General features: G+C 36.6%; 1 protein-coding gene across 1 annotated transcript; it reads left to right on the top strand.

Annotated features, from left to right (window-relative positions):
* Positions 1-28,142: 28,142 nt before the first annotated feature.
* Positions 28,143-53,189, top strand: LOC131068842 (PHD finger protein ING1). Its single transcript, XM_058004112.2, has 7 exons — positions 28,143-28,342; positions 37,484-37,555; positions 39,645-39,829; positions 50,460-50,523; positions 50,727-50,826; positions 52,549-52,672; positions 52,801-53,189. The coding sequence occupies exons 1-7, from the start codon at positions 28,315-28,317 to the stop codon at positions 52,909-52,911; spliced, it is 684 nt and encodes a 227-aa protein (XP_057860095.1). The 5' UTR covers positions 28,143-28,314; the 3' UTR covers positions 52,912-53,189.
* Positions 53,190-72,089: the final 18,900 nt, after the last annotated feature.

Genomic DNA, 72,089 nt, shown 5'->3' with positions numbered 1-72,089 from the left:
GTTGCATGTCGGACTTTAAAGTCTGACTTGCAAGGAGTCTTTTCCTGCATGATTATTTTTGTTTCAATTTGCCAAGGTCCATGTGTAGGTCGGGGAAATTTTCCTGACTTGCAGGTCTATGTCCAGTTTGGGGAATTTTTCCTGACCTGCAAGTTAAGGTTTGCCCTTCTTGCATATCGGACTTTAAAGTCCGATATGCAATCTTTGATTGATTTTCTTTGCACATCAGACTTTAAAGTCCGATGTGCGAATTTTGAGTTTCCTTCCCAAGTTGCAGATCGGACTTTAAAGTCCGACATGCAATTGCTTGTCAAGTTTTTCCCTTGTAGGTCGGACTTTAAAGTCCAACCTGCGTATGATGTTGTTTGAACTTGCAGTTGGGACTTTAAAGTCTGACCTACAAGTTTTTCCCTTTTTGTCTCCTAAGTCATTTCTAACTCCTCTTTCTTGTTCTGATTGATGAAATTTGGTCGTCCGATGGTGATCATTTTCAGAACACTAATGATCCATGTTGAAATGTCCGAGCCCTCTCCCAACAAATCGACAAAGAAAAGAAGATGCACTGATGAGATTGTTGATATGGTGCTAGACAAAGCTAAGATGCAAGTTGCTTTAGCTCAGTTTGAAGAATTTCAAAAATCCAATGAGGAGGAGAAAGATGAATAAAGTGTCCTCTTTTAGACACTTTCTTGTCATGTAGTTGCATAGTTAGATGTTGCAAGTTTTCTCGCAACTGCATATTTTCTTTCTGCTGAAGTTGTAGTCAAGTGGGACTATGCAGTTGAATTAGTCAACTGTGCCCACATTTTTCTCCAACATTTTCCTATATAAAGAGGACCCTCATTTGTAAATATGGATCTTTTTGGCAATGCAACAAAATTCTGCTAGTTTGTATGTGCACTCTAAGACTTTGAGTTTAGATATAAATCAGATTGTTTTCAATAAAAGAGGCAAGTTGTGTTGAGACTTTGTGCCAATTCAATTTGTTATGTGACGACATTTTCTAGAGTTGATTGTGAGTTTTTTTCTATTGTGAAAGAGGGATTTAAATTCAATCTTGTAGACTTTGAGCTGCTAATTGTATTTATAGTTATATGTTTGGTTTTCAGATTTGGTCTTGTAGACTTTGAGTTGCTTATCATATCTGAAACTAGTGTGGAAAGCTAAAGTGGGAAGATAGCTTGTAGACTTTGTGTTGCTTCTATTTTTAAGACTTGTGCATGTGAGTTGAAGTGCATCATGTAGTTAGACTTTGAGTTGCTACATATTGTGCTTAGTTAGCAAAAAATCATCTAAAAAGGTTGATAGGAGAATAGATAGTTGAAGACTTTGAGCTTTCTTTCTATTTTCCCATCCCGGGGAAGTGACGGAGGTCTTTGTGCCTTCATGGAAACTTTGCTTCCCTTTATATTCCAAAAATCCTACAAAGAAGTCTCGTTTTTGTATTTGCTGTTATTTATTCCCAATTGCTATTACTTTTCTAAGAAGAGAAAAGAGTATAGTTTTTTCTTGAAAGAAGAAGAAAGACTATTGTCCCACCCATATTAGATTAGTTTAGTTTGTAGATAGGGGGAGCCTTCCCTTAATTAGGAGAGTTTTACTCACACATTGTGGTTGAAGCCACAATTTTATATATTTCTCCAATTGTACAAAATTTTCAACCAACAATACATACATTGTTCCACAACATACCCCATCTGGACCTAATTCGGACCACAAGATTTGACATCAATGACAACATATAGCATAATGCTAACACTTAAGACATTATATCTCACAAAATGATACATAGGTTGATGCATGCAAAATTGAATTAATTACAAACTTGTCAGTTCCACATAAATAGAAGGATGTTAGGATCTTTTTAAGAGCATGTAGGTTACTATAGAAGTTCGTTAACAATTTTAGAAAACTAGCAACACTTTTGTTGATGTCATTTTTGGGACTTGTATGTGCATCAACTCACTACGAGACCTGTGAAGTTGTACATATAGGTAGGCATTTTGAAACTACAAATCCATTACCACAACCACATTGTCATTATGTGTAGCCATTGAAAGTCATGATTCCCATGGTCATGAGTATTTTTTGCTACATGACTTGACATTTCTTATCATAACTACAACCAACTTATCATTTCAATTTCATTACCGAGTGGTGAGCCTTCTATTTTGCAATAAAATTTTACCATTCTATGATTTCAGCCACCATATCTACACTGCTCTACACATGCAACCTCTTTAACAAAACTTTCTCAACCAATCTGAATGGTATGCCTATTTCTTTTATCATAGTTTTTTATAATATTTCTCATATTATTTAATTTATTGTTTGATGTTTGGGGAGATTGTTGGTATTATGTTGCAAATATGTTCTTTAATGATATCTGAGAGATGTGTTGTCATCGATGTCAACATATTTCTATGTTTGTGACAGTGCTACAGTGAAGTGAACATCGAGTTTGTTTGTTCAACATATTGATGATCAAAGTTTTTGGATTAAAGGGTTTGTAGAGGATTGTGTATAGATGATTTAGTGCAATTTTCATAGGTTCTTATGAAGATTTGAGCGAGTTATGAGTATCTGTGTTGTAGATGGTTTTTCAGTTGTTCAGTGTTGTCACAGTGTTCGGTATTTTGATCTGAATTGCTCTGCATTTTAATATCTTGTTTTGTATATTTGGAGGAATGTTTGGGACATTGATGTGTATCTTCAGTTTAGTTGGTTCGTGGTTTGGAGCTCCGCAAGTTATTTTTCAAGGTTGACAGTCATTGCAGTTAGTGTTCTTGAAGTTCAGTATAATGATGATGTGATTTTAGTAATTCATGTTTGTGTGGATGTTGTTGTGGTAATTCATGATGCTTGTGGATGTTTCTGGATCGTGTGCCTTTTGTGTTGGTGGCCCACATTGATCATTATGCGCATAATTGATGATTTTCTCCAATGTGTTAGTGTTCTTCATATTTGTGGTTGACCATATGCTTGTAGCATGTTGCGGATGTTCGATGCATAATTCTTGGAGGTATTTCGCATTCGAGGCATGTGATATGGGTGGGTTCTATGTCTTAGCCACCATTACTTGGTTCGCATTTGATTTTGTAGCACGTGTGGTTATATTTTTGTAATTAAGTGAAGTATGTTGAGCCGACCTTGTTGATCTTCACAAGAGTTGATGTCATGTAGAAATAAATGTAATATCTTTGTAATTGAGTGTGTGGTGTGTATAGATGAGAATCAAGAATGTATGTACACTAAATGTATACATCTTTCAGAGGCAGAGAAAAAGTGTGAGAAGAAGAAAGTTGTTATGTGCTTAACTAGAACTATAAATAGGCATTAAGGAGATGCTATTTCTTCAGTTCACGATCTTCCAGATCTAATCCAAATCTATTTGTAAGACAACGAGTCTTCCCTAGATTGTAGCCCTTGTTGTTTTTGAGCAGTGAGATCTAGGTAGTGTTCCTAAATTCATGTGTATTCCCCATTGTAATATTTCATATACTTTTAATAGAGTATCATTGTATTGTGGGTAGGTTCCCAATGTGGTTTTTCCCTTGACCATGTTTTCCATGTCAAAAATCTTGGTGTTATGTGTGTTCTTAATGTGCTACTGATTTATGATTTCAAGCTTAATTATCAGATCTGAGAATAAGTTTAATTTGTGTAAGTTTGTAAGACAACTGATTCACCCCCCCTCTCAGTTGTCTGATGATTATCAAAGCTATTTCATCAATTGGTATTAGAGCAGGTTCCTCCGAAGAAGCTTAACTGCTTGAGGTGATTCGCAATGGCGACTTACAAGAAGGATAGTCCAAGATTTGATGGAATTGATTACTCTCTTTGGAAGAGTCGCATGGAGTGTCATCTAAGATGCATCGACGAATCTTACTGGACTATTACAAAGAAAAAGTATATTGTTCCTACTAATGGACGTACAACTCCGAATGAGATAAAGGAAGTTGAATGAAATATTAGAGCTAAGGAATAATTATTGAGTGCCTTGATTGATTCTGAGATGACAAATGTTATGGAATTGTAGACTGCTCATGAGATCTGGAAGAAGTTGGAAACCCTATATGAAGGAAACACCTATGTGAAGATTGCTAAGTTGCAGAGCCTAAAAGGAAAGTATGAGATGTTAAGAATGGGCAAAGATGAGAACATCACTTCTTTTATGTAGTTGGTGAATGAACTAGTGTGCAATATCAGATGTGCCGATGGAAAGTTGGAATAATCAGAGATTGTTGCTAAAGTGCTCAGATCTTTACTTGCATCCTACAAACACAAAGTTGCTGCTATTGAGGATATTCAGTCTATGACTGATGTGACCAGATACATGTTGATTGGGAAGCTTTCAACCTTTGAGTTAAGTGAGTTTGGTGATTCCCTTCCTGAGGTAGAATCTAAATTCAAAGTCATTATTTCCATAAAAGATAAGCAAAGATATGATCCGGGAGAATGTTCTTCAAGGGGGATGTCAAGAGATGAGAAAGAGATGAAGGAAATGGAGGAAGAAGAGAGAGAGCTTGAAGCATTGATTGTTAAGAGATTACCTAAAGGAGCTGGTAAGTATGAAGGAAAGTTGCCTCTTAAATGTTTTTCATGTAATAAGATATGACATTTTTCCTCAAGGTGTCCGAAAAGAGTTCCTAAGAAAACTTATAAGCCTAAATTTCAAAAGAGATGTTATTATGCTATTGATGAAGGTGTGTCAAATGATAAAGCTGGTATAATCCATGGGAGAGGTTCTATTTCTCTTGATGGTAAACATGATACTGATGATGTCTTATATGTAGAAGGCCTAAATCATAATCTTTTGAGTGTTGGATAGATGGTTGACAAGGGATATGATCTCTAGTTCAAGAATGAAAAGTGTAGAATCTTCGATAGCTCCGAAATAGAGATTGCATCAAGTACAAAGACTAAAGGTAATACTTTCAATTAAATAGTGTTGGTAAAAGATGTTTGATTGCTCAAGTTGATGAAAGTTGGTTGTGGCATAGAAGGATGTGCCATGTGAATTTTGATAACATTGTTAAGATAACTTCTACTCAGGCTGTGAGAGATCTTCCTAAGTTGATGAAGTCTGCTAACCCTATGTGTAAGGAATGTCAGTTAGGGAAACAAACTAGAATATCTTTCAAGAGTAAGAAGCATTTTTCAAATGGATTATTGGATCTTGTGCATATTAATTTGTGTGGACCTTCTAGAGTTAGAAGCTTGCAAGGAGACATATATTTCATGTTGCAGATTGATGACTATTTTAGGATGACATGGGTTACTTTCTTGAGGGAGAAGTCTGAAGCTTTAGACAAGTTCAAGATTTTCAAAGCTATGGTAGAGACTGAGATGGGTTTGAAGCTAAAGTGTCTAAGATTTGACAAAGGTGGATAATTCATTTCCGATGAGTTTAATGCATATTGTGAAGAGCATAGGATAAGAAGACAATTGTTTGCTTTGAGAAAACCCCTCAGCAAAATGGAGTTGTGAAAAGAAAGAAATAACCATTCAAGAAGCTGCTAGGACAATGATGATTGAAGGAAACGTTCTGCATGTTTATTGGAGAGAAGTTGTGAGTATTGTTGTTTACACTCTTAACCAGGTGCATACCAAAGGTGATACATGTAGGACCCCTTATGAATTATGGTTTGGTCATTCTCCTACTGTTAAATATTTTAAAAGTGTTGGAAGTAAATGTTATATTAGAAGAGATGACGATCTAGGGAAGTTTGATGCTATATGTGTGTAGCATCGTAAATTGTACGCATTTGCTAGGGTGGTACAATTTCACACCTAGTTTAGCACCCGCCTTGGTGCATTTTACATTTTGCATTGCATTTCCCCTTTAGCACTTAATTAATCAAATTAATTAAGTCTAAGGTTCTATTTCATCATCTTCCACATCATAAAGTTGGGCCCTTTCATTAAAGTGTGCCCTTTTCATTTTATTCCTCCAATACATCATTCAATCAAAAACCCTAATTAAGTCCTATTTTGAACTTGGGGGCTTGGTTTCGGAGGTCAAATCATCTCGAAATCACCTGTAACTTTGGGATTCTCTCTAAAATCATCATATCCGACGGCCCTGAAAATTTGGTGAAAATTTGTCGGGACCGTGGTGCCCGGAGTGCACATGGTCCCGGACATTTTTCCCAAAATTTTAGGAGCGCGATCCAATCATAAAATAAAGCTTAACCCCAAGAAATTGGCGGGATATTCAATCTCTAGGTCGGCCAAAAGATGAAATTATGACCTAGGGTTTCATACATAAGAGCTCTCTTTCCTCATTTGAAGGGATGAGAATTTTGTTTTCAGGAACCTCATATGCAACGAAAAAAGCAGATCTTTGAAGACTTCAACAACATTCAACATCCCTCTATCAAGCACTTATCAAATTCATTCATCCACTTAGGGCTTGGAAGGCATTGAAGAACAATAGGAGATTACCGACTGAAGATTGGCTTGTACTCCTCCCTTGTGGGTTGGGTATGATTTCATGTTGTTTTCATGTATTTGCATAAGCTTCAATATATCCTTTATTCATGCTTTAGATCACTTTGCATCTTGATTTAGAGCATTTACATTATCATTTACAAGCAATTAGGGTTTACTTCCTAGGTTGCTCTAGTTTGCTTTCTTGCATTTTAGGACCTTGCACACACACTAGGTCTGCACACACAATACATTTTACAAAACAACTTGGCTATTCGTGGAGGTGGAAATCACCGAAGCGGGGGTTTGACTAAGGCAAAACCCTATATAGCCGCCCATCCCATTTTCAGATATAAGTGCAGGTTTCGGGACTCAAACAATGCCGCAGGATACAGATCCGGAGAGAACAGGTCGAGATAGCACTCTGCATCAAATTGCAGAGCAGAAGACTGGGATAGGGGCGCTGGGCGCCCTGGTCCCTGGGACAGAGGCGCTGGGCGCCCTGGTCCTCCGAACAGACAGCTTTCCGACAATTTCCGACAGTGTTCCAGAGTGCAAAACAACAGTTTCCGGTGTGGTTTTCAGGACAGAATTAGGACAGTGGTGCCTGCGCCCCCATCCCGCACATTTTCAGTCCGATTTTGACTCCGGGTACACATCTGCATTCTTATTTCATCCTTGTATTTACAGTTGTTCATTGTTTAATCTCAATTCTGCAATCTTGTTATTAGTTCATACTTGCATTTTGGGATTAGGGTTTGAACTTGCATCATTTGATCTTCCAATTTCAACAATGGAATAGAAATCCTAATAGATATCCCGTGGCTCTCTCTTTCACAAAAAGAAGTAGCCAATTGTGCGATATCTCTAGGCTCTTTCGTATTCCGTAATGTGTGTCAAAAGGTAGGATTGGGGCATGTTGACCTAGTCTCGCTTTTTCCCCTACACATTTTGGTGAACCCGACGTGAAACTATCATTGCTTCCTCTTGCATTTCATTTGTTAGATCTAGATCTAGATTTAGTGTGTTTTCATTTCATTTTCAAGAAAGAAAAAAAAGAGAAAAAAAAAAAGTGTGTTTCTTTGCATTGTGTGTTTAAATTTTATGCAATCTTTTCAAAATGTCAGATTTTTATTTGCAAAATGTTCATGCTTTTGATGATTATTATGAGTATAGCCAAGATGAATTAAATGAAGCTTTAGATGAGTTTTTAAACCCTAAAGATGCCAAACCTTCATTTTACCAAAAACTCATAAACCTTGTTACTATGCCATTTAGATGTGATGAGAAAGATAAGTCGAATGATTCCTCTCAAGGATACATTCCTATCAACTCTTCCCCTGAATCTAGTAACATGGTTGTTTTCAATAATCCCCTCTATGTGGAGATGTCTCCTTTTGAATCAAAAGATAAACCTTTTAACCAATATGATCATGCTTTGTTGCATGATGCTCTTGATGACTTTGTGGCTTTATCGAAATCTTTAAACAAGAACAAGACTTCTAAATTGGTTAACATGATAAACTTGAATGAGCATAACAAACCTCTCATTGAAGTCCAAGGTGCTTATCCTTCTCCCACCTTTCAAGGTCCTAAATCACCTCTCCTTACTGTCCAAGGAGGGTATGATCATGATTCCTTTCGTACCCCGAATAAACCTATTATCACCATGCAAGGAAGAAAACCTATAAGTCCTTATAGTTATGCCAAGCAAATAACTAGAGAGAGTTATCATGCGGTTGCCCATACTTATCATACCAGAAATAATAGGCAACCTAATCTTCCTCCTATTATTCCAGTTTCTCTTCCTAATCCTCAACCAATTCTTCCACAAGCTCCCCGTATTTCGCAAGTTATGGGTAAGGAATATGATCTCATAGAACAACTTAAAGCTACCCCTGCTAAGATATCCCTTTGGGATTTGATTCAAACTTCTTCCGCTCATCATGGAATGTTACAAGATGCCTTGAAAGATTTGAATGTTCCTCCACCGAGTACATCTAGTAATATAGCATCTTTGGTTAACTCTGTGATGAATCCTAAAGCTCAAATTGTGTTTACCCAAGATGAGTTGCCTACTAGTGAAATTCAACAACAATATGATCCCTTGATGATTGTGGTTATCATGAAAGATACTGCTATAAGACGAACATTAGTAGATAATGGCTCTGGCCTTAATGTGTGTAGCATTAATCTATTGCATAAGATGAATGTGGATACGTCTCTTATTGAGCCTGACTCTCATCCCATTCGTGGCTTTGACAATGTGGCTAAGACTTCATTAGGTATTATCACCCTACCTCTCACAGTAGGACCTGTTACTTTGCCTACTCCTATCCATGTTATGTCGGGAAATTTAACATATAACTTGTTATTAGGGAGGCCTTGGATTCATAGCATGCAAGTTGTCCCCTCTACATTGCATAGACAAGTTAAATTCATCTATGACAATAAGACATATACCTTGATAGGTGATACTAATTTTCAAACTTGTCTACAAACATCTACTTCCAAAGGGGGTTCTTCTAAGCCATCCTCGTCTAGTGATGACTCTTTAAACAAGAAACCTATTGATGAATCCTCGCTCTCCGATGATCAAAACTCTTTGGATGAGTTGGGAGCTCCTGAAGAAGATTCTTCTCGACTTGAAACTACACATAAGAAGGATTTTGATCCTGAGAAGATTCTCGTAGAAGACGATTGGGGATCTCTTGATTTTAATCCCACCTTTTTAGGTGAATATAAGGTTCCTTCTAGAGAGCTTAAAGTTGAAAAGAAGGAAGAAGCTAAAAATCAATCAACCTTACCTGAATCTATGAGTAATAATTTTGTGGCCGCTTCTCAAACTTCTTCTCCTCACACCTCTAATTATGAAGAGTTTGATTCTTTGTCTTATGAAAAACCACCTTCTCTTCCTGAAATGGTTGATCGTTATGGTCGTGGTTTTCGCATTTTTACTAAGCATGGGTATCATGGAAAAGGTTGTGGTGCTCATGAACAAGGGATAAGAGTTCCTCTAGAGACTAATTTTCACAATTATGCCTTTGGACTTGGCTATAATCCCTGCAAATGTACTAAAGCTTCTAAAAGACCATGCATTAGTGTTAATGCTATCTCTACATCTCTATCAATGCAACATCCTGAGTATATTGATGGGGATCCTTCATGTGCCTGTGCTTTGGATATCTTCCCTACCGACGATGCTTTAGCTGAGTTTTTGGGAGCCTATGACACTCTTCCTCGTTATCATCACAATAGGGGACTCCCTTATTGTTTGAACACTGAAGCCTATTTTGGAAAAGAGATTGATAATGACGAGATTGTGAAAGAATTCCCTCAGTTAAAGGACACTCCTCAACAAAGTAATCTTCTCATAAGTGATACCACTGATGTTAAGATGGACCCTTGCAATAAAGAGAAAGTTATTAAAATTGGGAAATGTTTGGATGAAGAGGAACAAAAACAATATGAAGATTTATTGCACGAATTCCCCGAGATCTTTGTCTGGACATACTCTGACATGCCTGGTATAGATCCTAAGATTGTTACTCATAATATTGTCTTAGTTCCTGATGCTAAGCCCGTGAAACAAAAGATTCGAAAAATGAATCCCAAGGTGGCTTTGCTTGTTAAGGCTGAGATTGAAAAGCTATTGGAGGCTGGATTTATCCGCCCTATTGACTATTCCCCATGGATTTCAAATATTGTCGCTGTGGCTAAACCAGATAACAAAATAAGGATGTGTACTGACTTTCGAGATTTGAATAAAGCTTCCTTGAAAGATGATTTCCCTCTTCCAAACATTGACATGATAGTTGATTCTACGGCAGGACATGCCTTGTTATCCTTCATGGATGGTTTTTCAGGATACAATCAAATTTTTATTAACCCTCAAGATCAATTCAAAACCGCTTTCACCACTCCTTGGGGTACGTTTTGTTGGATAATGATGCCTTTTGGACTTAAAAATGCCGGTGCAACTTATCAACGAGCGATGACCCTTATCTTTCATGATTATATGCATAAGATTTTAGAGGATTATGTTGATGATATTTTAGCCAAATCCTTTCTTCGCATGGATCATATTAAAATCCTTCGTCAAATCTTTGAAAGAATTCGTAAATATCACATGCGCTTGAATCCCCGAAAATGTGTTTTTGGTGTGGACAGTGGAAAACTATTAGGATTCATAGTTTCGCATCGTGGGATTGAGGTGGACACTAAGAAAATAGATGCTATTGTCAACATGCCACCTCCTAGAAATGTGTCTCAACTTAAAAGCTTACAAGGAAAGATTCAAGCCATTCGTAGGTTCGTGTCTCAACTTGCGGATCCTACCTTTCCTTTTACTCAACTTCTTAAAAAGGATATCACTTTTCAATGGAACAAAGATTGTCAGCAAGCATTTGAAGATTTAAAAGTGTATTTGGCTAGTCCTCCTATTCTTCAACCAGCCGAACCTTCTAAACCCTTCCTTCTATATACAACTGCTTCCTCTCATGCTCTCGCAGCATTGTTGGCACAACATGATAAAGATGGTAAGGAATGTCCGGTTTATTACATAAGTCATACCTTACTCGACTATGAGACCCGATATTCTGCGATAGAAAGACAATGCTTGGCCTTGGTGTATGCGACTCAGAAATTGAGACATTATCTTTTAAATTCAGAAGTCCACGTCATGGTAAAGTTTGATCCTTTGAAGAATCTTTTCTCTAAAACTGATTTATCAGGACGCCTAGCTAAGTGGGTTATGATGTTAACTAAATTTGACCTTAAATTTGTTTCACAAAGAGCAATTAAAGGACAAGCGTTGACCGATCACTTAGTTGGGGCCCCTTCACCTTTCTCCTTTCCTAACCCTGAGTCATTTCTCGATGACTTTATTCTTTCTATAGAGAAAGATGAAACTTGGGAGTTATACTTTGATGGCTCTAAGTGTCGTACGGGATCGGGGGCAGGTGTTGTTCTGATTTCTCCTACAAAGAAACCTATTCCCTTATCCTATCGTCTAAATTTCCTGTGTACCAATAACATTGCTGAGTATGAGGCTCTTATAGTGGGAATAAAAGCAGCCTTGGCTCTGAACATAAAACACATACATATCTATGGAGATTCGCAATTGATTATAAGACAAGTAACAGGAATATATCAAGCAAAACAAGACAAATTATCACAATATAAAGACCTTGCCATCTCTTTATTACAAAAATTTGATTCTTATACCATGGAACCTATTCCTCGAAAAGATAATCGACATGCGGACGCAATGGCATGTGTGGCTTCTCTTGTATCTTTAGAGGACCCTGTGGTTGATCTTAAATTTGTTATTCACAACCTTATTTCTCCAGCTATTGTAGACGATTCTAGCTTGGTAACATGTTGTGACTTTATAGACTCAGACGAATGGTACTCGCATATCGTAAGATATTTGAATGATGGTACCTTTCCTGATTCCGCTAATAGAAACACTAGAGCTAGAATCCGCAAGCTGTCTGCTAGATATATCATTCTTTCTAATGTCCTTTACCGAAGGGGTTATGATGGTCTTCTCCTTTGCTGTCTTAACAAATCAGAAATCCCCGTTGCTCTTGAAGAGGCACATTCAGGTGCCTGTGGGGGGCATTTTGGGGGCAAATCCTTGGTTCATAGATTGCTTCGTATGGGATACTATTGGCAAACTATGCAGAAGGATTCCTTTTCATTTGTTAAGAAATGTCATCAATGTCAACAACATAATAATCTGATTCATGCTCCTGCCCAAGAACTTCGTTCTCAAGTAGCTTCTTGGCCTTTCTCCGCATGGGGTTTGGATCTTATTGGTAAAATCTCTCCTCCTTCATCTCAAGGACACACCTTCATTATAACCGCAACAGATTACTTTACGAAGTGGGTAGAAGCTATTCCCCTTCGCTCTACTACTGCTGAAGTGATTTGTCAATTTCTTCTAGAAAACATCATTTCTCGATTCGGGATACCTTCTACTATAATCTTAGATAATGGGACATCATTTAAGAACAAGGACGTGAAGAAATTCCTCGAGAAGTATCATATCAAACATCGATTTTCTACACCATACTATCCTCAGTCAAATGGTCAAGCCGAATCATCCAATAAAATAATTGAACAAATTCTTCGCAAAACCATGAATAAGCATGGTAAGGATTGGAGTAACCAGCTAATCTATGCTCTTTGGGCCTACCGAACGAGTGTACGAATTGCTACGGGAACTACTCCTTATAATCTTGTTTATGGTGCTGACGCTATTATGCCCTTAGAGTTAGAGATTCCATCACTTAGGGTTTCTCTCAAAGGTATAGTAGATGATGACTCTTATAGAGAACAACGACTTCAACAGCTTGAGATGCTTGATGAACAGCGTATAAACGCTCTTGAGCATATTCAAGCGTATCATAAAACTCTACAACGAAGCTATAATGATAAGGTTATTCAACGTTCCTTCTCAGTAGGTGACTTAGTCCTTTATGAGAATCAGCGCAATGTGAATGCCTTACCTGCAGAAAAGGGAAAATTTAGTCCTAATTGGCTTGGACCATATATCATTATTGAGGATTATGGATCAGGTGCTTACAAAATAGCGGATGTAGACGGTACGCCTCTTAAAGAACCTATCAATGCTATGCACTTGCGTAGATATTATGCTTAAATCTTCGTTCCTCATCTATCTTCTTTTCAATTCTTCAACATTGGATAATATGTTAGTATCTCTTAATTAAAGCAAAATAGAATTAAATGTTATGATGTTTAATCTATATTGCTTTGTTCCTGACAAGCGCGTCTCTTTACTTTATAGTTTGTCTTGAATTCATTTATGTAAATTGTAAAAGATTTACATTTCCATTATGATAGCATATTATACAGTGTCGTTATGTGTTAAGTAGAATCGTATCATGTTGTGTTTAAGTTCAAAATTAAATCACATTAGTTATATGATTCTTAGACTTAATGCATATTTCTTCCTTATCATCAATGTAGTACTTGATTAAATATTTTAATTAAGTCACACATGTATCAATTTAATCATGGAGCATTGAGAAATCAATCACATGGAAATTAAATTCTGAACATACATGTACATTTACCAAATGTATTAGATTTAATCAAAACAAAATATACATTGTTTTAAGCATTAAAGATAACACATTTGAAACAAAAGAGAAGCATGTATATATACATATATATATGTGTGGATCGTATACAAATATAGGTCACTGTACATCCAAAATGTGACCTCTCCTACATCATAAAATCATCTCCTATCCCTAGGGCTAGTGGCTGGAGAGTGTCGACTGGACGCTCCCTCCTGATCTAGCCATGAAGGCGAACCCATGGGTGTGTAGCGTGATACAGACCGTGAGTAACTTCGAGAGGAACTCCTACGATCCCTATCCATAAGGATTGCGCGATAGGTGGTAGCCTCGGCCTGAGCTGCTGCTAGATCTCACCGCGCCCGCTGAAGGTCCTCTGATAGGACTCTCTCTCTCTCCCTCCATATGTCTACCTGTACTCGGAATGGGGAAAACAAGTCCTCATGCCGACCTGCATTCCCCTGAGGCCTATAAGCAATCTGTGAGGAACTGGGGATCTGTGCTATCGTGGAAATGTCTGTCACTACCTGCTGAATCAGGGAACGCCACTCCTGCACATTAGCTGTGGCAGTAGAACAGATTTTTGTTAGTACCATTCTATATCATCAAAACATTAATCAATCAATATAAGCCTACTATACCTGGGTCTCCCTCATGCCAGTAGGGATCATGATATGGTAGTATCTGTGACTGGGATCTACTAGGCTCCCCTCGCTCGACTAATCTGTGCACGACGAGTGTAGGCTGGACGGTACTAGGAATGGGTCTCCGTATCGCCTCATGTTCCCCTTGTTGGGGAATAAGAGGTGGATCCAGAGCTATGGTATCGTCTCCTGAATGGTGGGGAGCTGCATCTGACTCCTCCTCCTCATCCCTATCCTCCTCCTCGTCGTCCTCCTCGTCATCCTCATCCTCGTCCTCATCCGCATCATCACCTGCATCCTCCTCATCCTCATCTCTATCTGTATCCTCCTCCTCCTCGACGCTAGGCTGATCGCCTGTAGGTGGATCAGGATCTCCCGTCTCCTCATGACCCTCTCCCTCCTCTGGCTCCTCTGACCTGGATCCCTGGTCCTCATCTCGGTCTCCATGTCTCCATGGGCCTGGATGGCCTGTCGGATGATCTGGTGGAAAGATAGGACCTGGATATGATCTCATAAACCATGAGACATACCTGCGCTGTGCTCCAGGCTCTGCAGAGTAATCAGTGACTACATCCTAATCAGATCCCTCTATATCTGTAGTATCGATGTCATCTATCATCGGTCTCGCTACTGCTCTAGGTCTGGGAAGGACCCGTGAGTGTCGAGTATAGATGGGCACATCGGCTGGAACACACTGCTCTAGCCCGAACTGCCTCCGTACTCGGTCAAAGTAGAAAGGGACTATGATGTGTGAATATCGTCCTTGTAGTAGGCGGTTCCTTTGTAGGCATGCTAACTGTCTCTCCATCCTATCCCATCTGTGCATCCGCAGGTAGGGTCTCCACACTGTCATCTCGGTTGTCAGTCTATCAAAAATCACTCTCCAATATAACAAATCTCCAAATCTCCACTCGCTGGTAAGTGGATAAGAAAACACCCTAGGTCGCTCGCTAGTCGTACTCAGCGGAAAGCCAACAGGCCTGGTGCATGTGAAGTGCTCTAAAATCCACACCTGCAGAAGTGTGCATGTCATCAAACTGCAACCCTGTCCAAATACATACTCCTCAAGGTCGTGATAGAGATGTGCAAGCATACTCCGACCCCAAGCATACACTCTCCTGTGTCTCTCCATCGCTCTGATACACCATGTGAGACCCCCATGCATGTGCGTCCCTCGCCCATTAGGGCAGACGGCTAGCGCTATGATGGCGATCATAAGGCGTCTCAGAAGGGGTACCTCCCCTGTAGGATGTAAGAGCCAGCTGACCATGATGCGACCTCTCGTCTCGCTCGGCATGACTCTCCCTATGCAATACACCTGCTCTCTCTGATGATCCTCCATTGACCGATCGGTCGCGTATGTAACAGTCCCTCCTCTGATAGGAAGACGAAGTATACGGTACACATCCTCGAGTGTAACCATCAGCTCTCCTATTGGAAGGTGAAAAGTGCATGTGTCAGGATCCCATCGCTCCATCAATGCCATCAGCATCGCAGGATGGAACCAAATGGCTGGCATGAGGATCACATACCACAATCCCACAATCGAAAATGTGTCTCTCTCTGCCTGAGTCAGCCGCGGAATCTGATCTCGCAAACTGCGAAGAATATGTCTCGCCGTATGCTCTCTCATGTATGGGAGACCCTGCAACACAAAAACATAACCATAATCAGTACTCAATCATCAAAATAGCTCATGCAAACTATCGAACATCATATGCCAACCCTGAATCCCCTCGCCAAGCCCTGATTGGGACCATGGCGCCCTGATAGGGACCATGGCGCCCCTGTCAGGGACCATGGCGCCTTGATTGGGACCATGGTGCCCTGAAGGGACCATGGCGCCCTTGTCAGGGACCATGGCGCCCTGGGGGGACCAGGGCGCCCCACAGGGATCATGGCGCCCTAGGTGGGCCCTGGGTCAGCATTCAAGGCCTGCATACAATCACAGAAAAGTCAAAATGCGAAAAAATCAAAAGTCAAACGTTCAGTCAACTCACCTCGTCCAGTGGCTCGTCATCGATCATGGCCTATCGCAGGATCTCAATCCTCGTGGGATGCTTTGGTCATCGTGAAGGCATGATGATGGCTATGTGGGCTCCGCTGCAATGAACAGTATTCCGAAATCAACAAAGTGACAAATGCAAATGTCACTTTCAAAGTATATACTTTCATTTCTTTATCTTTACTTTCAAAACCCTAATTTTCCTCTATCATTCATTTTATCATAACTTGGGTTTGGGAGATGCGATTTTCGAGCCGTTTGTTGCGTTGGAATCGTATTTTCATTCCCCTTCTCTCAGGATGTTCCAAAGAGTGCTCTGATGAAGCCTATTTAGTGAACGTCCCTCATCAATACTCTCTTACACAATTTGTCGCAAGTAAACATGCTACCCTGTTTCACCTCCCTAATAAGCAAGTCGAAACAGGGGGGGCATATAGCTACTCACAGATTTCATCACTTTCCTTAGTAAGCATTAGGTGATTTTGTGATCTAACGTGTGTTTTGTAGGGTGCGGTTCCTAACTGTGTACTGCAGATACCGCTGGGGGCTTCGTCCGACAACTTATGGATATATCCTTTTTCAAATGATGTTTACTTTTCTGTACTTTAGCTTGCATATGCACGTAGTACTCATATGACCGCTAAAGTGGGGGCTAAATGTAGCGTCGTAAATTGTACGCACTTGCTAGGGTGGTACAATTTCACACCTAGTTTAGCACCCGCCTTGGTGCATTTTACATTTTGCATTGCATTTCCCCTTTAGCACTTAATTAATCAAATTAATTAAGTCTAAGGTTCTATTTCATCATCTTCCACATCATAAAGTTGGGCCCTTTCATTAAAGTGTGCCCTTTTCATTTTATTCCTCCAATACATCATTCAATCAAAAACCCTAATTAAGTCCTATTTTGAACTTGGGGGCTTGGTTTCGGAGGTCAAATCATCTCGAAATCACCTGTAACTTCGGGATTCTCTCTAAAATCATCATATCCGATGGCCCTGAAAATTTGGTGAAAAGTTGTCGGGACAGTGGTGCTCGGAGTGCACATGGTCCCGGACATTTTTCCCAAAATTTTAGGAGCGCGATCCAATCATAAAATAAAGCTTAACCCCAAGAAATTGGCGGGATATTCAATCTCTAGGTCGGCCAAAAGATGAAATTACGACCTAGGGTTTCATACATAAGAGCTCTCTTTCCTCATTTGAAGGAATGAGAATTTTGTTTTCAAGAACCTCATATGCAGCGAAAAAAGTAGATCTTTGAAGACTTCAACAACATTCAACATCCCTCTATCAAGCACTTATCAAATTCATTCATCCACTTAGGGCTTGGAAGGCATTGAAGAACAATAGGAGATTACCGATTGAAGATTGGCTTGTACTCCTCCCTTGTGGGTTGGGTATGATTTCATGTTGTTTTCATGTCTTTGCATAAGCTTCAATATATCCTTTATTCATGCTTTAGATCACTTTGCATCTTGATTTAGAGCATTTACATTATCATTTACAAGCAATTAGGGTTTACTTCCTAGGTTGCTCTAGTTTGCTTTCTTGCATTTTAGGGCCTTGCACACACACTAGGTCTGCACACACAATACATTTTACAAAACAACTTGGCTATTCGTGGAGGTGGAAATCACCGAAGCAGGGGTTTGACTAAGGCAAAACCCTATATAGTCGCCCATCCCATTTTCAGATATAAGTGCAGGTTTCGGGACTCAGACGATGCCGCAGGATACAGATCTGGAGAGAACAGGTCAAGACAGCACTCTGCATCAAATTGCAGAGCAGAAGACTGGGACAGGGGCGCTGGGCGCCCTGGTCCTGCCAGGACAGGGGCGCTGGGCACCCTGGTCCCTGGGACAGAGGCGCTGGGCGCCCTGGTCCTCCGGACAGACAGCTTTCCGACAATTTCCGACAGTGTTCTACAGTGCAAAACAGCAGTTTCCGGTGTGGTTTTCAGGACAGAATCAGGACAGTGGCGCCCGCGCCCCCGTCCCGCACATTTTCAGTCCGATTTTGACTCCGGGTACACATCTGCATTCTTATTTCATCCTTGTATTTACAGTTGTTCATTGTTTAATCTCAATTCTGCAATCTTGTTATTAGTTCATACTTGCATTTTGGGATTAGGGTTTGAACTTGCATCATTTGATCTTCCAATTTCAACAAAGGAATAGAAATCCTAATAGATATCCCGTGGCTCTCTCTTTCACAAAAAGAAGTAGCCAATTGTGCGATATCTCTAGGCTCTTTCGTATTCCGTAATGTGTGTCAAAAGGTAGGATTGGGGCATGTTGACCTAGTCTCGCTTTTTCCCCTACACAATGTGATGAAGGAATATTTCTTGGTTATTCTAATAAAAGCAAGGCCTACTGATGTTATAACAAGAGATTGAAAAAGATAGTTGAGAGTGCTAATGTCAAGGTTGATGAAAGCAATGGGAGATAGACAAATCTTGTAGATATGATTCAGATGATCAGAATGACAGTGCAAACAAAGGGAAGCAAGCTCTAAGTCAAAATCAAGATCAAATTGTTCTGATGAATCCAGTGAATCAAGAAGAAGGAACTAGTGGAAGTGCAAAAGAAATAAATCAAGAGTAAGAAATTCAAGAAAATCCTAAGATTCCCAGGTATGCAAGATTGAATCATTTTGAAAATCAGATCATAGGAGATAGAAATAAAGGTGTTCAAACTAGAAGAAGAATTGTTGCAGATCAAGTTGAGTATTGTTTGATTTCTAAGAGTGAACCTAAGGATGTAAATGAAGCATGTAAAGATGAACATTGGGTAAAAGAAATGGAAGAAGAATTGAATCAAGTTGAAAAGAACAATACATGGATTCTTGTTCCTAGACCTAGAAACAAAAAATAATTGGAACCAAATGGGTCTTCTGAAACAAATTGAATGAGAAAGGTGAAGTTGTTAGAAAAAAAAGCAAGACTTGTTTGTAAAGGATATTCTCAAATGGAAGGAATTGATTTTGAAGAGACTTTTTCTCTGATGGCAAGAATTGAAGTTGTTAGATTGCTTCTTGCTTATGCGGCTTACAAAGATTTCTCAGTCTATCAGATGGATGTCGGGTCAATATTCCTAAGTGGCAAATTGGAAGAAGAGGTGTACATAGAGCAATCAGATGGATTTCTATTGATTGATCAAAGTGATATGGTGTGTTGGTTGAAGAAAGCATTGTATGGATTGAAGCAAGCACCTAGAGCATGGTATGCCACATTGGATAAGTATCTGTTGAAGCTTGGATTCAACAAATGTATTACTGATAGTAATTTGTATTTCAAGATTGATCATGATAACATTATGATTGTTGAAGTTTTTGTTGATGACATTATTTTAGGAGGAAATGATAGTTTGTGCAAAGAGTTTGCTAATGAAATTCATAATGAATTTGAGATGTCTATGATTGGAGAGATGAAATTCTTTCTGGGATTGTAAATTATACAGTCAGAAAAAGGGATTTTTATATCACAGTCCAAGTATGTGAAAGAGTTGTTGAAGAAGTTTGGCTTGGAGGATACAAAGCCAATTAGAACTCCTATGGTGACCGGATGTAAGTTGACTAAGGATGATGATTCCCCTAAAGAAAATCAGATCAAATACAGATCTATGATTGGTGGATTACTTTATTTGACTCAGACTAGACCGGATATCATGAATGTTGTTTGTCTTGTTGCTATATTTCAAGCCAATCCTAAGGAATCTCATGTTGTAGTTGTTAAAATTATTTTCAAATATTTGAAAGGAATTGTTGATTTTGATTTATGGTATCCTAAAGATGATGATTTTACTTTGAGTGCTTTTACTGATGTCGATTGGGCAGGTGATATGGATGAAAGAAAGAGTACTAGTGGTGATACATTTTTCTTTGGAAAGAGATTGGTTTCTTGGTTGAGTAAAAAGCAGAATTCAATTTCTTTATCTACTGCAGAGGCATAGTATATTGCAGCTGCTAACAATTGTACACATGTTGTGTGGATGAAGCAGATGTTGAAAGATATTAGAGTAGTGTATGATGAGTCTATTGCTATCTATTGTGACAATTCAAGTGCAATTAACATTTGTAAGAATTTGGTGTTGCATTCAAAGACTAAGCATATATCAATCAAGTTTCACTTTTTGAGAGACAAGGTAAATGAGAAGGAAGTCGGATTGGAGTATGTGCCTACAAAGGAATAGATTGAAAACATTTTCATGAATCCTTTGCCTAAATATACCTTTGAGTATCTCAGAGAGAAGCTAGGGGTGATTGCCCCTCCTAACGAAAACTAAGATGAATTGGTATGCATTAGTCTGGTGCATTTCATAGTCATATCTTGTGATCTAGATTGACGAGTGGAGGTTGCTACTCAGGGGGAGTAGTCAGTAAGTCAATTTTGTGAGTCATTTATTATGTTTTGTGGTACAAATATGTGCCTTTTCCATTTATGTCAAAGAGGAATAGAGATTCATGTGAAAAAATGTGAAGAGTTTAGGGGGAGAGAGTATCATAAGAGATTTGGGAGAGAGATTTTCCTTTTCTTTGTCATTGATTGTTTTTCAAATCATATGTTGCCATCAATGCAAAAGGGGGAAATTGTTAGATGTTTGGGGAGATTGTTGGTAGTATGCTGCAAATATGTGCTTTAATGATATCTGAGAGATGTGTTGTCATTGATGTCAACATATTTCTCTGTTTGTGACTATACTGCAGTGAAGTTTAGTGAGTTTGTTTGTTCAACATATTGATGATCAAAGTTTGCAGATTAAAGGGTTTGTAGAGGATTGTGTATAGATGATTCTGTACAATTTTAGAGGTCTGCATGAAGATTTGAATGAGTTATGAGTATCTATGTTGTGGCTAGTTTTTCAGTTGTTCAGTGATGTCACAGTATTCAGTATTTTGATCTGCATTACTCCGTATTATAATATCTTATTCTATAGATTTGGAGGAATGTTTGGGACATTGATGTGTATCTTCAATTCTATTGGTTTGTGGTTTGGAGCTCCACAATTTATTTTTCAAGGTTGATAGTCATTGTAGTTAGTGTTCTTGAAGTCCGATATAATGATGATGTGATTCTAGTAATTCATGTTTGTGCGGATGTTGCAGTGGTAATTCATGATGCTTTTGGATGTTTCTAGATCATGTGCCTTTTGTGTTGTTGGTTTGCATTGATCGTTGTGCCTGTAATTGATGATTTTATCTGGTGTGTTAGTGTTCTTCATATTTGTGGCCGACCAGATGCTTGTAGTGTGTTGCAAATGTTCATGCATAATTCTTGGAGGTGTTTCACATTCGAGGCGTGTGATATGGGTCTATGTTATGTCTTAGTCGACATTGCTTGGTCGGCATTTGATTTTGTAGCGTGTGTGGTTATATTTTTGTAATTAAGTGATGTATGTTGAGTTGACCTTGTTGATCTGAACACAAGAGTTGATGTCGTGTATAAATAAATGTATTATCTTTGTAATTGAGTGTGCGATGTGTATGGATGAGAATTAGAATGTATGTGCACTGAATGTATACATATTTTGGAGGCAGAGAAGAAGTGTGAGAAGAAGAAAGTTGTTATGTGTTTAACCGAAATTGTAACCAGGCATTAAGGAGATGCTATTTCTTCAGTTCATGATCTTCCAGATGTAATCTGCATCTGTTTGTTAGATAGCGAGTCTTCCCTGGGTTGTAGCCCTTGTTGTTTTTGAGCAGTGAGCTCTAGGCAGTGTGCCTGAATGCATGTGCATTCGCCATTATAATATTTCATATACTTTTTGTAGACACTGAAAATTTGTCCCAAGTCTTCGATGATACTTTTCACTAACCTTTTTCATCTAAACTGGTTAAATAATTCTTAATTATTTAATTATTTTTCTTCTAAACCATTAATTAAATAATCTTTATTATTTAATTAATATTCATCACTATCTCTTTCTAATCAATTAACCTTGATCTTAATCAACTAGTCCTAACTATTCCTCTTTGATTAATAGTTCACTTAATTATTTAATCCCTTTATTCTAAGCTAATTATTCTTTCATGATTAAATAATTATTTTACTTATTTAATCCCTTTCTTTAAATTATTCTAATTAATTTTTTTTTAATTTATTTAATTACCATGTGTGGGTGAAATAAATAAATTTTATTTATTTATTTATGACCCCACTTAGCTCTTCCTCTTTCTAATTTTTATTTCCAATTATCTCTTCCACGTTTTAATTTTTATCTCCCTTATCTCTTCAACCTGCTAATTTGGTATTTATGAAAAGATAATTAAATATTTTTTTATTTATTCTCATAATATCTCTCCATTTTCTTTCTTCTATCTTCATCCTTCCTTGAATGGCAGCTCTGATGTGCACTCAATCAAGTCCGTCCATCTAACCAAAAATCTTTTCAATCTTAGCCATTCAATCAAATCCCATTTTTTTCTATAAATTGAGCTCTCATTGCTCATTTTTTACAACCACGCTTTGAGTATCCTTATGCTGCCTAAATCATTTTTCTATCATATCATCATCTTTCTTTTAATAAACTTGCTTTTTAGGTGAGACCCACAACAATTTGAAGGAGAAAGAAGAACAATGGAGGTTAATGAAGGGAACATCTGCATATGGTTTGTGTTATTTTGAATGTTTGATCTTCATTCCTTTATTGAGTGTATTAGGATTTGATTTCATTGCAATTTATGTTTATGGTATCCTAATCTATTGCTTTGATGGTTATTCCGAATTTCTTAGTTACACTTCTAACAAAGTATCATCATATTGTGGGTAGGTTCCCACAGTGGTTTTCCCCTTGACCGAGTTTTCCATGTCAAAAATCTTGGTGTTATGTGTGTTCTTAATGTGTTGCTAATTTATGCTTTCATGCTTAATTATCAGATCTGATAATAAGTTTGATTTGTGTAAGTTTGCGAGACAACTGATTCACCCCCCCTCCCCACTCTCAATTGTCTGTCGGTAATCAAAGCTATTTCATCATTTATTTCCATTATATTCCATTTTATTTCTCATAACTATAGCAATTAGGAATAGCGCTTCATGTAACCTTAGTTGGGGGGATGATACTCAAGTTACCAATTGTAATGATATTGAATGAATAGCTTTCTCTCTACCTTTGAACCAAACTGTGGTTGTTCATACACATGTAGTAATAATTTTTTCATGCCAAATCAACCAATCTAGGATAAATAAATTCAACACAAGATTTGGAGTTCTACTATTCATTCAAATAGGTTGTTTAATAGTGAATAAATAAGGGGAGATGGTAGATTTCATTATAGAGGAGAATAGATAAGCTATGAGGTTTGAAGTGCCATAGATAGGTGACAACCTGGTTAGAAGAGAATCGCTATATCATGCAATGATCTTAAATGATGGGGATTGCTTATCAATTTTCTAGATTGGCATGTAAAGGTCTCCAAATTTCTTTGTCACCTATTCTCACACATGGCCATAAAATTCTAGAAAGCTAAGGCTACTGCATTATCTCATCATTATTTAATTCAAAATTTACTAGTTAAAAGGAGTTTGAGCATTCATTTTCCAAATATGGCTCGGGAAGAATTTTTTTATAACTAAGAGTAAGAGGGGTAAATGTTGGGCCTCATATCCAACCACTTACATTTAAATGAACAACAACAATGAGTGCTTGAGAGGGGGTGCGACCAAGAAATGAGTAAAGTAAGAGTGGACCCACAAGCTCATCTATCCCTACAATCTCATCTATCCCTACAATCTCTACAATTCATGCATCTTCTTGTGTGCATGAAGCTTTCCTTGAACACTAAGCTACTTCTTAATTTCCTACCCCACTAGTAAGGATGTGCTTTCTGAAAACCCTAGTTCAAAAACTTCATGAAACTCACCTTGTGGTCACAATTGTAACTGGTACCACAAGAAAAATACAAGCAGTTCAAATATCCCTTTCATGGGTAAAAAGAAATAAAAATCAGCTTCAATCTCCATCATGAGCAAACAATAGACAATGACTCCTTTAAAGCCCTCGTGTGATCACATCACTTGCAAAGGGTAGGGCAACAAGAAAAACAACTCTTACAAAAGCACAACCACTTATAGTAGAACGAGAAACCAACTCTAAAATGAGGTACATATTTGCAGAGAAATAATTTTGAGTTTAGATTGTGGAGTCCACATCCCTTGAAGCTAGTGGTGAGGGGCATTCATTTAATAAACCACTTTTGGATTGGATAGACTAGCCAAAAGAAGGGCAACATTCGTGCACTCATAGCTAAAGATTGCACATAGGGGAGACAAATAGGAAGAAGAACAATTTCCATATCTATAATAGTATATCCTAGAGTAATTATCTCAAATAAGAAGGTATTAGAGAGAATTGATCAACAACTATACAGTTGACTCCTTCCAAATTTGCATGGGCAAATATTGCCTTGTCGCTATAGAAGAAAATGCAACAACTTAAGCTGCAATATGAGAAGTGAAGGAAAGATAAAGATGAAATGCTTGATCAATTTTTGTTTCAAATATTCAACATAAGGATGAGGAAATAAAGAGATTAAAAGACAACATTGATCAAATGTCTCTCATTGCACCCCAAATTGTCAAATGTGAGCCACCTACAAGGGTTTATGCCTTATTTTTAAGGTAGCAATATCTAGGTTTTCAATTTATGCAGTTATATTATGATCTATCATTCTCCATGGCTACCTTTAGGCGATTCTTCAATATTTTTCAAGGTTAACTATAACATTGCAAAATACTCTATGTGAATTTTTTTTGCTTAATTATGCTCTACCCCATGACATCAAATAGAACCCACTGCTTTATGTGTGGGGTTTGCATCTATGAGAATTTTTCGTATTCGTAAAATGAAACCAATAGAGGGAAATAGATGCACGAGTATAGGGAATTGGAGAAATCAATTTCTTGGTCTTATACTAGAGTCATAAAACCTATATAAGATGCTAGATATTTGGTTTACCATTGTTAGCTAACCAAATATTTATGATCAAATTTTGGCATACAAGAATTTCAATTACACCATATTTGTACAAATGGCCATAATTGTAGGACAAGAGGTTGTATAATTCATTCCAAGGAGGTGGCATGGGCTAATTGATGAATTGTAAGGAAATGAACCTCATTTTTTTGTATAACTTTCATGCGATAATTTAAAGAGCACATAAATACATAAGGATTGCAAAGGACTATAAAATACTTTAGGATCTCTTCTATTTCAACCACCATTACTATGGTGGCATATTCCACATTGACAAGGAATAGTGCCTTCTAATGATAGAGTAGGGGAAGCCAGGTGGAGCATATTAGAGAAGATGAAAGGATACTCTCAACATACTGGTATCACAACCTTGGGGGACTTTAGAAAATTGGCTTTGATGTAGAATCAAATGCCACCTCTTGCTAGAGGGAAAGAATGAAATTAGGCTGGGGAAGTGATGGATTCCCAAATTGTGTTTTAAATGCTACCTTTTTCTTTGTTATTTCCCAAGAACTACTAAACTTTCATACAATTTCATGATATTTTATAAGTTTATGTTAATATGGTGCACTGAACATAGTTGTCAATGCTTTAATGAAATTTACATGTATATATAATTATTAATTGACATGTGATAGGATAACATGATTAATCTTGATAAATAAGTGTTTTTGTAAAAAAGACTAACCTATTCTATAGCAAGGAAAGAAAAAAGAGATAGCCATCGATAGGTAGCACACAAGTACCTACAACCAAAGTGCTTACAACAACAATGAGAAAATGTAATATTGCAACCAAGAGAGGTATGATTTTATATCAACATGCAAATTAGTGTTGAGCTAACCATGGCTAAGGAAGATCTTGTAGCTTCATAAGACTCGTACTACCAAAAAATGATTATAGAATCAAGGACTCTTATACTGTAGTTAATGTCAATATTTTTTAACATTACATGATTCTATTGCCTATCCACACATGACTTTGTGATCAAATATTATCTCTTATGTTAGCAGAGTTATGCTAAGACTTTGTTTCTTAGTCTTTGAGTTGTTTTCTTTTTGAAAATAATTCCCTCTTTGCATAACAAGGACGAGTGACATATCTAGTGATGAGTCCAAATAAGTTAGGATTAAGTTTATAGACTACAAATAACAACGGATCAAATGGTCAAGTATTTGATATTTTCTATTTTTAAATAAGCAATCGAATTCCAACAAGTTTTATCTTCATCTCTATGAAGTAACTGGCATGAATCATTGATTGTTAGCCAACTATTTTGTGCAATGAGTGTACATACCCCAGTAAAGGCCCAGTTGAGGTACAATGCTACTTTGTATTTTAATTTGTTAATATTGTTGCATTCAATTGTTATTTAAAGATAGTTAAATATTCATGTAACAATTGTTGATTAGTAGTTAGTATCGGATTTTCAATTGAATTTTCCATTTAACATACTTGTTATCTATGATAGTAATACTATCACCACTTTTTTAATCCTTTAGTTAATTGCTTATTTAGTAATGTTTAGCTTTTGATTCAATGGTTTTTTTAATGAATGAAAGGTATATTAGGGACCCCAAAAATACCTTAGTGTACAAACAATACACACATCATATCAAGTGTATGTCCTTGGATGCTAATTTACTGTATCCTATTACAATTGATGGTTGCTTAATGTAAGATAACTTTGTCCTTTAAGTAGAAGTACATGACCATACTTCTCTAGACTATTAGTTATAGATAACCATACAAGCCCATGGTTTTAAGGTTAGTCTTCCAAGGGGTCGATTAAGGAAAACTTGACCCTCATAGTTTAGAATTTTTTATAAGATTTTCAAATATTGCCAATTAGGTATAATTAGACAACAAACATCATGGAGGATTCATTTGCCAAAGTTTGTGAATTGTTAGATTAGGATTGTGACCTAATTCACCTAGAGATTAAATTCACAGAGAATTTTTGATTTATGTAGAGTTTAAGACAATCAACAAGATTAGCTTTCTAAACACTATTGAATTAATTTATGTCACATCAACATTATTCATCATCATTACACTAAAAACAAAATACTCTAATTTTCTCAATTTCATTTTGAAAACTAACATTTTTAATATTAATGCCCAACTTCTCTAAACTAAATAAATCTAAGTTATTTTCTAATTAATTGCATGCCTTGCTTAATAAGTCCAAATTTATATAAAAAGGGCATAGACAATGTACGTCCCAAGAAAAGAAAATAAAGGAGAAAAATACATAAAAAATTCATAAGGTTATATTTAAATTGCTAATAAAATAAGTTTGAAATTTAAAAGCATGAAAATTTAATTCTTGTCGAACATAATTAGAATTTGAGTCTAAATTTGATGGTTGACATTATTTGTCAAGTATTATTTTTTTAATTATTTTTCAATAAAAAATACCCTTCAAATATAAATAAATAACTTATTTAAAAAATATTACATACAAACTAATAATATATATTATAATAAATTTATATAGATTTTGATGCTTTGTTAAAATCTCTCCTTTCATGTAATACAATTTTCTTAAAATTTTATTATATTTTACGACAAAAATGTCTAAATTTGACTATACAACCATCATATTTAGACTAAAATTGACAATTGATTTACATATGTAATATTTTTTTTCAATGACTATTCAATCAAAAATACTTTTCAGACATTAAAAATGATCTTATTTTAAAAATTATATACAAACTGAATATAAATAAAAGTAATTTAATATAAATTTTATCATTTTCTATAAAATATTCCTAAAATAGGAATTATGAAAAATAGAATCAAATTTAATTCCGAGTTATTAAGACGAAATCTCAAATTCGCAATCTCCAAGCCAAACGAATTCAAAAAGGCCAAAAAGAAAAGTTAAAAAGAGTATTTTATCCAACAAAACTTTTCTACAGGCGGAAGTTTTGTTATAACTTTTTACCATTATTATTATTCAATTTTTATATCCCTCGGTCGAACTTTGCAAAGTTCTAAAAGTTAAAAAGCATTATCTCTGTATATACCTTCACCTAAATATTTGCATAATTTAAACTAACATTCATTTACTTTTTGTTCTGTGAAACAAATCTTTATCGTTTTCGGACAAATTTGCTGAAGTTTGAGCATCGATTATCAATTATGGCGTTCTTAGATGATTTCATTAACAGTAAGTTTTTGATTCTCTGTGCCAATTCTTTGAAACGCTGTTTATTTTTCCCAAGCGCCAAAAATTTAGGTGAAATATTTCGTCAAAGGTTGCAATGTTTGGGCATAAAAATAGAAAAGCATTTGTCCAGTTGGTAATGGAAGTATAACAGCTATTTTGGCTAAATACTATAGCGTGGATTACTATTGACACAATTCATGTAGTAAGTAGGTACAAGTTTTTTCTTTTGGAGGCAATTGTTTTATTACTAGGGTTTGCAACGGTGAAATGAACTCAGCGCCAGTAGAGAAAGAGATATCAGAAGCCAACTATAATCTGCCAATGCTTTAGACATAAGCCAAATGTATGTTGAAACCCTAACTGAAGAATTGAAGTAATTGAAATTCTGATATTATTTCTATAGGTTTTGATTTTGAAATATAGATCCGGATATCTCTTTGTTTGTGCTCATTTTTTTAAATAACAAAAGCAAACTGCATTCTGCCAAAGCTTTAGTCTAAGCCGCATTCATCTTGATGCTCTAATTGAATATTTTGATTTAACCAAATTTCTGAGATTATTTCTACCGTTTTCCATTTTTGACATATGTCTGGACTTCTATTTAATCTCCTTTATTTTAGCTATTAAAATAAAGAAGATTGGAGATTGAGTAGGCACATATCTGTTTCATAATAATTTTTTTTTTTTTTTGGAGGTTTGGTTTCTATCATATTTTTGGAGTGTTCATCTAAACTCTAAACCTTCGGTCCTCTGTACATGCTAGCTACAACTAGAGGAAAATCTGTCTCTACCTTTGGTTATTGATGAAATTCCTAGAATATTTTGGGAGTGATGGGCAGTAGTCCCATGGGTGGTTGGGTCGTAAATTTTCTTGGAAGGTGCTGAAGAATAATTGAAGTGGTAATTTACAGTCAAAGTTGTCCCATGGTACACAAAACTTCAAGCTTCATTTCAATTTTCAGAAGATAATATTTAAACTGCCATTTTTCATTTCCAGAAATATCTAAAAAAAAATGCATCATTCTTATTTTTCTAGAAAACAAGAACAAACATGGGATATCTCTGTAAAATTTTCACGTATGCACTATAAACTCTCAGTGCCCCATTTTTCCACATCAGCACAAATCTTTCTCCACAGAAATCAGCGCTCTCAAAATTTTGGCATAAGTTTTAAAATTTCTTGTATCTTGGAGCTTCTATCTTCAATGAGACTTCAAAGTGCAAGTAGGAGTTTCATACCCCTACATGTGACTGCACGCATAAAGTTTCTACAAAAAATTTTCCTGCTTAAATTTTCACTAGAATATTTTAAAGTTACCTGTTGTGACCTAATCACACATCACCCCATCCCAGCTAGGGACCCCCTAGCTTTTAGGCCCTTTTGGTCGTTTGGCCTTGGTTTTTGTGTGTGTTGGTAGCAATCTCTTCAATCTCTCTGCTTTGCGGATGTTCGGAGGTCAGTTAGAGTTAGTCTACTCCTCTGTCGAGCAAATTCTATGAAGTCTAGGGCCTGTTTTGTCCTTTTTCTAGGGTTTTGCCTTTTGTCCTACATTTTAGGGGTTCCTGTTAGGGTTCCGGGAAAACTAAGTCTACGAATGGAATCAGGACCCTTCGAGGGACTTCCCAGTGAAATTAGAGCCCAAACGGAGCAACTTTATATTTTTAGAAAGTTCCTATTTTTTAGGGATTTTTCCGAGTCCCGGAATGTCGCCATTTTGCCAAAAATCAAACTTACTATTTTTTGTAAGTTTCTATTTATAGTAAGTCAATATTGCACCCTGTTCGGGGATCTAATGTTGACACCTGGAAAGTTTCTATTTTTGGAAAGTCAGTACTGGCAAGGTCAGTCAGACGAGGCAACAAGGAACAGGCGTTCGTAGACATTTCTAATTCCGAAAAGTCAGACAACAGACAAAGATAGCCAGAAATAGGGTCAAGTGCTAGAAATCCATGCCTAAAATGGAAAGCTCAGGAAAACACTTCAAAAGCACAGGAGTTCTAAATATTCTAAGCACTGAATTGAGGAAGCCATTCACAAGTGGAAAAATCCATGTGTCCATGGATATGTTGAAAATGTGCCCAAGGCTGGGCTGGGGCGCTGAATTGAGGAAGCCATTCACAGGTGGGAAAATCCATGTGTCCATGGATATGTTGAAAATGCGCCCAAAGCTGGGTTGGGGCGCTGAATTGAGGAAGCCATTCACAAGTGGAAAAATCCATGTGTCCATGGATATGTTGAAAATGCGCCCAAAGCTAGGTTGGGGTGCTAAATTGAGGAAGCCATTCACAAGTGGAAAAATCTATGTGTCCATGGATATGTTGAAAATGTGCCCAAGGTTGGGTTGGGGCGCCAAAACCAAAAAATGCATTCACAAGTGGAAAATTCCACCAGGCCATGGACAAGGCTAAAATGCGCCCAAGGCTGGGCTGGGGCGCTGAATTCAAGAAGGCATTCACAGGAGGAAAATCCATGAATCCTTGGCGTGGTGAAAATTTCACCCAAGCTAAAAAATTGAAATTTTGCCTAAGGCACGGAATCCAAGGAGTCAAGGAGGAATAAAAAGTAGAATTCGCCTCGGGTGAATTTTCGAATATGCTATTTTTAGACACCAAACCCCGACCAAATGTGGAAATTTTTATAGATTCGGAATCGGGATGAAATTCCCCATCCAATGAACCTGACTCCTAAATTTTAGGAAGATCCCTAAAAAATAGGGATGTGGAGAAAAGCCATGAAAGTTCCTTCGACAGTGAGAGATGACAAGTTGGAGTAGAATCGAGCAAATCCTGAGAAAGATCCTTCAGAATTGGAAAGAATAAAATCAACAAGTTGGCAGGAGGAATCTTCCAAGTATGATGCATGACTAGGAGCATTTAAGGAAAGTCCTAAATTTGAACTTGTTCGCATGGGAAGTTGCCTTTGCATGGCATAGTGATTGAGGAAAGTATGACGTGCCATAAATGCAATTACTAATTTGATGCCTCTTGAGAATTCTATATAAGTTGGGAATGGCATTTCATTTTTCACGTGCAAGATTCAGGAAAGGAGTGAAGAAGTGAAGAATATTCATACATAGTCTCTATTTTCATCATTTCGAAGTACTCCCAAGATGGCAGAACCTAGCAAGGCAGCTACTATCTCCAGGTAGGCGTTGATCAAAGCGGAGATGAAGGGTTTTCTTCCTCATTCTCGGTTGAATTCAAGATGGGAAGAAATCAGCGATACTAACCTTGGCACATTCAACTGGGCTGCATTCAAGATACGAATGTTCGGAACAACAGGACACAATCCATCCCCGACAGCTATCAAAATTGTGAGAAGTGGAATAGTTGCAGCAGCTGGCTTTCCTCCCGCTATTCAATGCCCAAATCTGGTCTTGGAATGTGCAGCACATTACAATCTAGAGCGGAAAACAATCTCAACACCAGATGGCAAGTTACTGGCAACATTGATTCCAGAGTCAATTGGTGAAGCCTTCAGAATCCCTTCACATTATTCCATGACGTACAGGACCAGTAGCGGAGCTCAAGCAGTATATGAAGCAAGCCCCGCCAGGTGCGCTGATTTGATCAACAAGTAGTGGTTGCTGAAGCCTAGAGTGCACGCTTCCAAGATGCCCAAAACTCTCACAATCTTCGAGTTCAAGCAGGAATATGTGGACATGATAAAGATGCTGAGCAGAGTAATGGGATGCCCACACTCGGTGAACTTCGAGCCTTGGATGTTCTTCTACATAGGCGAGATTATGAATTCAAATACACTGATCGACTGGGCTAGATTGATCAGTCACTACTTGCATGAACAATTGAAGAACCTGAAAGAGAAAAGGTCTCAGTACTTTTTTATGAGCTCCTACCTATTCTATATGCTTGCACGAAGGGGAGGATTCGATGGGCTGCCAGCAAGAGGAATCATGGGCTGCGGACTAGCTCAGTTAAAAGTGCATGAGTGTTATCCTCAGCTACATCTCTCCAATGTTAGCTCTTACAGGTTGGCGAATGACACCTTCACCATGTACTTGACACGACTTATGCAAAATAAGTTACACATGAGGTTGTCTCCACAAGCAAGTGCCTTGGTCTAGAGGTATGGCGCTGCGTTCCTGCAATTCCCCAAATTCACCTACATCAGGACGCAAGGGTTCTCCTTCCAGTCTTACAAATTGCCCAGATATCCGTCAGATAAGCTTATATTGCTCGAGCTCATGAGGCAGTTGACTGCCTATGATCAGCTACAGAAGAAGAAGAAGAAGAAGCAATCTATTGAATTTCCAATTGTCTTGGGGGATTTCATGGAGATATGCCCAGGTTTGGAGGCCGCTGAAAGTGCAGCAGGGGAATTGGCATTCTATCGCCTACCATTTTACACATCCAGGGCCCAATATGATCCTTACAGCCATATTAGGAAGGTTGTCGGTGTCAAATTCATACACAGATTTCACTTGGAGGATTATTGGGAAAGTGTCGAGGATGACCTTGAGGTTCGGAGAAGAATGCACTCCAGACTGCCCCTCGACACCATCAGAATAAGTGAGATTCATCAGGTACCGGATCAGGTAAAGGAAGATTCAGATTTGATGCAACCCGAATTCGAGAAAGTAAAAGATCAACCTATCCAATTGCCAGATTGGTTAGAGCCTGAGGTAGATGATTTGAACATCTTGGCTAGACCAGTGCTAAAATCCACCAAGCACTGGATTGACAGGCATATAAGAAAGCTGGTAGAAGACAATGTCCATTTGACATACCAGTTGATGGGAAATCTGGATTCCCACAGTGAGGCAACTGAAGGCTCTTCACAGGGTCAGGCAAGAAGAGAATCCCGGAGGGACAAAGGAAAAAATGCCCTAAAGAGGCCAAGGGCAGCAAAGATGAAGGATATCCAGCAGGAAATCCCGCATGAGGTTCAACAGGACACCCAGCAAGAGGAACCTCCACAAAAGAGAACAAGGACAGGAAGGGAGCATTCACTAGTTAGCTCTTCAAACATACGAGAAGTGGAGATGTTCCCACATCCCGCAAGCCCACTTCCAGGGAACGTTCCAGTGCCTGATATACTCAGCACCAATGCTTCACAGGGCCGTCACTAGCCAAGAAGTCAGAGGCAAGAAAGTTCCCCGCACTAGGAAGAAGTTCACCAGGATAGCTTCGCAGAGACTATCCTTGGTGAAATGGAAGAGGAATCTCAGGAATAGGAGCATGCAGACGATCATAGCCATTCCATCTCCGCGCCAGATTGGTTGGTAGGCAGATTGGGGAATGAAGCAGAAGGAGGAATCAATCCTGCTCAAGAGTTAGAAGAATTATTGAAGAGGATGGATCAACCATCGGAAAGGAAGGCTCCCTGAAAGTTTTCCAAGGTAGTTAGGGAAGAATCCGGATCCCGGACTTTGCACATCGCTGAACCTGCGGTGGATAAAGATAGGAGTGAGATTAGGCAGGAGGATTACGTCATCAGACAGGTTGATCTTGGCCATGCTTCCACCGGTCAAGTTGTGGGGGATTTTGAAGATTCCTCCTTAGCCATGAAGGAGAAGTTGCTGAAATCAAAGGTAAAATGTAAGTGGCTGAGGGAGGAAAATAAATTTCTATGCGAATACGTCAGGAGTTTCAAAAGAGCCCTCAGGGAAGCAGGTTCTTCATCTACTCCTCCTCCCTTCCTTCCCAAGGAAGTAGTTGATGATGCAGAACTTATTAGAGCAATGGCACAAAATTCCCGGGAATGGGTAGAGGATGTCTACGCCGAGGCAGGAAAATTCATTGAGGATCTAGCTCAGCTTCATTCAAAGTTCGTGGCCCTCCTAAGCAGATTAGAGACAACAGAAGAACTATGGGAGGATGTAGATGTTTACCAAGACTTAACCATTTCCTGGCTCAGGGCTCTAACGAAGACTCCAAGGCAAACCCTGGTGGACGGGAAAGTGATCCAAGAGAATGAAGCCTACGACTTTCCTCGATGGTTCTACGCCATCTGTTAAGGAAAGAACACCCTTGACAAATTCAGCATTGATTCTGTCACCTTGAAAGAGTCTATCAGAGGGATACAGGAAGAAATCCTTAGTGCCATGGAAGCTTTATTTTCAAGGAAACTCAATGACGGAGGAATAACGGTGAACTCCTTGAAATCCCAGTTGCACGATTTCTTCTTCGTCGGTTCGTTCCCTAAGGAACATTTTGCAAATGTTTCTTCATTTTCCAGTATGATGAAGAAAACGCAGGAAGTCATGGCAGAGTGGGAGAGCTTCTTTTCTAGAAGCGAAGAAGAAATTGCCTTGATGGAATTCAACATTGAGAATGTGCCAAGTGTCTCCATCGGAGAACTAGAAGCCGTCGTCGGTAGATTCAATGCATACGCCATTAATGAACGAGATAATGGTCGTCCATTTTTGGATGAAAGTCTTTTGACTGAATAGTGATGGCGTATTTATTGCTGAAGGAATATTGACTAGGCGTGGACCAGTCAACGCATGCCACCACCGGATAAGGAATCTTCTTGCATGTCGCCTTCTCATTATGGTTTTATAACAGATTCTTCGTGCATGCCGTCGTCACTTGGAGAATGATGGGTATTTATGATGGTGTCGGTTATATTCTGGGCATGGTCAACATCATGAGGCATTTAATGTGCTGAGTGGTCGCTATTTTAGGCTCTTTTAATTAATTGTGCATGGGCATAATGGGTTATTAATTGCAGATTCCCACTTTCTTGCACCTTGAGTGGGGAATCTTTAGGGCAAACCCTAATTAGGGTTTTTGCATGTAATCTTGGCTTGAGGCCTATATAAGGGGGTGACCCCCTCATTTGTAATCAGGAGAGACTATCGTCAGAGATTGTTGCTAAGAGTTTTTGAAGCAAACACTTAATACATTGTTCAATTGTTGGTGTGTTCTTGTGTTGTTTTGGAGATCGCATGGTCTCATTCTCTTCATAGATTAGATTTGCTTTCATTCTGTTAGATGAACTGGATCTGATAGGATCGCTTGTTGCAAAATTCGTGCTCATACTTTTGGTGTGCAGCTGATTGTTGCATACCGTGCAAAGTTAGCCTGAGCCTCCGTTATATGTGTATGTTTAACTTCGATTATCAGGAGAGATTGTTCGACTTGATGGTTTCTCTTGATGATTTGAAAATCTTTAACACACCCTCTGAAGATTGCACTGCCTTCGTATAAGTTGTGCGTTGCTGGCAAAGCGAAGCGTGGTTGGATTTTGCGCAAGATATCCCGTCTCCTTGTTCATAGGGTTAGATTACTTTTAGTCTAGTTTTTCTCTACCCTATTCCTATTTACTTTCCGCATAATTCAAAATCCAAAAGATCCAAAACTAGAGCTTTTATTGCAGATCATCTGTATAAAAAAATCCTTGAGCTTGCATAAGTTTCTTCAACATACGTAAGGCCTCTTGGGTTATTAGCAAACCCATCAAACAACTGAGTCACATCCATGCACTGAAGGAACCTTGGGAATTAGCCGTTTGAACTTTAAGTAATCCTAGCATATGGACTAATCTTGATCAAGAGAGGATAAGGTGACCGTTGGTGACTTTATTCTGTGTTAGATGCGGTCATAAAAAACACATCAACATTACCCATTTCCTTTATTTATATTCTTCATGGGGTGAAGTGCTCATTGAAAATAGGAGCTGTAGTTCCATTGGACCCTTGGTCTAGAATGATTTATTTATTTCAGCAGCTTGTTGTTTCCATCTGAGTGGTTGTTGATATGTCCATTGATTGAGTAATATATTTCCAATTACATCTATAGTATGCAAGTGCTTTAATATAGCTTACATTGAATTTGAATTGAAATGAATATCTTATCACTACAGATTCGGTCTGAGCCTGCTATGGTAAATATTGCAGAGCTATGCTGTGAGAAATATAATTGCCTTGATTTGTCATATCTTGATCAAGAGAGGATAAGGTGACCGTTGGTGACTTTATTCTGTGTTAGATGCGGTCATAAAAAACACATCAACATTACCCATTTCCTTTATTTATATTCTTCATGGGGTGAAGTGCTCATTGAAAATAGGAGTTGTAGTTCCATTGGACCCTTGGTCTAGAATGATTTATTTATTTCAGCAGCTTGTTGTTTCCATCTGAGTGGTTGTTGATATGTCCATTGATTGAGTAATATATTTCCAATTACATCTATAGTATGCAAGTGCTTTAATATAGCTTACATTGAATTTGAATTGAAATGAGTATCTTATCACTACAGATTCGGTCTGAGCCTGCTATGGTAAATATTGCAGAGCTATGCTGTGAGAAATATAATTGCCTTGATTTGTCATATTTTGAAGCCTCTTTCTTTGGAAACTGGTGTTTCTAGCCTGTGATATACGACTTACCAACTCAACAAAAAGATTAAAATGAAACTAATAACTTGTTCTCTCCATTATTAATTAGCAATCTGAACATCTATCTATAATAATTTTATCTTTTGGTCTGTCTTGTTGAGCTCTCTATTTAGATGGAGTTCTTTTCATTCGATCTTTTTTTCGATGCCTCACAGATTTTTTGGTGTACATGTTATCTTTTAGGTTTCAACTGACAAAATTTAGCTGTTGAAACTGAAACATGTAGTGCTAGAGATTGTTTGTCCTTCGTGAACATTGTTTGTTGTCTAATGACTCTTAACAATGAATCCAAGTATGAAACATTTTTATGGTAGATATTTTTTAAACATGAACATTGTTTGCTGTCTATTAACTTATAACAATAAATCCAAGTATGATATATTTTTATGGTAGATATTTTTTGAATAATAGAAAAAACATAATGATTCTTGCATATGTAATATGTATTAAAAAAATAATTTATGTTAGCGTCTACCTGGGTTGTAGCTTAGCAGCATATTGTATTGCATTTCATTTGTGAGATTAGTTTTCCAGATGTTTGTTATCTATTAACTCTTAGCAATGAATCTGAGTATGATATATCTTCACGATAGATATTTTCTTATATGATAGTAGTTATAAACATTAACAATTCTTTTGTAGTTATTGGGAAATAAAAAAATGTTAATATTTACTTGGATTGAAGCTTAGCAGCATGTCTCAGTGTGTTTAATTTTAAAAGGAGTTTTCTACACCATGTACTGACTAACTTTATATCCATGCTTTCCTGATGTTCTCAGATATAGCATCATTGCCTTCAGACCTACATCGAAATTATGCACTTATGCGTGAACTAGACCAACAATTGCAATGTAAGTAGCAAATATTATTCATTTACTAAGCTTTTCAATATATTAAGAAATGGAAAGTGTAATAACTAGATCTATGTGGGTACTCAAGAATGTGTGATGATGAGATTGACTTGGTTATGCTTTTTTTGTGCGTCTTTCAGTTGTGTCATCAGTCTTGTATTAACCATCTATTTGATAGGGTTTGAAAATCTTACAGCTGGGTGCGTTCTGTCCTAGGAATTGCATCTTGATCATAATTCAGAAGGGTCCTAGTTTTATTGATTACACAGGCTATGTATAATCAACGATCCTGCTTGCAGAAAACATTGGCTCCATGTCCTTGGAGGTCCAATTCAATATGGATAGGTGTCATCCAAGTTGATTGTATAATGAATCTCCTTCCCCTCCACTTTTTTGATGCAAAGATTAATGTTGCACTGCACAAAATGAGGTCATTGAGGCACTTTTGGGTCAACCTGTTGCATTTCTTTGTGTGAAAATCCTCAAATTTGCTCCAATTGTGCTTTCACCTAAAAGCACTATAGAGTTGGTACAAAATGTGGATGGCAAGGCATTGAAAACTTGATGTTTTTACACTAATCTTCCCACCTCAAATCTTCAAGGGCAACATTTATGACCTTGTAAGTAAACTTATATTGCACTTCTTTAGGAGATTTAGATTTAACACCCATTAGAGAAAATAGTGTGGCACTTCTTGTGCCAATTTCTTCCTTGATCCTTTACTACGACCTCAATGATTTTCACAACTTCGTCAACAAGGGCCTACTCAAATTATATGGTCTAGCTACCACAAACACTTTTCTGACAATAGAGAATGCAATATGCTTAGATCAATAAGTCCCAGTATGGGCTACTTGCAACAAAATGGTATGCTATTATAATACCAAAAATTAGCACATGTATCTTTGTCTCATGATGTTTCTCTTGGTTCTACATGGTACTCCTGAGTGAAGATTGAACACCAAGAATATTGCAAGGAATACAGAATCCTGGAGATTGTGTTCAACCAAATCTTCAATGGATGAGCTTGGTATTTGTGGGGCACAACAAGAGGTTACCACATCAGTCTCCAAGTTAGGAGGAGAATTCATGACAAGTGCACTTGTCTCAACTGTCCTTGTCTTTTTAAATTTCTTCTCATATAAATCAAGGACGAGTTTCCAGTGAATTGCACCTTTGGACATCACAGCCAAGAATTCGTATAAGGTGATATTTGAGGTGAATGATGTTTCCTTAATCCTCAAGCCACAATAATTGCACACCACCATTTTTGTGTTTGTATTCAGTGTGCCATGCCTCCAGATCCTTGGTCTTGGCACCACTACAATTACATGTGGATGTTATCTCTATTTGCAAAGTTGCAAACCTTAGTGCAAAAGCTTTTTTTTTAAAACCCTAGCTTTGAAAGAAGAAAGAAAGGAAAAAAAGAAACAAAACATGAAAGATTAAAACCTTAGAAGTGTTAGAACACAACAAAAATGAAAGAAGCAAAAAATTCTGAATAAAAAATAAAAAAGAGTTATGTACCTTACAAATGTGATGGATAAATTTATCAAATTGGTTGGGGATCACTCAAAACGAGTCCCAAAACTGAAAATCGATGAGTCAAAAGCACAAGAATGAATCTCATAAACATGAAAGAAATTAGGGTCTTGTTGTTTAAGGTCACAACCTGTTTTTTTCCACCACTAGGTGAGTTTTCTTATGGGACTCATGACTAGCCGCAATTTAACTTGTGAGTTACCCAGTGGGTTCCTGTTCAAAATTCACTGGTGATTTTTTGGGCAAGTAACTTGCTGACCCTGCCAAGAGCACTCCCGAGTCTGTAACTTGCAAAGTTTAGGAATGATACAATAGCAATAAACAATAATTATAGCACATCCATCTCATTCTTATGCTGACATTGTTGTAACCTATGATTTACTAAATTAATCATCTTTTTCTTTTTAAATTTGTAGTCCTTTCCTGTTGTTTCTTCCCACCTCTCCTTCCATGTAATAATCTTCATTGCAGATTTGTTTTTGTGAAGCTTTTTGAAAGATAACCCGAATTTCATGCTGTTTAATCTTTCTTCTGAGAATGGAAACAGTGCTACAAAAGAAAAATGAAGGACGATGTAATCGTGAGCTAGAGCTTATAAGAAAAGGGGCGGAATCTGGCAACATAACTGATGCTTCAGTTTTTAGATTTTCCGATGATGCACTTGCTGAACAGAAGGAGTGCTGTAATATGGCTGATGAAAAAGTTGCTTTGGCAGTTCAGGCCTATGATCTGGTATATCTCATATTTCTTTTTCTTTGTTGCACATTATGTTTGCAAGATGACGCTATTCTACTGATATTAAACCTGTAAATGATAAGATATTAAAAAAAGAAGGAAAAAGAGCTCAGTTTATTGTGCTGAGACTGGTAAGATAGTAATTAAATGTCGCAAAGACTTGTATGTATTGTACAATAGACCTTTAGTAGTTTATACGTAGAAGGATAACGATAATTTTGAAACTGTCATCTGAAAGGATGCGAATCATCATTGATAATTTCTATATTAAAATTTACCTCTACATTGTACAACATCTGTCATTGTGGAATCTATTCATAAATCTACCTCCAAACAGATATCGTCTATGTTGCATTTTGTGTCTATCTATTGAGGTCTATACCATTCCATTCCGTTGCCACATCTTTGCCTTTATCTATGCTGCTTCCTCTTTTTTTTTCTGGCAACTTCCATCCTATTTATTTTTCTTGATCAACATTGTTTGTTCTACTTTGATTTTGTCTCCCTTATTTCAATTTGTGTTTTTCTTTCACATCTCTTTGTTTTCCCTTCTTGCAGATGTTCACTTTTCAATTTGTCTTCCATGATTCTCTTACTTGAATGTTTCAGTTTTTGTTTGTGGTAATGTCAGGGCTGTTTTCTACATATCATGACACAAATGCTATAGATATTTGTCTTTAATGTACAAATGTACTAGATTGTGTGAGATAAGAATGAGTGCACAGCTGCAAAAATAGTCGCTAAGTTTACCCCTGCCAATTAGTTGCAAAGTGTGTGATTGGTCCTTAGAGAACTTTTAATGGCCATCAGCGTGGTTAGTTTGGTGGGCTTACTTTCACACCATTAGATATTTTGTAATGTATGTATGCCAATCAAGATTACCTGTAATAAGAGCCTGCATGATTTGTTTATTAAGCTTTTTTTTTCGCACTATGGAATTCTTTGTATTATAATTTATAAGTAGCCTATCCACACATAAAGATGGTAATTGTATTTGAGTTCTATAATATTGCATGCAATCTCTTACTTTATTTTCTTTTACATTTTTTGTTTGGAATCCAAGCGCATAGATTGTGAACTTGTGGGTGAAGAATAAAACAGTCACAGCCTTCATTTATTCTTCTAACTGTGCATTGCTGATTGGTTCATTCTTATGCCTATTATTGTGAACATTAAGTGTAATTATATAGATTTTGGCTAGGTTACTGGGTTCTTTAGAATCCCTTGTGTACCCACTTGATGTCGGTCCATGGTTGGGACAGCTTGGGGATCACTTAGGATCTGCCTTGGGCACCTTGTAAGTCCTGTAGAAGGACTAATAGGGTGCTCAGGGCAGAATGTGGCCAAACCCAGGGTGGACCTGGGCACGGTCCATGGGCCACCCAAAAACCATTTTTTTTAAACAAAAAATGCCTGTGTAACCTAATTTCGCCCTAAAGTGAGAGATGTTTGCTTCTTTTGTCTCGTTTCACAAAGAAAGTGAGTAAACCAAAATTTTTCTCTTCAAGTTGTTATTTTTGATTCTCGAAGTTTGTTGCATTTTTTAGTGAATATGGAGAAAGACCTAAACCTACATGAGAGAAAGGGTTGCATAGAGAAGATTTATCTATTAAATGTGAGTGAATCTTGTATTTTTTTCAAGTTTTGAATTTTTTTAAACCTCTTATACACGATATAGGTGTTATAATGCTTTTTTTTAACGTAGTGTAGGATTGTAAATTTGTATTGTACCAAGGACATAAGTGATGAAATAGGTGATCAATTGATACAAAAAATCAGTCCCAGTCAACCCATAAAACTGGGTATTGAAACAATAGTCCAATCATTTGACAAAATATATTAACAAAGATGTCTTAATCGGGCCCTAATAGATTCTCAAGAATTGTAAATGGCTGGAGTTTTTTTGCCTAAATAAGCTTTTTGATCTGTCAAACAGTACATGAAACTGCCTTACAAGATAGAACTTTAGACTTGAGCATGCTGATGGCTGAAATGACATAAGTGCATGGCCATGCCTGCATGCTTATAGGCAACTTTCACATATTTGGATCTCAGAGTGGGGATATGGAGGAAGTCTTTGGAACATTTCCCTAGCATTTCTGGTACCAGTATGACCAGATGTTCGATGAACCATTGGGGATATTCACAGTTTCCCCCATTTCTACATGGCAAATATGCTTTCTAATATGTTACAAATTACATTTTATAAAATGATCATATCCCAATCGCCCAACATTTATCTCCTATGCCCTAAAATTGCAGGATACATGCTATTAAAAAACTGCAGCGTAATGAGATATTATTAGCTTAAGCATGAATACATTAGCATCTCTCTTTAAAGATATAAACAACAATATGCGGAGGTTTTCATAACAGAGATTTCAAAAGCTTTTTTTAGATAAATCCTTCTTAGCATTAACAAATTTAGTTGAGCTAGATATCAGTATACAATTGGTGATACATGTCTGTACTAGTGATAAATTGTCTAGGGAGAACAATAAAGAAATTTTTGTTTTGTTTTATATGGCATTATGACTAAAGACAAAAGGAAACAGAGATGCACGTGTAAATTTTTTAATTTTGATGCCTAAAACCAGTGAATTTCAATAGATGGACTTAGATGTGCACATGACTAATGCAAAGTATTTATTTTGAAGAATGCTGCGCTCCTTTGCTTACATTCAATGGAACCTGACACTAGACTTTGGCAATCCTTATATAGCTAGCATATTTGTCAAGTAAACAAGATGCCTGTGCTATGTCTTTTATCAAAAAATCATCTTCCATGTGGCATATTTGTTTTTCAACTATTGATGCTACAACCATATTCACTAACCACATGTGTGTCATATGACTGGAACTGACATTTCACTTGTGTTATTGGTAATTTTCTATTTGAATTATATGTTGCTTTGTGATTGTGAAATTTACATTACGAAGCAATGATTCATCATGAATCTGAAGACCTATTCTCTTTCTGTAATAAATTTATTATTTTTTATGTATTGCCATACCTTGGTTCCCTGCATTTTACACTGAAATTTGATGGGGTCACTGCAGATGTTCTTGAAATCTATGTTCCATGGCGGTTTGGGGATGCAATTCCAGGACATCCCCTAGTGGGCCATTTTTAGGGGATGGCAAGGGACGGTGATAGACAAATTATATATATATATATATTTGAGAGTAGTAGTATAACAGCATAATAAATTTCAATAAAGCATTATGACAGCAGTCTCAAACATCAAAAAACCATGGTCTATCAATATCCAAAAGTCTCAAACATGTATCTAGAAGTCTCAAACATCAAAATACAAGTGTCTATGAAACTAAGCCTTATTCAAGCTATCAATATGCAAAGACTTAGAACCATCTTGTTCACTATCACCCTCCAGTAGAAGTGGATCATCCAATGGTAGCCCAACGAGTCCTAGTTGTTGGGTTAGTGTTATGTTTGGTTTCAACTCTTTATGTCATTTTGGGGTTCCTTTGTGGTTTAGAAGTCCCTGTGGCCCCCACATGGACCATTAGAAGTAAAGAAAATTAAAAAAAATAAAAATCTATTTGTTTTGTTTTTGTAAGCTTGGAATCATTCCCAGCCGTAGGGGACGGCTAGCCATTTTGGGGATAGGGGGGACGCCAGTAGATGTCCCCTTTCCGTCCGGAGGACAGCGAAATGTCCCCAAATGGCTGGGGACGTTTCTTGGGATTTTTGGTCTAGTGGGGACGGAAAGGGGATGTTCCCTTGGTGTCCCTCCATCCCTGAAACGGCAGGGGATGGGGATGCCGGGTTTTGGGGAAGGGGATGCACCCCCTTGTAACATAGCTTGAAATGCATCCCTCATTTTCATGCCTGCGTGTTCTTGAAATTTGTAGAAATGTTGGATGCTTGCAATTAGTTTGTCTTTTTGACTTCATTTTTAAATATTAATAATGTCCATAGAAAACTAGAGGTATTTTTCGCAGCTTGTCTAATTCTGATATTTATATCCAATATAACTGTGTAATTTTTTAGTCAAACTCATTGACCCATATTTCACGAGTAGTGGTTTACATGAATGCATTTCTCATGAGAACGAATGGTCCACTTAACTCTCATTGCATCTAGGTGATGCTCATAGGGGTGAAGCATTGGGACTACCTGGGAGGTCACCCATAATCATGAAGTTAAAATTTATGTTAGTCAGAAAATCTTGTTTCTCTTTCTCAGATGTTGCTTATGCATTTTGTCATTTCTCCAACATAGATTGACTATTATCTAGATTGCCTACTTCATAGAATTATCCATATCTTGACATACATGAAGAGAAGATGAATTTAGCCAATTGACTAATTTTCCAAATTTAGTTTCTCTGTGTAAATATAGAATGAAATTTTAAATTTTATTCCAAATTTGTATTGTTAAATTGGTTGATGAAAAACTTCTATGCATGCTGTTATATCCTTTGGCTAATTATCTTGTCCCATTATAGCAGTGTTTTGTTAAAATTTTTCTTGCTTCTCTACATCTGAGATTTTGCACTCACTTAAATTGTTCTTTTGCTTGTCTAAAATATGCGTCCAGCATATGGTTGCAGATTTGCTAAATGGTCTATCATTAAGTGCCGATTATAATTGTTGTATGTTTCAAATCCATTGGACAGCACTGGCAATTTACAGATTATTTTGCAATCTGTGTTGTTGTCTTTGATATATTTGTATGGCACTATAAATAATCTCCTATTTTTGTCTTAATTGTTCATTATGCAAAGCATAGCTTGGAAACCCAGATTATTCAAAAGTTCAGCAGCCCAAATTTTTTCCTAGATTCAGGTCTCAGCAAACAAATGAATTACATAAATACATAAAATAAATTTAAATAATGCATGACACACAAAAAATGAATTTAGATAACACAAGGCTATTTTATTGTAGTAGCATTACTCCAAATTGTGATTGACTCAGCAAACCATAAATGGAATTCATTCGTTGAGATTTTATTGGGAGAAAAATAACTGCTAAAACTGGGGGAGAAATGCTTTTTTTGGTTTGGCATTTCAATCCAAAAAAGGGAATATTTCTGCTTTTCCTTCTGGCATGGCTCAAAACAATTTTAATTTATATAATTTACTTCTTAAAACCAGAGCAAAGGGTCTGGGGCAGTGTCCTGGGCATGTTGTCTGTTATAATATGGGGTTTGTGTTGGTAGGTGTCAAGGAGTGGAACCCTGGCACCATGCCCCAATTCAAGCCTTTGAGGTCACAGGCACCTTCATGGGGGCATGCAATTCATAATTTAATCACTTTAAAGTTCTAACCAACCACCGATAAATCCTTTCAATCACTCAAGAGTGAATTCTTGCTGCTGATATCCTAACTGCAGAAGCCAAAAATGACATGAAGAAACACAAAAAGTAATGATTTTTTTTTTAATCAAGGGTTAACAATTTTTTCTGGTGGCTGAGGCTGCAGAGAGAACTCACGAGTTTCAATCAAGTCTTTCTGTTCTGCAGGGATTGGTGCAAAAGTGTCTTGTGAGTTACTTACCAGGCATAAAAACTCGCAATTTATTGCTAGTCAGGCAAGAACTCACCAAGTTTGAAAAAATCTATGATGCAAAGTTCAATACAAATCCATATGCTAAAACTGTCAATGTGCAAATAATTTTGATAATCTATATTTCATAGGACATTTGTAAGGACCACCATAACATCAAATTAACATGAACCGCAAAATACATATAGTCAAGCATAAATTAATGCCACGAGTTTAAATATACAAGATCAGGGATGTGAAATTACATTTTGACATAAGCTGATAACAAGACAGGACATAAGGAAACATATGCCTTTACAATAGACCATATGGTTGAATACAATGAAAACATAGGGAACAAATCATGAAGACCTTTCTGACAGGAACTCCCGACATCTATCTTCCTTGAGCACATCATGGGCGAGAACATTGTCGAAGCGCGTTTCCACCCTACCACAAAGTAGTTATTCTTTCCTGGAATCTTTCATGACACGAAAGATACCCCACCCAACACGAGGAAGATTAGCAATGCGATACTGGCAGGAGTAATGAAATTTGTGCAGCATGATACATCTACAATTTAACAATAATGTAACAATATCATGGGCACACAAGATGCATGTAACATAAATATGAAGACAAAAGCAACAATCATTTTTTAACTATCTAAAATCGTTTCGAGATCTCAGCTCCATCCCAATCACTAGGAACACATAGTAATGATAAACATAATGACTAAATTACAATCAGGCATATAATCTTGAAGTCAAGGTCAAAGAACATCATTATTTAGATCTCCATAATCAAAAAATATAACTATAATTCAATTTACTCAACTTTTGAGAGATAAACATGACTACAATCATTAGTCAAATGTCATAAAAAAGGTAAAGGGAATCCAATATCTTATCAATGCCTAAAAGAATTTACACCAAAACATCTTCATTTTACCAATTTCCTAACGCAACATAATCTTAATGAGATCAACATTAATAAAGTCAATATAGACATTAGTTTTCCAAATTCAATGAGCTCCTAACTATTTATAAACACTCCATTATAAGCGTTGGTTATTGTGTTATTCGATATAGGAGGAAATATAGAGTATTCCCTATAGAACATTATCACATCACTTATAGTAAGAATGACGTATTATCTCTGCTCTTACAAGTCTATGTGTGGCTTGATCAATATTAACTAGGTTAAAACTCTCTATACATTGACAATGTTAATACTCTATTTGAGCTCTTCTAACTTAAGAAATACATAAGATATTTAGATGTCGTCTTCAATATTGGAAAAATTTGAGAGAAAATATTTCATTCAACACCTTTGATTCAAACATGGGTCACACTCTACTTCCCTTATTTGTGAATATAATACCATAAACTATTACCTCAATTTTAATGTTCAAGGCATTAGGTCATTTATAACTAAAAACTAGATTCACTAGTGAACGTAATTGCATAAGATTTACACCAACGATTGTCATAAAACATTAAAATAATGGTTTTATGGAGATTTGAATGATATAAGCATTATTGGCATTGCACACCCAAGATTACGATACTTCATCTATATAGAAAGTATGCCGCCACCAACACTAGTCTATAGCTTAGTCATAACCTTAGAATACTTGATCCTTCTATGGATCTAATGTAACTAGAAAAATCTATATGCATTACTACTAAAGTTTCTCTTGTATGGAATAAGAGAATGAAATACATGAAAATTTGTTTTAAATGACAAAAGCACTGATTTTTTGACCAAGAAAGAATAGTATAAGAAAAGTCATAGTAAACGGTTTGTTTCCTGGTCAGAACTCATGTCCCTTAAGACATAATAATTTCATTCAATTCTTGTTATGCATGCACCTGGATCAAACTAAACTAACTCAGGTTCAAATAGCAGAGATTAATAGTCATTGTCTTCTTCCAAATCTTTATGCATATAATTTAAATAGCATACAGACAAGAATATCTGCTCCAACACTTTTATAGGCATTGATGGATTGATAGCCTAAATAATATCTTAGTTGCATGATTGATAGGACTCTCAAGATATATTTTCTTATCGAAGCCTCTGCATGCAGTTTGGCGATATGGGGAAATCATTTGGTCTGCACTAAATATGAACTGGATGAAATTCTAAATTGGTTTGAGGTGAAACAAGAGAACAAATTACTAATGCAGCGGATATTAAGCATAAAGGACGTGGTTGATACAAGACTATGACGATTCCTAATCAACATGCAGATCCATTAACAGATCAAAACTTTAGATGTAAAAAAAATAAAAATAAATAATAAATAAATAAATAAATAAAAAAAATGTAAATAACTGAGTTCATGATCATACTTGCATGTTCTAAGTGACGACAGGGGCGATTGATCAAATCACAACAGTAAGATCTCTTGGAATGAATAATTTAATTGAAAACCATGGCTTCCCAACAAGATTACAGGCTATGCTCAAAATAATTAATTAACCAAGTTCAAAACTTTCATTCCATTCAAAATATGGAAGATCTAAATTCTATGATCAAGTCCAGATTGGATATCCATCAAGGCATAAACAAGATAAGAGCTAATTGGGTGTGTTAGTTCGCTCTGGTAGACATGCATGCAAAAATATGTAAAAATAGACAAGGCTCATGCACTATTTGACAGAATGTCTTTAAGAGGTGCCATATCATGGATTCTAATGGTTATATTGAAGCAATAAGGCTAGCCACAAATAGAGATAATATGCAAAATGATGGAGTAAAGAGTTTCACAATATGTGACAAGTCTAGAGGGTTTCAAGCTTAGATCTTTATTACTCTTCAAAACTAAACAAATTAAGGGATTTGCTTACATACCAAATTTCATAAACATAAAGAAATAACACATTACCGCCTTGCCCTCTTTGATTGCTCCTTTGTCAACATTTAATTCAAAAGAAAGATTAAACAAACAGAGGGAGCTATCAGAGCAACTAATTTTTTTGTTTGATTCTTTGTCTCAAATCGAGAATCTATAGAGCCCAAGCTACGTTGAGGTTCTTAGATCATGGAAAGTGTTGGAAGGGCTATGATAATCCATCAGATCATATGAATATATCAAATTTAGTCCATTATAGAAAATGACTACTGTGCGTTATGCTACATGCATGCTTCGAAGATGAAGGAAAGCTTTTGGTTGATATCACGAATGGTGTTGATTTAAAGATACTTGGATTAAAAAAAAACTCTTAGATGAACATAAAATAGAACAATAGGAATGTAGGATTAAGAAAAATGCTGAGTTGAATAGTGCATGCTATGATTCATGGATCCCTAGAGAATAAGGATAATGCATAGGCCACAACTGGAAAGAGAAGGTTGTGAAATACGAAGATCTACCAAAAACTTCAACTATCATTTTCAAGGGAAAGTGGTGTTGAAAGATCAATAAGACTGGTAATAAAAATTATCTCCATCTTGCCGAAATGAAAGATCATGAATCCGATAGGGGGACATTCGAAACTTACCTGAATGTTCAATTGTACTATGTAGAATCATTCACTCTTACCAATGTCTTTTCCTGATGGCACTTGGATGTGTTTGAGTCGGCCTTTCTTTTTCTATAGCTACCTCGATTACATACCATTCCCTCATACTCGATCTCTTCTTTCCTTTCTTCTGGCATTTACCAATCTGTCTGTCAAAAAAAAGTATCCTAATTGTTGTGTCTCATCTCCCATACATAGCTGTGTTTTTATTTCAAAAACTGTCACTACTTTTTGTAGGGGTGTCGCCTTTTCCTAATGGTGCATCGTTGCATGTCCATTGTGTTAGTTGTAATTAGGGTGAAGAGCGGATTCCAATTGCCTAAGGCAACATTGGAATCCGCCCTTTAGGGCTGGGCCCTCTTTCCCTTCACACGCCACTCTTAGGGCTGGGCCCTTCTCCTCCCACACGCCACTCTTAGGGCTGGGCCCTCTCTCTCACGCCAACCTCAAATAGGGCAGACCCTATCCTCACGCCACTTGATGTGGCTTTATAAAACATGCTAAGGAATAATAATAAATAAAGTTTATTTATGCTAAGCCGACTTTAGAGGTTTATATCTAGAGGAAGATATATATATGGATTCATCAAATGAAGTAAAGCAATTTCATCACATACACAATGCGATCTGCTCTGCTCCTAAATGTGATCTGCCCTCCTACACTTGGCGAATCTGCTCCTTGGTGAACTGCAAGAACATTTAGCTACATGCTGCTTCAGCCTGTCAAAGTTATCTTCTGCTGGTGGATGTCTTGATCATCTACAACTAGGGCATCACTCTACATCACCTTGGCAACTTGCTGTTTGGACAGCAATCAGAGATAAGTGTTGTAATCAGAATCTTGTGTTTAAAGCATAATTAGATCTGAGGATCTTTCTTGCTGGGTTTTTCCTCCTAGGAGGTTTTCCCAGGGTACTTGTGTGTTGTGTGTTCATTTTGTTCATTTCTTTACTTTTACTTAATTCTGGAAATTCCTAAGTACTAACAGCATTTAATATTAATCTGGAAATTAAGTTAAATTTCTATTTCCTGAGTATTGAATTAATTTAAAAGACTAAAGTTAACACATTGGAGTCCAAAAACTACAGATTTATGCCTCACTTTGGGTGGCATCAAAACTCTTTTCATAGTTGACCCCTCACGAGTGAAGTTCCATTTCTTTTATTGCTCCTGAATTGTAAGATAAATCTGCCTTGCATTCATGTAACTCAGCCCTTTATCCAGGAGAATGGTAGTTTCATTCGGAATCTTAAATATATTTATTATTATTTCTAATTTAAAACCACCTTCAAACTTTGATTTTATATAAATCCATTTATTAAAAAAGAAAGCATTCATTATATATATTAATTGAAAAGATAATAATTACATTGTGAAATGAAATATAATATTTTGATTTATTAAATACGGAACATATAAAGCAATAATGTAAAACATAAGGGTTGTGACAACATTATTACCGTAGAGCTATAAATTTTCATTAAGTTGTCCTAAATTGTTTATTATGTGATGTAAAAAATGGCTTTTCTATTCTTGTTAAAGTCTGACCAAATTTCAATCTAATTACTAATGCGGTGATTTGTAGGTAGATGGACATATTCAGCGCCTGGATAAATATATGAAAAAATTTGATGAGGAGCTTCGACGTGGTACTTTCCTAACTCCTTGCTTTTAGTTTTGTTTACATATTTTACTAAAAATTAAGATTAAGGATGTGGGCATATATTTTTCTCTGTCATTTGTTATCATCTTATTTTGGTTGCATGCAGCAATTGCTTTTGCTTCATTTTAAATAATATTTTATGTGCAATTCTCCATCGTTTCCAAACTTGCTAATGCTACTCCTCTGCAGAAAGGGAACTTGCAGGTGCTTTAGGAGCCATGGATCAAAATACTGATAACAGTGGCAGAATAGGAAGAGGGAATGAGAGCAGCAAACCTGGGCGCAAAAGGTTAGCTCATTTTCAGACTATTTTTTGTTGATTAGATTAGCTTCAGAGCATTTGTTAATATTCCTCTTCTTACAATTCTCTCTATGATTTTGCACCAGCGATAGATTTCTGATATATCAATAAGTTATTATTTTGAAGAAGGTTTTGCCTGATTTGCTTCTGGATGGTAGAGTATGATTTCATTTCTTCTGTTAGTCTGTTTTTTCAGTATTATAACATTTGTAGCCCTTAATTGAATAACTCCTTAGAAGTTGAAGTGGACTGTAGGAAAATTCAAGATGGTTCCAATTGATTTTATGTTTGTACTTCACTGTTCAATAATGAATATTAAACAACAAACATTTAAGAAAAATATACAAATTGCAGCTACTGTGCTAAGAATAAAGAATAATAAAATTACATCAACTACAACATATATAGGGCCAAAAGGGTCTATAAAATGTGTCAACTTTTTGTAAAAAGATATAATATTTTTCCATTTGTTCTTTCTAAACAATTTTGAATTATATCGTATATACCGTCGACAAAGTTTACATAGATTCAAATATATGGTTTTACACATAGGGCATATTTATAAAGCACCTGCTGTGAAGTCCCAAACTTTGATTGCACGGTATGCTTCAAATTTCAGATTTGTTAATGTTTTGGATATTGTATATATCAAAGAAAGTGTTTCCAGAGTTTGATATTTGGACTGCAAGCAACAATGAGAAGATGAAAGAAAAGTACAGAAGAAAACAGAAGGCTACAAGACTACAAGTCCTAGTATTTGATTTGAGTCCTGGCTACAATTTAGAGTCCCTTGGAGTTGAATCTAAATATTTTGTTAAAATTTAATGAGAACATTATTAACAATTTGACAGTACCATTTAATGGGTATTGCAAGGACAAAAATCAGAGTTGAGTCTCTTTGTGGTCTCTGAATTAATTCTGTTTTTGATGTAATATTCCCAAAATATCAGATGATATGTACTAACTCTGGATAAAGGCTGAACCTATTTGGTACGTATTTCTATTTTTCCAAACATCTTTCAGGAGTTTTATTACCACAAAATGGTGTTCTACTATGTGCTATAAGATCTGCCTAATAGGTCTTGAAAGTTGAAGGCCTTATGCGTCTCGATTCTGCTTGTTTTCTGGGGGTTGAATGTGAAAGCATTTCTGTTTAGTTAGTTATTTTTATCTTATCTTCTGACTTTTCCTGTTCTCCATGGCCTGATTGAATGGCCAAGAAACATTTTAAAATTGGTATTGAAGGAGTTATATTGACTAAGATGAGGGTTTTTTATTTTTCGTATTTCAATGAGAAACCTTACCAGAATTATGTGGTTCTTTGACTAATTTGTCAGCCAATTTGACAATTCTTATTTCCATTATTTGATAAACATGCATTTGGTTGTGCATGTTTAGTAAAATTGTTGGGAAGATTTTCATACTCATGATGGCATGACATTGACTAATTTGTCAGCCAATTTGACAATTCTTATTTCCATTTCTTGATAAACATGCGTTTGGTTGTGCATGTTTATTTAGTAAAATTGTTGGGAAGATTTTCATACTCATGATGGCATAACAATTTACATATCATACCATTTTCGCTTTTGTCATTTAATCTTGTGCAATAACAGAACACCTGATGAAGCAGAATTAATTCTATACATCCTGTTATGGAATATTTTGTAAACTAGATACACACTACCAAATTTTCCTCTTCTTTTGCAGATCTCAAGTAGTGTCAGAGCCACTGAATATAGATCTGGATTTGCCAGTTGATCCAAATGAACCTACGTATTGTTTCTGTAACCAAGTATCCTATGGCGAGATGATTGCATGTGATGGTCCAGATGTATGTATACTGATAGTTTTATTCATCTTATAATTTTTGTCTTGATCTAAAGAGTCTTGAAGATGGATTATTAACTTTAAGATACGTTTGGAGAAAAATCAATGTTCTAATTGTTACTTCTTGTGCAGTGCAATATTGAGTGGTTCCACTATGGTTGTGTTGGGATCAAGGAACGCCCCAAAGGGAACTGGTATTGCCCTAATTGCATTGGAAATGACAGACGCCGAAAGGGAAAGTAGGAAACTACAATTCATTTTCCTAATTGTGTATTTTCTTATAATGAACTGGGGCTAAGCTTTCACTGAAGAGTCTGTATATTTCTGTAATGGAAGAAACTGATGTATTATTACTGACGCTCATAAAGTAAATAGGGACAACATAAATTCAACCAATTGTGCTTTTCTTACACAAACGTTGATTGTATATTACCAGTGTCGTATTATTCGAGTTTCTGTGCCTTTTACAGTTTATGTAAAATTTATTAATAAATAATGCCACCTGCATGGATTTGTCTAAACTATAATTTGTTTATCATTGTGGTGCAGAGTCATATGACAGAAATTTTCTCTAAGATAAATAATTATATTATGTACGCTAATTGTCTTCCTTCGATTGCTCCTTGACAGGATTAGCATGTATAGTCTCTATGAATTTGTAATTTTTTGTCTGTTGTAAATAAGAGGTGTTATTTATTTTCATGGAAGATCAGTGGAATATTTTATTTGGCTTGCTATGGCCAAGAATATAATATAATCCACCACAAGTTCCACTTCTCTCAAATTATCTATTTTATAAAAGCAGTTCATGTAATAAGGTCAATGAAGCTTAGAGAAACTTTAATACGATACTCAAACTGGCATCAATAAATAATGCTTATCCCAGCGAGTTAGGATGGTGATGTTGAAATAGTGTTAAACCTGTTAAATATTATTTTCATAGTTACCAGGAGATGCATCTTCGATCCCCTGGGACGCGTATCGGGGATTGGAGCATGTCTCCAGAGATGCACCCAAGCGTTGGAAACTTGGCGAAAAGAATCCCGACATCTCCTGCTGGGAAAAGACAATTTTTTTGCTAAAATGTGCCATTTAAAACCCTGTAAAGGTCAAATGCTGTTGTTTTGATGCAAAAAAGACCAATTTTTATATAGACAAGGGATGCATGTATTTTTTTCCTGAGCATTTTATTTTCGAGCATTTTATTTTCCTTGCCATCACGTAGTCTCCTATTATAGGCATGAGAATTCTTCCAGTACAGGTTGACTGAATTTATTAAATTATATTAAAAAAAAGGGTGTCTCCAAGTACCCGTCTCCTATTTTGAAAAATAGCGGTAGCGTACCAGTACCGGTCTCCCGTATTAGTACCAATACCGGTCTCTGCTAACTACGATTATTTTCAACACCGACATTTATCTAGATTATATTTTAGTATGCCGTTCAATTATGCATTAATGCACATTTTCGATTGGTTTTAAGTGAAGTCCCTAATTTGGTGAATATTTTGTGCTTTAGTCTGATGATGGGTAAGTTATTAAGTATTATTTTTTCTCATTTCTTCCATTTATTGGATATGTGGTGTATACATTTACACCTTTTATAGACTGTACACATCATCAAATTTAGTGGGGTCTGGGGTAGTGAGAAATTTGGGTTATAAGCACATGCGAGAAATTATAACCACCTGCCATTGTCACCCCTTAATCTGAGGTCAGATTAAATTGGAGGCCTTAGAATATTTATTTGGTGCAAGATGCGAACTTTTGAGACTAGTACGCTATGAGCGTGTTTTAGTTAAATGCATATTAGACCTTAATCAAGTCTTAACTGATCAATTTGTATGGTGATAATCTTAGATTTCATATGAATTAGAATGGATTATGGATAAAGTTATGAATTTGTGAGAATTTGAATAAAGGAATGTTAGACCTTAATGAATTCTTGTCTGGTTGATGTGTATGGGGATAATCTTAGTTGCCATATGAGTTAGAATGGATTGTGGATGAAGGTGTTCCTACTGATGAATCACACATGACATGTTTATTTGATCTCGCAGTGACATGATTTGTTTGGCTTGATTTTTTAAAACTTCATAGAATAAATATATACATGAGTGTATAAAGCTGCATTTTGACAACTTTTTTTATTGGGATAAATTAGTCTATGGAGGACAACTTTTAATCTATTCACAATAAGTTTCAATAAGATTTTATAAGATCTTATAAATAGTATTGCATAAACTTATTGATCTATAATCTTACATAGATGAGGCTTCAACTTTCTTAAGAATTAGGACTATAAAGGTTCAATTTATCTGATTTTAAAGTCTACCTGATCTAAAGAAATCCCTTGCAACATTTAGGAGTTATCATTGGAGATAACATCCTAGAAATCTTGAAAGAATGTGGGAGGAAACCCATTAGTTCTAGAGCCTTATATGCACCAAAAGAGAACAACACACTTCTAAATTCTTTCATCATAATATGTTTCCTCAAATCCTCTAAGTCTTGGTCAGACAACACGTTGGGAATAACATCTATAGGATCATCCAGACCCTTGAAATGAGGGTTAGAGTTAGCAAGACTTTCTTTGAAGAAGGAAACAATAGCTTCAATAATATCATTCTCATAAAAAATAATAGTCCCATCTTTCACATAAAAAATAATAGTCCCATCTTTTGTGCCCAGTTTCCTTATCCTATTCCTTCTATGTTTCATAGTGGATTGAGGAAAGAACTTCATATTTCTATCCCCTTCAATTACCCATTGGTTCCTAGATTCTTGCTTCGAGAAGACTTCCCAAATCTTGGACAACTTGAGCCATTCAGTATGTAACTCTCTTTAGCATAGGTTTCCATATCATTATTTCCATCTTATTAATGATTTTTTTCTTTTGGAATAATCCTTGAAGGAAATCTTATTCCAACCTTTTAACCTTTTCTTTGACCTCGTTTAACTTTTGAGCTAGGCAATACATCAAAAATACCATAGCAAGGAAGACTCCACTAGTTTTTAACTAGCTCTTTGAACCTGGATGAGAAGTCCACATTATTTTATATCTGAAAGGAAAGGGGCCCTTAGTAGCAACATCCCAATTAAGCAAAATAGCGTTATGATTAGAAATCGGTGCAGGGAGGGTTGATAATGAGAGATCGAGAAGAATACTCCAACCATCAGATATCAAGAATCTATTAAGTTTAGCTTGAATATGATTACTTTTTTTCTTCATATTAGACAAGGTGAATAGATCATTGTAAGTCAATATCAATAAGCCTCATAGATGAGAGAAAGTTAGAAAGATCCATCATATTATTAGGGAAATCATCTAAACCCCCAATTTCTCAAAAGGAAATAGGAGCGTGTTAAAATCACCCTTGGGCATCAAACCGTCCAATTGTCTACCTAAGATTAGAGAAGATAAAGAATCTCATAGCAGTTTTCTTGCAACCCTTGAATTTGGAGCATAAATTTTAAGCAAATTCCGCTTCACAAAGTTATACAAATTGTCCATGGAGGTCATCAAGCTGTTCTTGCAAAAAAGGTCCTTTAACTCCTTTTATTCTTGCAGGATTCCATAGAGTAGCAATACATCCTGAAGTCCCCTCTACGTCACTAACACAATATTTAGCAAGGCCAAATATTCCTAACAAGCTAATCAATTGTAGATAGTTACATCTTAGTTTCTTGGATGAGAAGAATATCAATTTTCAAATCTGCTAAACAACTCTTAATAAGATGTTTCTTAAAAGGGCTATTCAACCCTCTAATATTCCAATACAAAATATTCATATCAAAAAAATAAGAAAGGTCAATACCACCTTGATACTAATAGCTAAATGTAGAGGCCTCTATAAATCCTCATCATTTCTATTTTTTGGCCTTGAGAGGCTCTCTAGAGTTTTCTGTCTACCTAAGGCAACATCACACACATATTCATGAGGTCTAGTTTCCCTTTGAGAAGGCCTTCCTTGCATATTATCTCCTCCAACACTTGCTTTTTCCTTCTTTTTTGGTTTCTCATTGACTTGATTCTATTCCTCTTTCGAGACACTTTGTATTAACTTCAAAGGAGTCGTTTGAGGAGAATTAGCACCAAATGCCAACAAGGAGTTGGACTCCTACAAATCCCTATTTTGATTTCCAAAAGAACCATTGAAAGCACCATCATCCATATTGATAGCCTTGTAACTATTACCTTGGTTAGAAGTATCAACTTCTACTTGTTGAACTTCCTTAATTTCAGTTTTAATCTTTCCATCTTCCATACCACCAATATTATTTTGGGGGAAGGAGGAAGATCCCTCCTTTACAAGCAATTTATTTATTGGTAAGGAGATGTTCTGGGTCATCATGTGGGTAGCAACCCTTAGAGAAACTTTATCTCAATCTTTGCTCAAAGCTACAAATCCATTCTCAAAAACCTGTCCCTTGCTAACATAATTAGCACCACTATCCACTATTCCTTGTGACTTTTCCTTTGGGTCCACCATATCATGCATCTTATTAGATTCATCCTCCTTATGCTCCATAGCTTCTTCCACTACCTTACCTATCTCTTAATTTAGATCTAAAAGTAGATCACTCTCCATATTCTTAGCTTGCTTAACAATATCCATTGCCACTTTAGGACAACATTATATTTTCTTGGTTAACCACCATTTTATCTTATGATTTATCTTTAATTGTCTTGTGAGTTATATTATGTTCCTTGGTTGGGTTGAGAGAAGAGGTTGGAGGCATTAAATGCCTGAGAAGACCTCATGGTTATCTAGAAGGTAAGGGTCAAGCCTAAATTAGGATTACCCACTGGATTAAGAGTTAATCCAAGGATAAACCTTTGTGCAAATGATTAAGAGATAATCATGGTCAAAGCATTAAAGGCTTGATGAGACCTTTGGGTTGGGTAGAGGTTGAGTCAAAACAAATGTTTTAACCATGTGGGAGGGTTTGAGGTAACCATTAATGGTTATTGGAGACTTTGGGGATTAAGTGGTTGAAGGTTGAAAGCTTTCAAAGGTTATCCAAGACTTTGAGGGTTAATTTGTTGAACACACAAAGCATTAATTGCTTTTCAAAGACTTTGGAGTCTTTGAGAAGTGACTCCAATTTGCTTAGGAATGTGACAATATTTAGGGGATGGATCCTAGGGAGCAAGGGCAATCTTGCATACACCACAACCAAATAAGTTTGTAGGAAACTTTTGGAAGGCTTTGTGGAAAAAGATGAAGATATATTTGAAATTCAACTCAACATATCATCCACAAATTGATGGAAAAACATGTTGTGAATAGGAGCCCACACAAGTTACTAAGATGTTTGGTTGGATAAAGGTAAGAAATTAGGAAATGATTCTATAGTAGGTCGAATTCACATATAAAAATTTGGTTAATAGAAGCACTGTAAAGACACCATTTTAAATCGCGAATGATAATTGTCCAAGGGAAGTATCACAATTGAAAGAAATTAGATAAGAAGAAAAAAGGAGTGTTAAGGAAAATGAATTTGTAGAACATATCAAACAAGTGCATATAGAACTAAGAAGTTTCTTGGAGGGGAATGAATAATACAAGGCCATGGTTGGTAAAATAAGGAGACACAAATAATTTATGATTGAAGATGAAATGATAGTGTATGTCAAAAAGGACACATTTCTAATTAGTACTTATAACAAGCTAAAGATGAAGTGTGACCAATGTAGGATTGTGTAGATATTTTATCTAAGGAATGCATATGAATATCCAAATGTTCAACCAAATGTTCAATATTGTAGAGATGCAACTAACAAAAGTAGATAAGAAAAAAAAAAATGTATACTACCACAACAAAGAGAGAAAATTAAAGAGATATTGGATAACTACATTGGGAGAAGCATCATAGAAAATAAATAGGAGAAATATCTTGTAAACTTGAGATATAGACCAAAAGAAGACTCAAGTTGGATTTCCAAGGTTGATGTTGACCTCTTGATTTCTATAGATTTTTTGAAAAGTAAGTAGCTATCTTTTCGTATTCCTTGGTGTTTTATGTAGGAGCATCGCATGGGGGCTTGAAGGGCTAGGCAATATTATATCACATGCGTTCATATTGGGGGGATTAATATATCGAAAATCGAAAAAAATATATTATAGGCCTATCTGGTGAAAATATGGGGGTTTCTAATTTGGGCTGTGTATTGGAAGGGGGTGACAAAAAAAGAGTTTAGGGCAATCTTTTTTGAAAATAGGGGATTATTTAGTATGCCATGAATGCACGTGATATAACCCAGGTTCACTAAGTGAAGCCCCCATGGAGCATCCTTGGGAGCAAGGACAATCTTGCATAAAACAAAATGTTTTATTTTAAGTTTGATTTGTTTGTTCATAGATTTTTCATTTACTTAATTGGAGAAGAAGCCATCACATTTCATTATAGTTCATATTCTAATTTTGTAGTTTTGAAAATATGATTTACAATATCAAAGGAATTTTATATCCACATATAATGTGAAATGGATGAACAAAATATCACAATTTAGTTTATGGACTTATTCTAGGTTGATAGAATATCACAATTACGTTCTCACTTGTGCCAATATAATTAGAGTTTGTTGTAACAAAGGATAATGTGAATTAATGGACTTAGGCAAATCAATATTGAATACCATAAGGATTTTATTTTTGTTATCATCAACTTAATCAGTGAATCTACTTTCATTGGTTGATCAACATTTCATGAAGGATTGAACTTTGTGCCACCTTTAATTTGACACATCACTTTGGAAGGTTAGACATTGCTATATATGTGTCACTCAAAATCATTAGGAATTAAGAAAGAAGAAATTAAGGGAGAGATTTGAAGGCCCACGTGCAAGCACAAAGTTGAGGGTTCAAAATGGAGTTATATGAGGAGTCAAAAGTTACAAAAAGTATCGAATCATTTAATTATAATAGTTTTCTCTAGTCGTGATAAAAGGTGCTTCAACTTGCATTTAGTAAGCCCACTATGGAATTTTATGATCCATTGAATATGAAATCAATGAATTTTATTTTACCATCAATGCAATTTATTGTTGCTAATTAATATTGTGTGTGTATTTGGCTGTATGGTTGGATTATTCATTATATCCTTCACCTAGGACTACATTAATGTGCCCTTGTAACATTTGAAGAAGATGATGTAAGTCCATAGGAGTTAACATAAAAAAGATTCCCTCAATAGTTTCATCTAATTTTGGAAGATGAAATAAAAAATTATCCTAGAATACCTATCAAGTACTCATCCTAAGTAGTTATATCTAGAATTCATATATGGTCATGTTGTATTGAATCAATGCAAGCCTCATATCAAGCAACACTAAGTAGGAGATTTAGATGAGATATCAAAGCATGCCATTTGACTACACTAATCATACATCAATCACCCTTTAATGATGTATCCACACAAGATGTCTGAGAATAAATATTAGATGTTACAACCAATTCTATAATGTAATAGTTCTTAGCGTTACGTTGTTGACTCATAGATAAAGAAGATGAACCCTCTAAATTTGTGATTTAATTCATATAAGTTTAAATCACAATATAAGTCTCTATGGGAGGAAGAGCATTGAAAGTCACCAAGTCATCTTAACACTCAAGGTCATCCTAGTCAACAAGCACTGCACCTATTTTATGATGATATGGTCAAGAAACATTAAGAGATACAAGAAAATTTGCAACATGATCCTATAGAAATGTAGGTTCATTATAGTCTCCAAATATCTCCCAATTTTTGGTTTAAAAGTCGCACTAGTACTCAATGTATGTGGTGACCATTTAGGGTGTCAATATCGACATAACAAATAATTAATCCTAGCACATGTTTATTATTTTTCTTCCATACAAAGTATTTATAAAAGGATGTGGGTTTAAGAGCCAATTCATAAAGATGGAGCAAGAGATAATTCCACTTGAAATTCATAAGATACCATCTTGATAGGAATTATAGTTTTAACTATTCAATTTGATTACAACATGATGCCTTTTGATATGGACAATTAACTCCTCAAATTTAGTCAAACAAGAGAATACTCAAGATACATAATCCAACAAAATAAAATAAAACACAAGATCATTTCTTTGAACTATATTATCATAAAAGCCCCTAACAAATTATAACAATGAGTCGAATATATTCATATATTTTGAAATGTTTGCCGCTTAGAACTCCCGCCTGACTGCCTCTGGCCGTTGCTCCCTTGGTCATCTAGAGGCCTCTGGCCGTTGCTCCCTTGGTCATCTAGAGGCCTCTGCCTGCTCTAATGGCGATGGTCCTCCTGTGGCTGGTGCTCCCGTGGATCATGAATCTCTTGTTGCGATGCAGTTGGACGCCTCTTCTGTGAATGGTGGTTTTTCTTTAGGGGTTTCGGGTGTGGCTGGCTCCTTTTTCAGGGCTTCTAGGGGTTCTTATGCGGATCGTCTAGTTTCTGGAGGGGGTAAGAGATATGCTTATGTTGACTCTAAGCCTTTTCCTGTTTGTCAGTCTATTGCTATTAATTTGGAAGAAGAGAAGGTTAATGTGATTGATCAGATTGCCTCTGATCTTTCTTCTCTTGCGATTATATGCCGGTTTAAGGGTTTTTGGCCCAGTCTTCTGGGACTCCATGAATGGGTCTCTAAGCACTGGAACCCCTCATTTCGGATTCGGTTCAGATTTTCCCTTTCGCCAAAGGTTTTTTTATTGGTAAGTTTGAAAAACTGGTGGATAGAAAGATTATTCTATGTGAACATTTTTTTACTTGGGAGAATTGCTTCCCGTTGATGATTAAACCTTGGCATTAGGATTTCTACCCCTCATCTGAATCCTTCTGTAAAATGCCAATTTGGGTTAGACTCCCCAACCTCCCACTTCAATTTTGGGTGGACCAACACCTTGAGGAAGTGGGTGAGGCTTTGGGACATTTCCTTATGGTGGATGTGGAGTCCTCTGATATCCTTCATTCTACCTACGCACATATTTTGGTAGATATTAATGCTTCTAAGGGGCTGCTAGCAGAGATCAAACTTTCGACCCCCAAGGGTTACCCCCAAGGGTTTCTGGATTCAATCTTTGGATTATGAAGGGATTCCCTTCATATGTAGAAGATGCTTCAAGACTGGGCATGTCGCGGCTAAATGTGATTTAGAGAGAGTTAAAGTGAAGAAGCCGTCTTCATGGTGGAAAGGTGCCTCTTCTCAGCATTATAAAGTATTTAAGAGCTCTTCTTAGACGGTTGGGAAGGATCTTCCCATTAATGGCTCTAAAGTGCTTGTGGTAGATTCTGCTGGATTTTCCCCCAAGGTCCCTATTGATAGTGTTGTCCCTTCAGTTGACGTTTCAAATGGTGTTCCTGCTTTGATTCCTTCTGAGCCAATTGGTGGTTTTGATTTGTCTACTGGATCTGCCCCTACTGTTGGATGTGATAGGATTCTTGTGGGTACGTCTAATGGTGTTGCCCCTTTGTTTGCTTTTGCTTCTATAGCTTCTGCTGGAGCTGTTTCACCGTTTGTCTCGTCTTCCAGTGATGTGCCTAACCCTGTCTCTGTTGGTCCTGCTGGCTTTTTGAGGTCTGCTGGTATCTCCTTGGATGCTGGGTTTCCTGGGTTGCATTCGCTGGTTTGGCAAGTTGAGGTTGCTAAGGTTGAAGAAGGCTGGATTTCGGTTAAAAGAAAACATTCTAAAAGGTCTTCGCCTTCTTTTGATATGACCCTTAGATCCCAAAAGAAGGGATCCAAAGGGAAATCCTAATGTTGGTTGGTTGCTCTTGGTTGGGGGTAGTTGTTGTTCGAACTGCCTGTAGACCTTCCATGCATATGTTCTTTTTTGTCAGGCAACTTTTCTTTCTGGAGGGGTCCGCCTGCTTAGATTCCCTTTTCTTGGCTTTGATCCGTCTCGTCTTTGTTCAGCTTTGTTTCGTGGATAATCTTGAATATTTTTAGTTATGGGTTTCAGGTCCTCCCTATTAAAACTGCTTTGTACAGGGTTTTGGGTCCCTTAAAAACCTGTTTTAAACTTAATCAAAAATAAATTATAACAATGACACTTTGTAGTTAATTTGATTAATACATTACATATGCAAAATTACGTTACAAAAATTAAAGTATAATATTCTTGATGTAGGAACATCTAGGATGTAAGAGAAATCTTGCATCACCAAAATATTGTTTATTTTGATTTCTGTTAAGTTTGGTGAATACTTTCTAATAAGGGCTAAAAATGGCAAGGTTACTATTTTTAGTAAGTTTGCATTTGTTCATGTATGAGCATAAAAATTGACCCCAAGGAGCGATTGAAACATATAATGATTGGTGAAAGAATCATCTCATTATCATGTATTGTTTGGGATATACTAATGTTTCAAGGTTCAAAACTATTATAAAAGATATTCAATTTGAATTTTGGACCTTTAAATGATCGAATGGGACTTCAATGAATGTCTAATCAACTTTTGATCTAGGAACAACATGGTGTAGATCACTCCAAGATCTTCAATTAAAAATAAGTCTCAATCAGGTTTTCGGATCAAAAGTTATGGCCTCCAAAAGTTGTGTTACTTTAGGAAGGGAAATATTTTTTTTTCAAAATACTCTGGTGGGCATGTTCCAAGGCAAGGAAAAAGGAGAGAAAAGTGGTCGATCACAAAAATATGGATTACACTTTCTAGAATATTCTAGGGTGGTTATACATTCTAGATAAGAAGGTGAACAAGAGGAGGGGTGACAAATGACAATTCTAGTAGTGTAGATTGTGGCTTTGGCTTGTAGATTATTGTAATAAGAAAAGCCCATGTGGCTATAGCATGCTATTTTTTGAATGTTGTAGTTTCATTTCGTTGGAGTAATAGAAAGGCAAGTGTTTCTTTCTTGCATTTTCTGTTTATTTCTTCACTATTGTTGTGTGTTTGGGTTTGTAAGGGGAGTGCCCTTCATCATTTTATAGAATGAGATAGATTAGAATGAGATAGATTAAATTACATAAATGAGAAGTACACAAAAAAGGACTAAAAAACACTTATGAGAATCTATAATTTTTAGATGATATTGACACAAAAAACCATCTACACCATTGTGTACCCATAAATTTTTTATCCTAGATTATAAAATTACTAGAGAAAGGAGAAAACATAATCTAAAACGAAGCCTACAAAGGTCAAGTGTCAAAACCAAAATACTAATGGCGAGGAAGAAGAATTGGGGGTAAATATCTGTTGACATGAACATGATGTTATAACCTTCAATTGAAAAATATTTTAAATTAATAAAATATTCTCATTGAATATAAAGTGACACCACCTTCATAAAAAGATAATGATGTTCAAAGGGACCAAACCTCTATCTTAATCATAGAAAAATTCTTACAAGGTCATAGGTCGTTTTTTGGGTGTTCTCTAGACTTGGAAGGTTACTTTTTAGGTACCAACTATTGATTAATGACCTTATGGTAGGGGTCAAGCCAAAATGCACTTGTGCATGTACCATGGTGTTAGGGTTTCAAGCAGATCCGAAGCAAATATGAACTAACAATTATATGTAGATTTAAATACAAAACATAAAGAAATAAAACAGGACACATATAACACAAAGATTTAACGTGGTTCACCTAGAATGGGTTACGTCCACCATACACAGTCATCTAATCTTTCTTATTATCCAACAAAAATAGTACATCAACCTTACAATGCCTTAAGCATCCCAGCCGCTTATAACATGTGTTTTTAGGGCAAAAACAAAGTCGGCCTTTTTAGGGTTTTATTACAATGTCAGTTTTCATAAAAAAAATACCCCCAAAATTTTTTTTCTCAGGGGCTCCCACCCCTGAACCCTCACTTTTCTTGGGGGCTGCCGCCCTTGAACCCTTGCTCGGGGCCCAACCCAGCCTCGGACCCCGACGAGGATACGTGCTGAGTGTACAGTACTTTGCTGATCAATCGCCACATTTCAACAATCTCCCACTTGGAGACTGATCAGGCTCCACACCGAACAATCTCCCACTTAGAGACTGATACTACATGACACCATTGTACATGCAACATCCGCTGGATAAAACACTAGGACTCGACTGGTATAAATTCCATAATTATCAATCAAGAAGACCAACAGAAACTGATGAAGAAATCAGCTTCTCTTGTGGAACTGCCTTCGTGAACATATCGACAGGATTCTCACTTGTGTGAATCTTCTCAAGCCGTATCTGACCCTCCTCCAAAACAGTCTGAATGAAGTGGTACCCGAGCTGAATGTGCTTTGTCCTTGAATGAAAAGCAGAGTTCTTCGCAAGATGAATGGCACTCTAGCTATCAGTATACAATGGGCTATCCTCTTGTGTCTGACCTAATTCCTCCAGAAAACATTGCAACCAAATCATCTCCTTGCTGGCTTCTGTAGCAGCAACATACTCAGCTTCAGTGGTTGAAAGTGCAACAACCTTTTGCAGCCTAGAAATCCAACTAACTGCAGTTCCCCCTATAGTAAAAACATACCCTGTAGTACTCCTCCGTGAATCAATATCACCCGCTAGATCAGAGTCAACAAATCCACTTAGAGCAGCATTAGATCCTTTGAAACATAATGCCTTCGTAGTAGTTCCTTTCAAATACTGAAGAATCCATTTCACAGCATTCCAATGTTCCATACCCGGATTACTCATAAACCTGCTCACAACTCCCACAACATGTGCAATATCTGGCCTTGTGCATACCATTGCATACATCAAACTGCCAACAGCTGATGAATACGGGATGTTAGACATTTTATTAACCTCTTCCTGTGCCTTTGGGCACATCTCCTTAGTCAATTTGAAATGACTAGCCAAAGGTGTACTAACTGCTTTTGCATCCTGCATGTTAAATCTTTTCAACACCTTCTTTATATACTCACTTTGGGACAAATTCAAGGTTCTATTTTTCCTGTCCCATGTAATCCTCATACCGAGAATTTGCTTAGCTGCACCCAAATCCTTCATAGCATATGACCTGGCTAATTTCTGTTTAAGATCATTTATATGTTGCATGTTAGACCCAGCAACAAGCATGTCATCAACATAAAGCAACAGGATAATATAGCTGCCATTATCAAATCTCTTAAAATATATACAATGATCAGAATGACATTTATGATAACCGTGTTTAGCCATGAAACTATCAAATTTTAAGTACCATTGTCGAGGTGCTTGCTTTAGGCCATACAGACTTTTGTTCAACCTGCACACCAAGTTCTCCTTACCTTTGACCTCATATCCCTGTGGTTGCAACATGTAAATTTCCTCCTCCAAATCTCCATGGAGAAAAGCTATTTTGACATCTAATTGTTCAAGATGTAAATCATCTGCAACCACAAGACTAAGTACAGTTCTAATTGAAGTCATTTTTACAACTGGAGAAAATATTTCATCATAATCTATACCCTTTTTCTGTGCAAAACCTTTTACCACAAGTCTGGCCTTATATCTTTTCTGACCTCCTTCCTCCTCCTTTAGCCGATAATCCCATTTGTTAGGCAAGGCTCTTTTTTCTGCAAGTAAAGGGACTAAGTCCCAAGTCTTATTTTTCATCAAGGAGTCCATCTCCTCTTTCATGCCTAGCTCCCACTGTTGTTTGGCATCTACCTGCATTGCTTCTTCATATTCTTCTGGTTCACCAGAATCCGTTAATAAAATATAATACAAAGAAGGAGAAAATCTTTCAGGGGGTCTACTTGTCCTCGTAGAATGTCTAACACTTGCAGGAGTTTGTGGGACAATCTGTTGTTGTTGAGCATCAGGTACCTGTGGCATTTCATTTTCAGGAATCTCATCCAACACCACATATTCTTGTTTGTCCTATTCATGCTTCTTTTCTTGCATCTGTTCTTTATACATGACCTTCTAATTGAATATAACATCTCTACTTCTAATTATTTTTTTATTTTCAAAATCCCATAACCGATAGCCATATTCATCTATCCCATATCCAATGAAGGTACATTTCTGAGATTTAGCATCAAGCTTGGTTCTATTTTCTTTATCAACATGGACAAAAGCTTCGCAACCAAAAGTTTTTAGAAAAGAATAATTTACTTTTTTACCAGTCCATGCCTCCTCTGGAATACCACCATCCAAAGGGGTTGAAGGTCCTCTATTTATGAAATAGACAACAGTATGTACAACATCTGCCCAAAAATGTAAGGGCAATCCAGCATGCAATCTCATGCTCCTCGCACGTTCCATGATAGTCCTATTCATTCTCTCTGACACACCATTTTCCTGTGGAGTTCCTGGAATTGTCTTCTGCTTTCGAATCCCATTTAAGGAGCAATAATCTTCAAATGTTTTACTGCAATACTCACCTCCATTATTCGATCTGAGACACTTCAACTTTTTTCCTGTCTCATTCTCAACCAAAGATTTCCATTTCTTAAAAGTTTCAAAAACATTTGATTTTTGTTTTAGGAAATATACCCATGTTTTTCTGGTTGAGTCATCAATAAAAATAACATAATAACAAGAGCCACCAAGAGATGATACCTGAGCCGGTCCCCATACATCTGAATGTACAAGCTCTAACTTCTCACTCTTCTTCTCTTTCCCAACCTTGAGAAATCTGACTCTTTTCTGTTTACCATAAACACAGTTTTCACAGAACTCTAAATCAATCTTCTTTAGTCCTGGCAATAGATTTTTGGAGTGAAGGGTTTTCATCCCTTTCTCACTCATGTGCCCAAGCCTATGGTGCCACATTATCGAATCTGTTCTTGCAACATTTATTGTTGTTGTCCCTGCAATAACTTTATCTGTAGCAGCTAGGGTAGAGTAAGTGTTACCTGTACATAGATATAATGTGCCTACCTTCGCACCTTTAGCTATTACTAATGATCCTTTAGCGACCTTCCACATACTGTCTGAGAGGGTAACTATGCAACCTTCACTACCTAGTTGCCCTGTAGAAATTAAATTTCTTCTTAAATTAGGAACATGTCTTACCTTCTGCAGAAACCAGTCATTTCCATTCTGCAACTTGATCTTTATCTTTCCTTTTCCAACAATTTGATAGGGCTCATCATCACCCAAATATACCTGTCCAAAATCACCTTGAACATAATCTAGAAAATATTTTCTATGGGGTGTAGCATGAAATGAAGCCCCCGAATCTATTACCCAGGAATCATTAACATTATCCAAACATAAGATTAAAGCATCTTGTAAAGTATTACTTGCAATATTAGCTTCCTTACTATCATTTTCATTTTTGTCTCCTTCTTTGTTTTTTCGAGACCAACAATCTTTCTTTAGATGACCAGGCTTTCCGTAGTACCAGCAATCTTTCTTTCCTCTAGATTGAGAGCGTCCTTTCTTTGACTTTCCTCATGACTTCTCATTCCCAAGGCCTTTTCCTCTTTCCTTTGATCTTCCTCTGTTCTCCACATTCAAAACACTACCCGATGATGTTGGAGTCTCACCTGTGCTTTTCCTTTGCATTTCCTTGCTTAGGATAACACCAACAATATCATCAAATACCAAAGTATTTTTACCTGAGACAGAGTTACTTACAACCATAACCAAGCTATTCCAGCTTTCTAGCAAAGAACATAAAATCAAGAGAGCCCTAACCTCTTCTGCAAAAGTAATTTTTACCAAAGACAATTGACTGGTAATTGTATTAAATTCATTTAAGTGCTCCGCTACAGATCCTCCCTCACTCATTTTCAAATTAAACAGACGCTTCATAAGAAATACCTTATTCGAAGCCGAGGGTTTCTCATACAACTTAGCCAATGTCGCCATCAAATCTACAGTCATTTTTGCTTCTGTTATATTGAATGCTATAGATGGTGCAAGGCACAATCGAATGGATCCCAGTGCCTTTCTATCTAAAATGTCCCACTCTTCATCTGACATTGTGGTCGGTTTCTTTGCCTTTCCTTCCAATGGTCGCCACAAATCCTTTTGATATAGGTAATCCTCCATCTGCATTTTTCATAACTGATAATTCTGGTCGTTAAACTTTTCGACCTTGAATTTGGAATCCTCCATTACTCCCACTCAAATCTAAAAGTCCTGCCAATTTACAGAAAACCTCACTCTGATACCAATTGTTAGGGTTTCAAGCAGATCCGAAGCAAATATGAACTAACAATTATATTTAGATTTAAATACAAAAGATAAAGAAATAAAACAGGACACAGATAACATAGAGATTTAACGTGGTTTACCCAGAATGGGTTACGTCCACCATACACAGTCATCCAATCTTTCATATTATCCAACAAAAACAGTACATCAACCTTACAATGTCTTGAGCATCCTAGCCACTTATAACATGTGTTTTTAGGGCAAAAACAAAGTCGGCCTTTTTAGGGTTTTATTACAATGTCAGTTTTCATAAAAAAAATACCCAATTTTTTTTTTTCTCAAGGGCTCCCGCCCCTGAACCCTCGCTTTTCTCAAGGGTTACCGCCCCCGAACCCCTGCCTGAGGCCCAGCTAGGCCCCAGACCCCCGTGAGGATACATGTTGAGTGTACAATACTTTGTTGATCAATCGCCACATTTCAACAATCTCCCACTTGGAGATTGATCAGGCTCCACACCGAACACATGGTACTATTGATTAATGACTAAAAACATTTGTTCTTAGAGGCCATAAAAACCCTACATCTGATGGTTCAGTAGTGCAGATCTTACCTTGTAGATACTCCTCATGTACTCTTCAGAATGAGAGAAGAATCCCTCAGTTTCAAGATCTACATATCTTTGGGGTAAGAGATTTGGGGTGCTCGTACCATGGAGGGGAGCTAGTGTCACCAATATCTTTATCTGTCTATTCTGCTTGTGGTATTTTATTGTAGGGGCTCCATTGGATGGTTTCCATCATATCTTGACTAGGACATGTGTTTGTCTTTGTAATGTATGCAAAATCTTCAATGTGATAAACTAGTAAAATCAGTTCAGACTTGGCCAATCTAGGTCCTTTCTCACGTAACTCTGGTTTTCAGAGTCTTCAAAAATAAGGCGGCCATACTATCTATAATATTTTTTGAGTGTCAAATTACAAACACTTGACCAAAACCCTAGAAACCGATTAAAACAATTCCCAAAACACAAAATTTCGCATTTGATTAGACTCTATTTTGCATTTGACCTGTCTTCATTTTGCATTTGACCTATTTACATTCCTCACTTGCCTAGTCTGTATTATGCATTTGCCAGTCTCCTATTTTGCATTTTTCCTAGTTAAATTTTTTGTTAGAATGGCAAAATTGGTGCTCAGACAGACAATCCCCAAGTCATATTCAAGGTCTATACTGTTCCATGTCTTTTGCGATCAATGGTGTCCCTTAGAATCCTTAGTTTCTTATAGGTTGCATTCCCATAGAAGTCTTCATTTTATGTCTTAGAATTGCCCACATTATCCAAAGATGTGGTTTTTATCATTAAGCTAGAGAATCATTGACAACTAAAGACCCCTTTATTAGTTAATCACTAAACAATCTCATGCCCTTGCTCACAATTCTAGTATAGGGTATCAATATCTAAGATCAATCTCAGTCTTGTCAAGGGTCAAAACATTCCTCAATATCGCTGGCACATTGTCCTAAACCTGGTCCTCCGATTTTGTCCTTATTAGCGTCAACATTATCATCTTACCCATCATATCATCCCTTTTAGAAGAGTCGCTTAGCATGAACACAAAATGGTGCTACCTTGTAGAGATATAATCCCAGTCTTGCAACTGAACTTAGGACTTTACAACGACCAATAAGACATTATCTCAGGATTAAACAACCTTGCATGGAGATTAAAGAGAAACACAACCTAATATATAGGAATTACCTTTGTGTTAGAGGAGGAAGATCAAAAAGCAAAAATAATTGAAGCTATAGTTACAAGATAAATCTTACAACAAAGATTTGAGAGAGCTCATATTCAACAAAGACCTCCACCTCCTCCCACACGTCCTCAATAGAGTGTCTTATGAATCTTCCAAAAGGCTTACGCTATCTAATTGCATTCATAGTTCATCATCATCAACCTTAGGCATTTGCATCCAAATCCATAGGGTGTCCGATTTCAATCTTTGGCATTACACATCCTTAGGTTTCCATAGGATTAATTATTGCCCATTACCCAATTGTAAAAGGATAGGAGTCAAATGGACTCGAATAATGATCCTACTTTCAATCCTACTAGTTGTTGGCAATATTGCATTATAACAGACAATGAAAGATTGTTGGCATTTCAATAAGGATATTGAGAAGGTTGTTGATGATTATGGATATAACTGATTAAAGATGTTTTACTATCTTGATATTATTATTTTGTCATTGATGTCAAGAAATTGATTTTCTAATTCAGTATGATGTTGCCATATCTTGAGAAGTATGATATGAAGATTATGAAGAAGTTGGTAAAAGACACAGTAAAGAATATGATGAATAAAGGGATGAATAAGGTATTCAATGGGCAACTACTACCGAGTCATACAATGATGAGATCATGATGTTTTAGATTGTTTTAACATCATACATATGTTGTAAAATGTAAAGGTTAATACTATACTATGTTATAAACCCTAAGGAACCTAGTCGGTAAACCCTAAGGTTATCGCTATCGGTTAATGAAGGCGGAATGTCTACCGAGTGAAGTTTAGTATTCATCGAGTTGTTACTGAGTTGTAACCGAGCTATAACAGAAAGCATTAAATGTTTACATGTGGTATTTAATGAAAGAAGCCGATGAGTTGGAGCGGATCAATGATTGGTAAGCCGTGGAAGAAGTTTATTAATGAATCTAAGGCAATGGAAAGTCGACATGATGATCTACAGCTCAGATTGAACCGCAATACCCTAGCACAAGTTCCAAGACTATTATGCAAGTTCCAAGGGGGGGTAAAACATTTTCAGATCGAAAGATGCATTGAACCTGGAAAAGATTGAAGATCTGATGGCTATGATTGATCATGGGAAATGTGATCAAGGAGATTAAGCGGTTACCTAATTGTTTATAAATAGGAAACTATTGATAAACAATGTATGCGGGCAAGTGTATGCACATGGATGCTACATAGTGATTACCGAGCACAGAAGATTGAAGACCTGTTAGAATAACATAGTATAGAAGCCCAACAGATAGACAAGATTAGTTCTATGTCTAGATTGTATTGAACAAATAAGAATCTGCTTTAGCATTTTAGATGTGAAGTTGCAGATAGATTTTTATTACTGTTATTTTGTGAAAGTGACATAAAATCTCTTAACCGAGTGGACTTAACATTCTTATATGTAAATCCTCTAGCAAGGTGACATTCTGATTGAGTGTTTGAAATCCTTTGACAAGGTCACTTCTAACAAAGTGAAGATCCTAACAAATCTGAGGGAAATCCCTTAACCGGGTCACATCTAGCAATGTGTTTGTAATCTTTAATAGGATTTTATTTTAACCGAGCATACTCTA

Source organism: Cryptomeria japonica, chromosome 11 (genome assembly GCF_030272615.1).
Source record: "Cryptomeria japonica chromosome 11, Sugi_1.0, whole genome shotgun sequence".
Taxonomy (NCBI): Eukaryota; Viridiplantae; Streptophyta; class Pinopsida; order Cupressales; family Cupressaceae; genus Cryptomeria; species Cryptomeria japonica.
Note: the sequence above shows the minus strand (reverse complement) of the source record. Positions and strands in the feature narration are given on the sequence as shown.

What these genes read in the sequence shown, in the direction of transcription:
- LOC131068842 (XM_058004112.2), top strand. Translation starts at nt 28,315, where the DNA reads ATGGCGTTCTTAGATGATTTCATTAACA. An exon ending in ACTAGACCAACAATTGCAAT is followed by an intron (nt 37,556 to 39,644) that starts GTAAGTAGCAAA and finishes GAATGGAAACAG; the next exon opens with TGCTACAAAAGAAAAATGAA. An exon ending in TTGCATGTGATGGTCCAGAT is followed by an intron (nt 52,673 to 52,800) that starts GTATGTATACTG and finishes CTTCTTGTGCAG; the next exon opens with TGCAATATTGAGTGGTTCCA.